General features: G+C 39.7%; 1 protein-coding gene and 1 long non-coding RNA gene across 2 annotated transcripts; both read right to left on the bottom strand.

The window, feature by feature from the left end:
* Positions 1–18,411: 18,411 nt before the first annotated feature.
* LOC145071380 (uncharacterized) lies at positions 18,412–18,987 on the bottom strand. The gene is made up of 2 exons (XR_013690423.1): positions 18,687–18,987; positions 18,412–18,561 (listed from the first exon to the last, which is right to left on the bottom strand). It is a non-coding gene; the product is annotated as an uncharacterized LOC145071380 (long non-coding RNA).
* Positions 18,988–21,504: 2,517 nt separating this feature from the next.
* On the bottom strand, positions 21,505–33,089 carry LOC145067472 (uncharacterized). The gene is made up of 8 exons (XM_079014606.1): positions 32,913–33,089; positions 31,983–32,775; positions 31,718–31,821; positions 31,585–31,660; positions 30,986–31,199; positions 30,354–30,719; positions 29,784–30,071; positions 21,505–21,529 (listed from the first exon to the last, which is right to left on the bottom strand). The coding sequence occupies exons 1-8, from the start codon at positions 33,087–33,089 to the stop codon at positions 21,505–21,507; spliced, it is 2,043 nt and encodes a 680-aa protein (XP_078870732.1).
* Between the last annotated feature and the right edge of the window lie 39,000 nt (positions 33,090–72,089).

The raw sequence follows: 72,089 nt of genomic DNA on the forward strand, positions 1-72,089 counted from the left end.
ACATGCAAGTCCTTAAGTCATAGCTAAGCACTAGAAGTGATTCGGGAGGGTTTTTGGGCTTCAAAACCCCTTTATGGGAGTTTACGGTTTTGGGAGATGTTCCCCAACCGTAAACACAAGGTTTTGAGAGTTTTGGATGATTTAAGCACAGATTTACATTCTTAACAAGTTAAACAACAAGCTATGATAGATCACTTACGGTTTTGGAGCTTGAAGGGGCCTTTTTGGATCAAAACTCGAGTTGTAGAGAGAGAAAGTTATAAGGAGGTGGGGAAAAAGCTCAAATGAGGCCACTCGTCCTTTGTATAATGCTTGAGTTTGTGGCCAAGTAGGAATCCACCCAATACCGTCGTTAAACGGAGTTTATGGTCGTACCCGATTAAATAGTCGTAACTCGACTTGGACGTAAACTAAAAACTTTTCAAAGGATTTTTGAGGGTGTTTCACGTGATTTTATTTCGTTCCGACACTTAAGAAAATAAAATAAAAACATTAATTTACTTGCTTGACCCAAAAGTTAACGTAAAATTTTTAATAAAAATAATTTTATTAACGGAAATGGGTTACAACGATGGAATAAATTTCAGGTTGTCACATCATCTCCCCGTTAGAGGAAATTTCGTCCCGAAATTTAGAATTAAGATACAAATCATGGATTTGGAAAGAGATGCAGATATTTCTGTTTCATCGAGTCTTCGCGCTCCCAAGTGAATTCGGGTCCCCGCTTGGCATTCCAACGAACCTTCACTATCGGGATGCGGCTTTGTTTCGTACATTTTATCTCTCGATCCATGATTTCGATTGGTTCTTCCACAAAGTTCAGACTTTCGTTGATCTCGATCTCATTAAGAGGGATCACGAGAGTTTCATCGGATAGACACTTTTTAAGGTTTGAAACGTGAAAGACGGGATGGATGTTGCTAAGTTCTTGAGGTAGTCGGAGTTTATAGGCTACGGGACCGATCCTAGTGAGGATCTCGAAAGGTTCTATGTACCTCGGGTTAAGTTTTCCGCGCTTTCCAAAGCGTATCATGCCTTTCTAGGGCGAAACCTTCAACAAGACACGATCTCCAACCTGGAATTCCAAGAGTTTCCGTCGTTTATCGGCGTAACTCTTTTGTCTATCTCGTGAAGCTTTCAATCGATCTCGGATTTGAATGATCTTTTCGGTGGTTTCGTGGATGATTTCAGGACCAGTGAGAGCATTGTCGGGGACTCGACCCTTAGCTAGCTGCGTGTCTCCTACCTCGGCCCAACACAGAGGGGATCTGTATTTGCGACCGTAGAGGGCTTCGAACAGGGCAGCCTTGATACTGTTGTGGTAGCTGTTATTATACGAGAATTCGATCAAGGATAAATGGGTGTCCCACGACTTTCCAAAATCAATGACACATGCTTTCAACATGTCTTCCAGGGTTTGGATTGTTCTCTCACTCTGTCCATCGGTCTGAGGATGATAAGTTGTACTCATATCCAGCTTAGTTCCAAGAGCTTTCTGAAGGGACTGCCAAAATCTTGAGGTAAACCTGCTATCTTGATCAGAGATAATGGACACAGGCACACCGTGCAGTCGGACTATCTCTTGAAGGTAGATTCGCGCGAGTCTTTCCATCTTGAATGTTTCTTTAATCAGAAGGAAGTGAGCGGATTTTGTCAAACGATCGACAATTACCCAAATGGTGTCGTACTCACTCGGAGATCTGGGTAACTTGGTGATGAAATCCATAGTAATCATCTCCCATTTCCACTCAGGTATCTCGGGTTGCTGGAGTAGACCCGAGGGCTTCTGATACTCAACCTTTACTTTGGCGCAAGTCAGACACTTGCCCACGAAGGTAGCAATTTCGGCCTTCATGTTTGGCCACCAGTATAGCTTCTTGAGATCCAGGTACATCTTGTCCGAACCCGGGTGCACAGAATATCTAGTTTTGTGAACTTCGTTCATGACAACCTCCCTGAAACCTCTGAACTTTGGGGTCTAGATTCGATTCATGAAACAATAGACTTTGTCACCTCTGATCTCAAGATTCTTATCCATTCCTCTTAGAGCTTCGTTCGACACGTTCTCTGGTTTTAGGGCTTCTAACTAAGCTTCTCGGATTTGTACGGATAAGTGGGAATGGATGGTCATTGTCGGTGTCTTCACTTTGTGGCTTGAACACTCCTTTCGGCTAAGGGCATCTGCCACCACATTGGCCTTGCCGGGATGGTAGCGAATTTCGCACTCATAATCAATGAGTAACTCTACCCATCGCCGTTGTCTCATGTTTAAGTCTTTCTGATCAAAGATATGTTGCGGGCTTTTATGGTCAGTGAAGATCGTGCACTTGGTTCCGTAGAGATAATGTCTCCAAATCTTCAGTGCGAAGACCACTGCTCCTAACTCCAGGTCGTGAGTTGTGTAGTTGACTTCGTGTGCTTTTAGTTGTCTCGAGGCATAAGCAATAACTTTTCCTCTCTGCATAAGCACATAGCCTAAGCCCTGATTGGACGCATCACAATAGACAACGAAATCCTCGTTTCCTTTGGGGCAGGGATAGGATAGGTGTGCTGCACAAGGCTCGCTTCAATGTTTTGAATACGGTGTCCTGCTTTTCACTCCAACAAAAGGGTACACCTTTCTATGTCAGAGTGGTTAGGGGTTTGGCGATTCTAGAAAAATTCTGAATGAATCTGCGATAATCGCCGGCGAGACCCAAGAATTGACGGATTTCTGTGGGTGTCTTCGGTGCCGACCAACTCTCTATTGCCTTGATTTTGGACGGGTCCACGTGTATACCCTCCTCGCTTACCACGTGACCAAGGAAAGCTACCTTCCGAATCCAGAATTCGCACGTGGAGAATTTTGCGTACATCTTTTCCGATCTAAGATTTTCCAACACTAATCTCAAGTGTTGTTTGTGATCTTCTTCGCTTCTGGAATAGACAAGTATGTCGTCAATGAATACGATAACGAACTTTTCCAGAAAAGGGCAACACACCCGATTCATCAGGTCCACGAACACTGCTGGTGCGTTGGTTAGACCGAAGGGCATCACTACGAACTCTTAGTGACCATATCGAGTTCTGAATGTTGTCTTAGAAACATCACTCTCATGAACTCGTAGCTGATGGTACCCTGATCTAAGATCTATCTTCTAGAAATAGTTGGCTCCCTGAAGTTGATCGAAGAGGTCATCTATTCGAGGAAGAGGGTAACAGTTTTTGACGGTCAACTTATTCAGCTCACGGTAGTCTATACACATCCGAAAGGATACATCTTTCTTCTTTACAAATAATACCGGGGCTCCCCAGGGTGAGGAACTCGGTCTGATGAACCCTTTGTCGAGTAGCTCATTGAGCTGACTGGATAACTCCTGCATTTCTGCTGGAGCTAAGCGATATGGAGACTTGGCTACAAGATTTGCTCCGGGAATTAGGTCGATGCAAAACTCGACTTTCCGTTCGGGAGGAATACTTGGAAGCTCTTCGGGAAAGACATCAGGAAAGTTGCAGACTTCGAGGATGCTCTCGAGGTCTTTAACTTCCTGTTTCTCGTTGATTACATGAGCTAGAAATGCATGGCACTCCTTTCGCGGAAGCTTTTGAGCTTTGATGCATGAAATGATACGAAGATTGGAACTAAGTTTATCACCATAAATGATGAGGATTTGACCAGAAGGAAGATTGAGATGGATAGCTTTTTCGTAACAAAGGATATCAGCATGATTAGGGCTCAACCAATCCATGCCAATGATAACATCAAAGCTCTTTATGGAAACTGGCATTAGGTCGATGGGGAAACAATGATCATTCAGGGTAAGGGTACAGCCTATGAATATATCGTTAGCATTCTCTCTCTCTGTTAGCCATCTCGTTGGTGAACGTTTCGGTTAATGGTTGTGGATTATGTTTAAGAAGACGTTTGAATGAATGGCTAACAAAACTTCGTTCAACACCAGAATCGAAAAGGATGGAAGTATAAGAGTTTTCGAGAAGGAACGTACCCGAGACAACAGTGGGATCGGCAACTGCCTCATCTCGTCCCATAGTTAGAACTCTTCCAGTGTTGCCAGCTGTTGCTGCCTTGGGGCAGTTTCTCTTGAAATGCCCGACTTCACCACAACCGTAGCAGGTCTGACTGACACCCGCTCCGGAAGCTTGATTGGTTGATTGGGCTGGGTTTTTGCAGTTTCGAGCAATGTGGCCCTTCTTGCCACAGTTGTTGTAGAGTTTTTCACGACAAGGCCCGGGAATACAATGGAGGTAACTGCACTTGTCGCACCAGGGGAGGGTACCAATGTATCCACGGGTAGGAGCTTGAGTTGTAGGAGCTGCGGCAGGAGTTGTAGCAGCGTGAACTGCCACAGTTTGTTGTTTCTTCGAGGATCCCTGAGAACCCTGACCCTTCCATTTGTTCCAGAATTTCTTTTTATTTTCACCGCTCCCTTTAGCCGGTTTAGGAGCGGTGGTCACTTCCTCGAGATCGTCAACATGATCAATCAGAGTTTGCGCCAAGCATTTAACGCTATCGAATGTGTTTGGTTTCGCATCCAAAACATTCCCTTTGGTTGGCTGGGTCAGCCCCCAGATAAATCTTTCAATATTTTTGCTTTCCGGGGTAACCATTCCCGGATAGAGAAGTGCTAAGTCATCAAATCTGGAAGTGTAAGCGGCGATATCAGAACCCTTCATCTTTAGATTCCAGAGTTCATGTTCTAGTTTCTGCATTTCCCCCCGCGGGCAGTATTCAGCAAGTAGAAGCTCTTTCATGCTCTCCCAACCCATAACATTGGCTACAGGCAGGGTTAAGGATTTGACTCGGCCATTCCACCAAGTCAGGGCTTTATCGGTGAAAGTGCAGGCGACGAACTTCACCTTGTCAGTTTCTGAATAGGCACAGATTTCGAAAATAGATTCGATCTTCTCAAACCATCGAGTCAGAGCAATAACACCTCCAGTGCCATTGAAAGGTGTAGGTTTCGTGTTCATAAAGTCTTTGTAGGAACACTCCTTCCGGTGTCCCTGACTACCTTCCTGATTTTGGGACTGAGTACCACCTCCTGGCCCTCCTGAACCACTGGGGTTCATTTGTGACATGGCAGCAGCTACAGCAGCAGTAACAGATGCTTGGAACATGGCGGGATCAAATGGAGAGGGAGGTGGTGGTGGATGGGGATTGTTGTTCTTTGAGCTGGGTCTTTTCTTTGGAGGCATCTTGATCTAAAATGATCAGAAAAGAGAGGATGGTGAGTCCTCTAAATAGAATCAAGAGATATCTCATTATGGCAGTTAGGGTGTTCTACTAAGCATTAATATAGGAAAGAGTTACTTAAGCAAGTAAACTATCACTAAGGAAAGAATGAGTAGCAACACTTGGAATGAATTCCTACAACGTATTCAACTTTGGTTAAAATACTCCTATAGTATTTGATGGTTTGTTGCGACGATGACTCATTGTTTGGATATATGGTAAGTTTTCGGCCTGCTGCACACCACAGTCACTCCCAAGCACATGTTGGCCGTGTCTCGAATGAATATAGTTGATCAGGATATATTGACCTTAGACACGACTACATAATTGCCCAGGTTTAACCGCAGTGTGCAACACCTAATTACTTATGTTTTGTTATACTCGGGGTTACGGTTTCTGACATTTACATATTCTTGTATACTTGGAGTAAAATACTTATATTTTTAAAGTATACTTTTAGTTCAGAGCGCTTCGGCCCCTTAGTGTTTATAGTTATATACCATGTAAGGTTCGGTATACTTAGTTCACTATAAACAAGGGCTCTGATACCAATCTGTCACAACCCGAAACCGATGGCGGAAACGTTTCGGGGCGGAGGACGTCATGTAAAGTATCACAACCAATGTACATAGTAAGCATAGTAAACACAACCAATACATTACATAGAAATATTTACATTTGTTTGAAAGCAAGGTAATACATGTTTTATATATAGATAAGTATAACAAAAGAAAAGACGAGACTTCTATACGCTCCATCTTCTCCAAAAGATTCGGGATACCTGTCTAACGAGAACCTGAGAATACAAGCAGTTTTAGAAATATCAACATAAAGCTGGTGAGTTCATAAGCATGTTTTGTAAGGAAAACCAGTTATTTAATCTTGTGATAAATATTTCATTTCCTTTGATAAAGAATACAGTAATACCGAAAACCATTGTTACTGAGTTATGAAATACATATGCATGTTTTCCCATAAAATCCCATATTTTCTAACATGTAAGTCGATTACCATAAGATAAGAAAAAACTTGACTAATCACCAGTAAGTTAAGAAAACCATGAGTTGTGATCCTTGAATTACCCTTTAGTACGAAAGTGGGTAGTTTTAATACATAAAGCTATAGATTAAGATCCCTGGAATACCCTCCAGTACGAAAGTAGGTAGTTTTAATACGTAAAACTATAGATTAAGATCCCTGGAATACCCTCCAGTACGAAAGTAGGTAGTTTTAATACATAAAACTATAGATTAAGATCCCTGAAATACCCTCCAGTACGAAAGTAGGTAGTTTTATTACATAAATAAAACTATGGAAGAAAGAAAGGAATCCGTGAATATAGTTAGTTTAATATGTATTGTGAGTCGTATAACCATACTGATTTGACCCGTGACCTCCTTGACGTTCTTCTGGCGTCGTCCGATTCCAAAATTTGTCACCCCAGGCGTGCCCGCCTAACTGTAACTAGCAATTTAGGTGTGGGATTGTCAGTCCCGAATAGATCTATCCACAAATTTCACGTTCTCCCTCCAGGAGACTCTGGTTATACTTCCAGAGAGGATTTACTGGTACCCCGAAGGATAATACGAAGACAGTCTCACAAGCTAGTATTAACTGATTCACAGGATAATAGATCATTCTCGAGTTTCGAAATCGTTTGGAACAAAGTAGAGTATAAATAATTAAATACAGAGTAATTATTTAGCAAAATACTCTAGGTTAAACATGGATAAACTAAACTGGTCATAGTTTATATATTGACTTTGCATGAAATTTGAATCCATAAAACAAGTAATAAAGATCCCAAATTATTCCCATAATAATTTGAATGACTTGATAAGTTCCCGGGCTGTTTTGAAAACTATGTAATTATATTCAGAAAACGTCCCTTATGCTCCGCATATTACAAAAGGGAGAAAGTATCTAAAGTTTGTCAGAAATTCGTATAATTACATCAGTTTTAAGTTTCAAAAACCTTTATGATTTGCTTGTATTCCCCCCCCCCCTGAAAACATGAAAAACTCGGAAAAGTGTAGGGGTATGAACTCACCAGTCGAGAAATGTGTCGGGTAGGACTCTAGTGTCAATTTAAGGCTTGAACAGACGCGAGGATCCTATGTAACATGAGGAGATACACAATTGTATCTAACTAGACATTGAACCACTAATTAAGTAAGATAATACACTCCGAGATGCGAAAACACTTTATTTCAAGTGTTAGGAATGATACGGGTTGCATCTAACGGGGTGTAGGGCCTAGATATGGAGTTTACTCTTCAAGAGTAAACTCTTAGAGGAGATTACGGCCCATAGACCATATTCCCATGAGTTTACGGCCGTAAACTCATAGGTGGTGTGTTTTTGGGTGCTCAATGGTCTTTCATTGCACAAGGGAAGGTTCTAGGGTTGATTCCATGGCTTATGAAGCGATTGGACTTTAAATGACCTTGGAAAAGGGGTTTACGGTTCTTGAAGGACACTTGGGGAGTTTACTGCCATAAACACATGAGTTTACGGTCGTAAACTCATGCTTGGTTCATTCTTCATGTGTTTTGGTGGTTGTAGGTTAAGCATGCAAAGTTCTAAACCCAAATATAAGCCATACAAGGTGTTAAGGGCACTTAAACACCCTTAAGAGGTGTTTACGGTTTTGGGAGACCTTCCCAAACTGTAAACTCATGAGTGGCTCATTTGTGCATGGTTTGGTGCATCACATGAAGGAATACAAGGTTCTAGGCACTCATGCAAGATTTTGGAGGTGTTTAAGGGGCAATTTAACACCTTAAAAGGTGTTTATGGTCTATGAAGGAGTGTTTACGGTCCAAGAATGTTCTTGGGCCGTAAACTCATGTTTACTCCCCAAATGACAAGGTTTTGGTGATCTAAGCTCGTACATGCAAGTCCTTAAGTCATAGCTAAGCACTAGAAGTGATTCGGGAGGGTTTTTGGGCTTTAAAACCCCTTTATGGGAGTTTACGGTTTTGGGAGATGTTCCCCAACCATAAACACAAGTTTTTGAGAGTTTTGGATGATTTAAGCACAGATTTACATTCTTAACAAGTTAAACAACAAGCTATGATAAATCACTTACGATTTTGGAGCTTGAAGGGGCCTTTTTGGATCAAAACTCGAGTTGTAGAGAGAGAGTAGAGAGAGAAAGTTATGAGGAGGTGGGGGAAAAACCTCAAATGAAGGCCACTCGTCCTTTATATAAGGCTTGAGTTTGTGGCCAAGTGGGAATCCACCCATACCATCGTTAAACGAAGTTTATGGTCGTACCCGATTAAATAGTCGTAACTCGACTTGGACGTAAACTAAAAACTTTTCAAAGGATTTTCGAGGGTGTTTCACGTGATTTTATTTCGTTCCGACACTTAAGAAAATAAAATAAAAACATTAATTTACTTGCTTAACCCAAAAGTTAACGGAAAAATTTTAATAAAAATAATTTTATTAACGGAAATGGGTTATAACGACGGAATAAATTTGAGGTTGTCACACACACAGACATATATATATATATATATATATATATATATATATATATATATATATATATATATATATATATATATATATATATATATATATATATGTGTGTGTGTACGTGTGTGTGAACATTTATGCATATTCGTGTATGTGTTCATATGTCATACGTGTATATGTACTATACACACATAACATTTATAGATGTTGATATTTGTAAAATATTCTTTTATTGATATAACTTTGTTTATATGTATAGCATATATAACATATATAACAACGATTTGTTCAATAAAACATTATGTAAAGTTATAATATTTTATAATAATTATATATTTTAAACATTTTATTTATTTTGTATGTTTTGTTTTTCTACTCGACATTTTCTTCTCGTTTAAGAATACCTTTTTGTGTGTTTTGTTTTTTTATTTATAAGAAATTAAATACCATTTATTTTTTGTTCATATCCATCTTTCTGCTCATATAAAATATATACGAACCCATTATTTTTCTCTTTTGATCATTATAATTGTTGGAAGGGAATATCTTATATTCTTTGATTTTTTTTCAAAAAAACATATAATTGTAATTGTTGGAAGGCAATATCTTATATTCTTAGATTTATCTCAAAAAAACATATAATTGTAATCGTTGGAAACCACATGGTAGTATATCGTTCAACCTTCTTATCTCTTCGATTGGCCAATCAATCGACTGAAGAAAAAATTGTAATTAGATTATGAATAGATGATCTGAATTCAAGTTAGGAGTGTGATTTTGTTATCAATCTATCATATGTACATTACACATGTCTCTTGATTCCTGAATGTTGAGGATTTTTTTACCAAATTGTTGATGGCGAGTTGGATTTAGATGAAGGAAGGGAATCGGAATGAGGAACTACATGCGTCGACGATATTGGTGTCGCAACTAGAGTGGGACATCGACGATATCGATTTTCCAATTGATCCAACCCTAGGTGACGCTATGGTGAGGAATATCATGCATGACTGAATTTCTCCACGACGAAAGTTCGCCGTTAACACGTAAGTAGTGTTTATATCTCGTTTTGAGATTCACTTGTTTCCTGTAACACTCGCAGATTCGGGCTAGTCAATTTAGAGATAATAAACGTTAAAAATGACGTTTTAATATAATATTATTTAGGACAAATAGTATTAGCAAAAATTATAGTATGTGTAACAAGAATTTCGGAGACATAAGGAACGCTGAAATCCAACTTATAACGAAGAAGTTATGACCCGTTGAAGTTCCGCCATTAAACCGACACGGTTCTGCGTACCGTAAAAAGTAAATTTTTGATAAATTACTTTTTAGCCTAAGTGGTCTAAATGAAAGTTGTAATAGTCTTCAAATCGAGAGCACGCATATAAAGAATGTCTAAATCTGACTTCGTTAGAGGAAGTTATGGTTTTTCTAAGATTTAGCATAGTTGTATATAGCTTAGAAATCGAATTTTTAGATCGGTCGATTTTTAGTTAAAACAATCTAAACGAGAATTGAAGATCCCGTTGATAGGAATTCAACGATAAAAAGACAGTTAGAAACAAACGTCGGATGACAAAATTATGAATTATTAACGGACTTTAACAGTCTAAGTTTGTTAAAATATAACTTTATTAATAAAATCAAAATTAGCCGACGGAGTCTAAACGAAAGTTGTAGATCTCATCTATAGATACGTGTGGATATAAAGAATGTCAAGAACGGAGTTCGTATGAACAAGTTATAATTTATAATAACATATTTACGTATTAAAATAAAGTATAAAACATATATATATCTACTATAATAAATGAGAGTTTTTTTTTGCCACATGTCCTCTTCTCCTTCATTTGGACACATGACATTTTCTAACATTTTTAAATTTTATATTTTCCACTTGTCATTTTATTGTATTTTTCATTTATTAAATTAGATTTCCACATTTAATATGTAAAGTAGTATATATGTAAGGTATTTATTAGAAAGGGTTTATATCTATCCTAATAAATGAAGATCATTTTGCCAAATGTCATCTTCTCATTAAACTTGCCACATGTAATTTTGTAATTTTTTTTAATTAAATTTAAATCCACATGTCATTTTGTGGTTTTTTTGAATTAAATCAATCAATATGCCACATAATACTAAATTTATATATGTAAAGTATTAAATATATTTTAATGTGATAATAAATACAAAGAATCTTAAAAAATATATAAGATATATTAAAATACATTGAATATAATAATAAATTTAATGAATATGACAAAAGAGTCATTGATATTATGGATGATCTTCTTAATCGTGATTCTATTTATTCATTAGTTGAATATGTTTATTTATTTTGAAATTTTATTTTAATTTTTTTTTTAATATTTAAACTTTGATATATTTTTTTTTAATCAACCCGTGTAATACATGGGTTTCACACCTAGTGTGTATATATATATATATATATATATATATGTGTGTGTGTGTGTGTGTTTGTGTGTGTGTGTGTATCATTAGAAGGGTATCGATGATCCGGTCGTTATAAGATTAATATTGGATACTTTCGACGTTAGTTTAGTACAAATATTGTTATATCTATTTAAAATAGTATTACAAATGGGCATTTGGTCATTTAAATAACTATAAGGTCGTTTAAGTAACTATAATTGGTGGTTTTTGAAAATTCAATTACTATAAATATGAGGTTCTAGGCTCTCATATTTCTTGCATCATTCTCTTGATTGAAGAGTCTTTTTCTTCTTATCCCCGAACATTTCAGTCCCTCATAATTCGACTTCTCTTTCTGTAGTTTTAGTATAGTAAGGTGAGCACTGAAACACTATAAGAAACTTTTTAGAAGAAAGATTCAGCGACGAAGTTCTAAACACGGAGTTATAAGTTTTCGCTAAAAACCCTGTAAGTTTAGCTACACCTATAACATTTTACGTGTAACTTTTGTTTAAGCTCATTATCGTTATTATGAGCCTATAAACAAGATTTATCAGTGATTTCAAATAGTTATACTGATTAATCTACTTACGGAGATGATGACAATGCTAGATTTAGTGAGGTGTTTATAGTGGGCTTTCCAAACAATATATTTTGTATGCTAAATAAACCATGCATCTGATATGATCTTACCTGGTTGTCCGTTATCAGCTATAGGTCAGTAGACTTTGAATTAATGATGAATCTAAACAAATAATTAGTCGTAAGAAATATTACACTAAGACTTAGTAATAGTGATACTAGGTTACGTCAAAGGAAAAGACAGTTTCTAGAAGCGAAGCACTGCCCGAGTTTTAAATCATCACTTTAACAAGTGAGTGCATAATTATTTTCATCTTATGCATAGATACAAAGTATTCAAGATAATTACATGTTATATGTGCATATTATTTTTGTTCCTGATATATATATATATATATATATATATATATATATATATACTAGATGAACATTTTATACATGTTTTACTTTATTTAAACTGTATATGTATTTTTTATACCTATAAATATATTGGGTAAAGATGGGTGGATGAAAAATGATATAGATGATGAGAGATGAAAGATGAAATATATGGTGAGAGGCCTTTACTTTAAAGATCATCCAATTGTCTAGCGGAGTATAGATAATGACCACAGACTATTCTAGACAGTCCAGTGGAACGTTGGCAGGCTCGCAACTTGTAGGTGTTTTTGAACTAAGTGTTCACCGGGTGTACTCCATCTCCCCATGGTTGCCTTACTGGCATATATTGCTAAGGAAAACCTTAAGCATTATTGTCTATCCCAAAGATAAACCTCAGGATAGGTCCCGTAAATTATAAGCTTTAGGGACAAAACGTGAGGATAACGTGAACGGGTAATTGGGTTGAATGATTTGGTGGAAATAAGGAATTTAATTATTGTGGGTTGAAAGCCCTATGTGCTCACCAGGCTCCCAAGCCTAAGCCACTCAGTTTCTTATATTATAGGTAGTGGCACAAGAGCACAAGTGTGATGATCATATGAGAGATTTATGGATTATAGGCCAGTAGAATAATAGATGTTTGTAAGGCCTATGTTATTTTCGTTTATGCTTATGTAGTGTATTGACGATGACATCATAACGTTTTTAATAAACATAAATAATTCGGTCTTTTCTGGCTGTGAAATTGGGGATGTCACATTTCCTGTTCCCCAACGTCTCCCACTCCACCAACGAGTCGAGGTGACTGGGAACAGTTTGTGGGACTTTTTTTCGGTCATTCCGAGCAGGAGACAGTGACGCTGTGTTTTTGGGAAACATATTCCTCATCGTCAGTGTGTAGTTATTCAGACGACTGAGGAAATATTTGTTTTTATGAATCTTTGAGTTTTTTGATTTAAATGATCTACAAACTTATTTTTTGGTTTTATGGGGGACATAAGGTGAGTTTCGTTTGGTTTAAATGGTCTCCTTCGCATTGTGTACAGGTTATTAAAGATTCAAAGGGACTAACAGAGCATGTCGAAACCTACCCTTTTGTCATCATAAAGCAACAAAAATACTTTGGGACTAAATTGTAAACAATACCACAAACAAGAGCATGTTTTGATGGTTAAATTGTAAATAAAATATCAAGGGTAACTTTTTTGTTAATATGTCAAAATATAAGTAATTTTTTTTTTCAATGTATAATAAGTTTTAACCTCAAGTCTTATATATTTTAAGATTAAATTATAATCTATTTTTGCTGAAACAACCATTACCATTTGTTTAATTTTTAATATATAATAATAAATATATACAATTTTTTAATTATACTTCTATTTAATAAAATGTAAAATGCGATTAATATGTAAAAATATATTGTTATGAAATGTATCGTCAGTTTTTGATGATGAAATTAAATCAAAATTTGATACGAAATACATCAACATACAAAATACTTGGTTGAAAAATCTTCATTGGGTTGGTGTGTATAAAAAACATGATTAAAATGAAGATGATTTGCAGATAGAATTTTTTTGTCAGCTTCATAAATATGTTATTATGTTTTTAGACAACTATGAAATCACTATAGACATTGGTAACCATTATGAAAATCCAAGAGAGAAAGAAGACCGTATGACTTTTATTGTTTGGACTTTAAAATCATAGACATGGTATCAGTGTGGTATATTGTAATCTATATTATATTTTCAACCAAGTACTTGGTATGTGGATGTATATTATGTATCAAATTTTGATTTAGTTTCATCATAAAAAAGTGACATATACATTTCATAACAATACATTTTTATATTTTAATCGGTTTTTATATTTTATTAAATAGAAGTATACTTTATTTATTATCATACTAGTTTATAACCCGTGAGAATCACTGTTATAAAATTAATTAAACTTTAATATTAAAAAAATCAAAATTATTAATCAATTATTTTAAATAAATTATTACTTAAGAGATATTTTTTTAGTTATATAAAATTAAAATCATTGATTTAAATAAATATGTGAAATATATCACCTTGTAATCGGTATTAATTTTATTTTACTTTTTAATCTAATGTTATTCATTTAATATAATTAGAATGATAAAATTTAAAATAGAGAATCAATTATTAATTTAATATAGTTAGAGTGATAAATTTAAAAATTGAAAATTGAAATGAATAATTAATATGTTGACAAGTGGTATGATAGGTAACATGTAATATTAGTAAGGAGTTATAATAGTATGTCACGTGTCAATATGAGAATAAACTTATTCTTTTATTAGAATAGAGAGAGATTAAAAATCAAACAAATTGTAATTGTTATTTCAACAAAAATAGATTATAATTTAGAGAGTGTTTCAAGAAAAAAAAGATTTCAATAAGTTAGGATTTTAACTTTTCAAAACTTCTTATAACTTTTAGGGTTGTAAAAGTCAAATACCCTTTAAAACATATATAAATTAAGACAAACATTTTTTGTAGAAATAACTTATTGACTTTCTCCACCACAAAAACCAATCCAAACAATTTTTAAAACTCATTTCTCACAATCATAAATCAGTAAGTCATTTTGCCTAAAAATCCTTTTTAGGTTCAGAATGAAATCCCAAACACCCTTTTATTCTTAAAATATATAAGACTCGAGGTTAGAAATTATTATGCATTGAAAAAAATCTATATTTTGGTCCATTGATGATCTGTTTACAATTTAACCATCGAAACCTACTATTGTTTATGGTAACCTACAAATTGAGCCAAGTTACAACTAACTAATAGCCGGTTTCAATAATTAAATTGCAAAAAAAACAAAAAAAAAATACGAGAAGTGACTTTTTTTGTCAATAGAACCAAAATATAAATTATTATTTATTTATTATTATTATTATTATTATTATTACTATTACTACTACAGATTTCCATAATAATAATGCCAAACAATATCGTATGGTGGGGAAATGACATTAGAAGACAATATTTGAATTTTTCTCGGACGAGGAAGAGATTAAGGAGAAAATAAGAAGGGGGAAAGAAATTTAAGGCTATGAGGAAGATAACAAGGGTCGAAGGATGAAGAAGTTTGGTGTAAAGAAAAGTCAAAATATCTATTGAAAGCAATCTTTTAAAAATCGGTTTGAACCGGTCGGTCGAACCGGTTGGACAACCAGGGGAAAGAGCGGTTCAACTATCACCGATTTTATATTGATTTCTGAACCGGATTGAACCGGCCGATTTTTAGAAAAACCCGGTTGAATCGGTCAAAATAAATCGGTTAAACCAAATAAAAACACATGAAAAAGAACCATTTATATAATAAACTTTGGTGATTTTTTTTTCAAATGTATTTAGTTTTGTCTAAATAAAAACATATGATAAATGTTATAGAGTTTTTTGATGTGGTTGTATTCATCTAAAATTGTATTTCGTTTCGGTATTATATTTTATTTTCTTTTTGGTGTATATGAATTGATGTAAAATACTAAAATTTATGGTTATGTGTTGTTTTAATGTATTTGGATTCATTTACAACTTATTTTTATGTTTATTTTTAATGTTTGAACTTTTAAACATCGGATTCATAATTTATATATGTATTTAGTGTAGGAAAATAGAAAAAAATAGAAAAAAAAAACATGAAAAATATAGAAACCGATTCACTCGGCGGTCGAACCGGTTGAACCGGAAACCGATCACCATACCGGTTCAAATAAAAAACCGGTTTTTAAAACATTGATTGAAAGTAGTAAAGTCAAAATTAAATCTAAGTATTACGAGTCACTCAATAAATGAATAAATATTTGCCACCCTAAAAAAATGAATGTCCAAATGATACCAATGTTTTAAAATCCGGTTTGAACCGGCCGGTTCAACCGGAAACCAGAGAAGAGAGCGGTTCAACTAGCACCGGTTTTATGTCTATTTCTAAACCATAATCAAGCGGTTGTTTTTTACAAAAATCCGATCAAACCGGTTATATAAAATAAAAACACATGGAAATGAATCATTTGCATAACAAACTATGATTTTTTTCACATCTATTTAGATTTTTTTGAATAAAAACACATGATAAATGTTATAAAGTTTTTTAATGCGTTTTATTCATCTAAAATTATATTTTGTTTCTTTAATACACTTTATTTTATTTTTGATGTATGTGGATTAATATAAAACTTACGGTTATGTGTTTTTAATATATTTGGATTGATCTTTAACTTGTATTTAAGTGTATTTTTAATGTTTAAACTTGTTGATGTCTATGTGTGTGTAGGAAAATAGAAAAAAAAATTATAGAACCCGTTTGAACCCACGGCCGAACCGGTTAAACCGGAAACCAGTCACCATACCGGTTCAACTAAAAAACCGGTTTTTTAAAACAATGAGTGATACAACTCCCCAACTTATAAGACTAAATAGTATACAAACCTTAGAAATTTTGTGCAAATGAAATTATAAGTTTTATTCCAATTTACATTTGATACCCTAGTGTTTTGATCATTTATCTTGTATTAAACTAGATTGCCATCGACATCAGAATGTTACTGTTTGTGGTTTTTAGATAAACTGATAAACCAAACTGTTATAAATAGAAAGTTTGCAAGTTGCAACGATGGTTAAAGCTCAATATAGTATGATCAAATTTTTTATTGAAGTTAATATCAAAGATCACTTGGAGCTTTAATGTAAAACATACTAACAATCGATCATACTTATATAAAGTAATAAATTTTCAAAATAAATTAACTACTAAAAGTGTATTTTAAGAGTACTGATTTGGATAATGCGATAAATAAGGTGCGAAAGACATTTCATAAATGACAAAAGTTGTGTTCTAGCCTTTCTAGGGAGGCTTTTCCATTTGATTTAAAAATTTATATTTATATAATACTGAAGTTTAACCTCTCATTAGAGTTTGAAACCCTTTGATGTGAAATTCTTTTATTAGTACCTGTTCATTATTGGAACGGACACTTTATTGTTTGAATATGCGTGAACCCTTATAAGACCAATTTGATGTGCTTTTATGGGGAGCCCATTTCTGTTAAAGTTAGCAAAAAAAGCACTTAAACAATTGACATAAGTCCTTGTAAGCATCCTATGCTCCACAAAAATGAAATCTAGGAAAATAGTCAAAGATATACTTATGCAACACAATAATTCACAATTTAACTTACCAATGATATAGTTACTGAATTTTGTGTAATAATTTTTTAGAACAACTAATTTACACACATCTAATCCTACTTTAAATTTATAAATTTTGCCCACCACAAACTCGGACCCTCAACAGGTTAACTAAAACTGAAAGATTTGGGTTTGGTGATAAAATATCCATATTTAGACCAAACCAAAATTAATATGGTTTTTGGTTTCAATTTCAAGTGATGCTTTTTTAGACAAATATTTATTATTAAAAGTTATTAAAATAGTGAAAACAATTCCTCAAAGATAATATCAAATTTTATTCAGGATTTTTATGTTCAAGATTTTTTATGTTAATAAAGTTGTGGGCTATATGATAAGGTTGTTGGCTCATTTGAGCCATTTTGGAAATAATTCAAAATGGGCTTCCTCAAATCAACAACAATAAAGCTACGGGCCTTACAAACCAAAGCTCCCTAAAAGAACTATATATAGGGGTGAGCAACTCAGTTTTATTTCAAACCGAATCGGTTTAGAAAACCGGTTCGGTTCTAATTCGTGAATAGTAAAACTGGTTCAATCTTAAACCGGTTCAGTTCAAATCGGTTCCATCATTATTAAACTCGAATCTATCTAAACTTGTTACACCAGTTCAAAACTGGTTCAATCAGTTCTAAACCGGTTTGATCGGTTTGACTACCGGTTTTAAACCGGTTTTAATGTCTAAAATCTCGAACGGGTTCAAACCGGCGGTTCGGTTCTTGAATCGGTTCGGTTCATAGTGGACCGGTTCATGGTGAACCGATTTACCGGTTCAGTGGCCGATTCGAATCCTGAATCGGTTTTTTTGTGCAAGCCTATATATATAACATTTATTTTTAAATTTGTTAATATATTAAAATTCATGTTCAAACATCCCATTTTTCTATCATAACAAAAACTCTACTACTTTGTAATAAATTATTGTTAATGCTCAATTAATATTTTTATATTTTTGTTCAATTGAGCTTGTGTAAATAGTTAAAGCTTCTTTAGTTTACAAATACACAAAGTTATCGATTCTCACATCCCACAATACCTTTAAAAATCAAAGCAACATTCATCAATCATAAATCATGGATTATAATAATAAAAGAATTTTAACTAATATTGAATAAAAATAAATGTATTACTATTAATGTACAAGATATGTGATTGCCAATGCTACGAGTAGAAGCAGATAAGCTATCCCTTGATCGATTGCTGCCCCTGCATTTAATTACCATATAGCATAAGTATTTTCTTTCACAAATTAAAACATTATATATAATAAAAAAATCAACATATAATAATTATCTAAGAAAAAAAAAATAAGGAAATTAAACTAAACCCACCATCATTTGAAGGATTTGGAGTTGGTGAAGGAGCAAAGTTTTGGGCTTGAGTAAGTTGAAGTTGAAGAATCGCCATAACCATGAAACCGATAACTGGTAGAACATCTAATCTCATCATCATTTTCGATTAAAATTCCCAGAAGAATGAGAATAATATAATAATAATATTTAATAAAGAAGATGTAAAAGTAAAACAGAAAGGAGTTAGAGAAATGAGAAGAATGAATGGATGAATGAGAGTTTTTGGAATGAGTTTGTGTATAAATAGATGCAGATATCGGGAATTAAAGAAGAAGAAAGGTTGAAGTTTCTTTCAGATGAGAAAAGGCAGCCGCATACGTGAGACTTTGACCGGAACTTTTTGAAGTCAAATGAGCACGTGGACTCTGAATCGTCGTTGCTGACCGGAAATTCTAGAAAACTTTTTAACGAGTAAATTGGTATTTATGACTTTAAAATGACATACTTTATTTATTTAGGTTTATCAGGTATTGATATTGTGTCAATTTATTGGTATCCGACGTGATATAATTATCCAATAAAAATGCATTGTCTTGATGTGATAAGATTAAGGGGTCGTTTGATAGTTACTAACTGGGTAAGAGATGACTGGATTAGAAGCTGACTGAGTTAGAAGTTCTAACTGAGTTAATTTCTAACTGAAACTTGTTTGATTTTGCATCTACTGACTGTACAAAATGACTATATTACACTCAAACAATATTTTCTATAATAAATATTTTATGACTTACCATTTAATTTATAACATTACATCTTTTTACCATGTTTTAATAAACATAGGTAAATTACACTGTTAAATAAATTAAAAAACATATTGTCATACAATGAAACTTAAACCAAATTCAATAATAAAAAAAAGTCAAACAACAATTTCAGAATCCACAATTACAATTCTCACTGGTTGGCATCTTCTTTTGAAAAAACTCTCGAACTCTAGAATCATAAATTACATTTGCATATCACTATATGAGAACCATAAATTAGACTTGGACATAAGACCAATCTATGGATCCAATTTCTACCCTTTATTTACTGGGCATAAGATCAACATAGAAAAAAAACCAAAACTAAAGATTACAAAAAGGAACCACATAATAGCATTATACAAAATCTATTAGCCACCATTTCCTATTTTCTTGTAGAAGCTTCATCATTATGTTTTGTGATTATGTGTGACACAATTAACAAAGCTGGATCTTCTTCGTTATGCAAGAGGGTTGCACGAACAAACATGTTTTTGTCATCATTCTTTAAGCCTCAATTATTTGATTGGTCTTGCTTTACTTCCTTTTTCACTGTAATAATCAACAACTTTCTTTTCCATCATTCTTTATGTTCACTATAAGAATCAAACAACCAAATATTAGGGATACCTGGACAAGATTCAAGTTTACTAACAAAACCAAAAATCAAAACCAAAAAGAACAAAAAGCGAAACAAAGAAGTTTCAAAGGATTATATGGAAATTCCAACAAGGTTCAAGACTATATGCAAAATTGACTAAAATATACAAAATTAAAATTGGTGAAAATGATTAAGAGAATAAACAATTAAGAACCCAATTCCCATTAGGTATGCAATTGTAATTTGACTAAAACAAAATCCAATTTTTTTTGACGTATGGATGGGTTCTACAACCAATCGTATAATGAAGCTAACCCCAAAGACCGATTGCAAAAGAAATCAAGACAGAGAGAAAAAAGAAATAATATACGCGGTGCAACAAAGAATCATGTTCTTCAAATCGAGGGCTTGATTAAGATGGAAGGATCGTATGAGGAGCCGAACAATAAGAAGAATCATGAAATCCATTAAAATCCACCTTATGAAATCAATTGTAAACCACCATAAGGAATCGATTGAAATCCACCCTTCTTATCGACCCTTCAATCATCGATTTGAGAAGAAGTTGATAGAGTGGCAGGTTTGAGGAGAACAATGAGAGGAGAGGTCGATGGACCAGAAAGGAAGAACGAAGGGCAAATAAGGTCTCTTTCTCGGTCAGCTAAGTTTTTTGCACTTACCGAATCAGCAGATTGGTCAGCTGCTGACCGAGTCGGTTAATTTGAGCCTCTACCAAACGGCCTGACCGGACCGAGTCAGCCAAAATTTGCTGACCGGACCTAGTCAGCTCATTATCAAATGACCCCTAAGTCTATGATATTTGTTGTTATTTTATGACTATGTTATATTAATATGCTAGACGTGGTTTCTAGTTGGAAACCTGACATGGTTGATAATGGGGAGAGTTTGGATCGGGACATTCCACATCTATTGGGCATTTGGGTGAATCGGATAATGAGACCATCCTTGAACATGAAAATATTGAGGATTAATTAATGTACTCCTAATTATAAGAATGATGACAGAGAAGAAGGTGAAATTGGTGATGTTGAAAGTGGAAAAGTCTACACTCTTAAAGGTGAACGTGGTGCGGGTTTTGTAGATTGGAAAGGAAGGTTTGCATTAAATCAAGATGGTTCGACCGTTCGAAGAAGAGACATAATCTAAAGAAACTGAATCAACACAAAATCTTCCCAATATCATCATTTCATTCACTATGAAACATATAGTTTACATAAACAAATACATCTCAAACCTCACTACAGAATCACTCACTCTCACTTTCCTAATCTATTACAGATTACTCAAGAACACGACGTATAAACTGAAACTCTAAACTAAAGTAGAGAGAGAATGAATAGTCACACACAAAAAATATCTACACTCTTATCTACAAATGAGGCTGAGACTAAGCTTCATATACACCGGGTCATAACCCCATCGGGTATGACCACTAACCCGCATGTAAACTCGTTAACCTGCACAAACATAACACAATACACCCCCACAAATATACAAATATACAATACTTACCCAATAATCTATAATTAATGTTTAGGTTTGTAACAAATATAAAAATAACATTTCTCAACATGCCCCCTCAAACCAAACATTAATTTGAGCACACATGTACTTAATCATCCTTTTTAAACACATCAATCATATTAAGCCTACTCACAATATACTCATGCTGAATACTACTAAGAGATTTTGTAAATATATCGACATTTTGATTTGAAGACACAATTTTATCCACTTTTAAAATTCAATTTTCAATTTTTCCCTAACACAATGAAGATCAACTTCAAAATGCTTTGTTTTTTCATGAAAAACAAGATTTAGAGCTAATTTGATTGCAGATTCATTGTAACATCCGGATTTTCAGGTACATTTTTTATTCATTCATTTTTTGAGATTTGGGAGGGACTCGGCGAGTTGATGCTTAGACTCGCCGAGTAGTGTCGTGATTTTCCATCCGGGTTAATGACCGGACTCGGCGAGTCGACTAGTGGACTCGGCGAGTCCACACTGTTTAATGAAACCCTAATTTCCGGGGTTTGAGACCTATTTAAAGGCCCTTATGGCCTTCATTTGCGGCTACCAATTGATAGAGAGAGTCCCCAAAGTGTGTGAGCGTTTTGAGAGAGAAAGGAAACCATTTTTGATCCTTGTGTGGGTGATTTTGCATGAAGAAGGTGACCAAGGCAAGAGGAAACTGAAGAGGGTGCTAATATGTGGATTTCAGAGCTGACTTTTGACTTTGTTGACTTTGAGGATTGGTCAACAACAGAGTCTTCGTGTCAAGAGAGGGTTGAGTCTAGCCTCTAGAGTTGTATTTATGAGAGTATTTTACTTTATGTGATTAGGCGGAGGCTAGACCGTATTTCTACAAAGTCAGAGATTTACCGAGACATCTGAGGTGAGTCTTTTCACTATACTTTACCTTAAGTGGTAAATAAGGTTATGTGACAGAGTATCTTGTATGCTATGTTTGTGATGTGTTGCACTGCATTATTTCTATGTGATTTATGCTGTGTGTATTCCAGAGTTCATAGAGTTAGGACCAGAGGGTCCACAGAGTTAGGGCCAGTGGGCCCACAGAGTTATAGCCTCGAGTGGCTAACATGTGTTATATGTGGTATTTTGGGGAACTCACTAAGCTTTATGCTTACAGTGTTATGTGTTATGTGTTTTAGGTACCACTGATGATCGCGGGAAGGCTCCGACATGATTCGTACACACGCATGAGATTTTATGTATTTTGATCTTGGGAAATGTTTTTGTGAAACAAAGATATGATACAATGAGATTTTGTTAATAAATGTGTTTGGAAAATGTGTTTTGAAAATTAAAAATTTGTTTTAATTTTTACGGTGTTACAAGTTGGTATCAGAGCCTTGGTTTGAGGGATTCAGATGCATCTTCGGGCGTGTCTGAACTCAAACCGAGGATTTGAGAAAAGTTTTATTAACAAAACAATTTTTAAAGAGTAAAAAAGGAGTTTTGAGACAAATAGAGAGGATCCGTGTGTACGATCAGCCAACGCCCGAACGATGATTTCCCAAAATACCCTTGTAATAAGTGTTACGAGATATATTATGTTATGTTATATGATGAGCTATATTATGCATGCTAGAGTAGACTATGTATCCTTATTAGGACTAGAGTGGCCTGATATATGATGCCTTAGTCTAGGAGTTTTGCTGCTAGGGATGCTTGAGAGTGTTTAGATAGCAGCAAGGAGCTTATAAGAGATCAGCTAGTGAGTAGCATATGATTTAAGAGAGTAGAGTGCTTGGAATTTAGGACTCTGGGAGGAGGACTTGGGATGAATGCTGAGGCTGTGTGGTCGGTAGTATTGGGCTCGTACTACCGAAGGCACCGGGTCAGTGCGCAATCCAAGTAAGAATCCTTAGGGTACCAGACACCAAGTAGGATTGGGATATCGAGTGTGTGTACACCCGAGCGAGTCTCTGATATCTTGTGTTGTATTTCAGAGATGCATCATGGTGGGGACGCGCCACAGACCAGGGACTAGTGGGGGGGGGGGTGTGAGCGACGAGGAGCTCCGCCAGATGATTCATGATGAGGTGGCTGCTGCCATCCGCGCTGAGATTCCAGAGATGTTCGGGTCTATCAAGACCACCCTGATAGAGACATTTGACGAGAGATACGCTGCTCTTTCTGATGCTGCGGTTAGACCCCAGGGTGGTGATGCGTTGCTGTTCCGGGAGTTCAGCAACACAAAACCACCAGAGTTTAATGGGACCCAGGACCCGATTGCAGCGATGAGGTGGATTTCAGACATCGAGGGGTGTTTCTTCACCTGCTCATCTCCAGAGCATTTGAGAGTCCGGTTCGCGTTGAACCAGCTTCGCTTGGGAACGAAGGACCGGTGGAAGTTTGTGACGGCGCATTATTCGCCTGTTGAGCTTACTGCAGTGACTTGGGAGAGGTTCACTGCTATGTTCCGAGATGAGTACGTTCCCCAGGTGAAGAGGGAGCGTTTGGCCCAGGAGTTTATGACCCTCAAGCAGGGTACTGAGTTTGTCACAGTGATTACGAGGATGTTCCATGCGCGGGCGATGTTCTGCCCATAGCACGTGTCCTCCGAGCAGGCACCTATGAGTCGATATCTGAGCATTTTGAGGGGGGATATACGGGAGTTCGTGGCGAACTCGACATACTGGACATTTGCTGAGCTTCAGGCAAATGCCCGAAAGAGGGAGATAGAGCTGGAGACCCAGGCTAGGGAGGAGGCTAAGTCTCAGGGGAGGGATCGACGACCGGCGCAGTTTCAGCCGGCAGCCAAGCAGGCCAAGCCCGCTGATTCGAGATCTGGGAGTCAGAAGGACCGCACTTGTGGTAAGTAAGGCAAGAGCCACGATGGGGTGTGCAGAGCGGGGTCTAGCTACAAATGTGGCAAGGAGGGGCATATGGCCAAGGATTGCCCCAAGGGGTTTGCAGTATGCTGTCACTGCAACCAGACCGGACATCGCAAGGCAGAGTCTCCACAGTTGTGAGGGACAGCCCAGGGAGCATCTTAGGGATTTTCCCCTGCTGCTATCAGAGCTACTGAGAGCCGGCCAGTGAAGGCCGAGGTACCGAAGGCACGAGGGAGAGCGTGCCTTTCAGTTGACTGCGGAGGAGGTCCGTGCGACGCTCGATTTCGTGGCTGGTATGTATCCTTTCTTGTATTTATTCTGATGCTTGGGATATTTTGTTTATTTTATGTTATGCGTAGGTACTTTTCTTGTGACTTCTGTACCTGCCTTGGTGTTATTTGACTCGGGTGTGAGTTGGTCTTTTGTATCTTTGGCTTTTAGTCAGCACATCAGTATTATCCAAGAGGCGTTGAGTCAACCTCTGAGCGTTCCCATAGCTGACGATAGGACAGTGTATGCCACCGAAGTGATCCGAGGGTGTGTACTCGAGATTTTCGGTGTTGAGTTTCCGATTGATTTAGTTCCTATTGCGATGAGAGATGTCTGTGTCATCGTGGGCATGGACTGGTTGAGCAAAGTTGGAGCGGTCATCGACTACGAGAGACAGCTGGTGACTATACGAGACCCCATTGGGAGAGTTCTTACGGTGTACGGTGAGGGTACACGATCCGGGTCAGCATTTTGTTTGGCCGCTAGAGCGAGACAGAGTCTATAGAAGGGCTGTAGTGGGTTTGTGGCGTATGTGATGGATACGAGGGTTGATTCAAGGAGGCCGAGGACAGTTGATGAGGTCCCAATAGTGCGGGAGCTCCCGGATGTTTTCCCGGAGGAGTTGTCGGGCGTGCCTCTTGAGAGGCAGGTAGAGTTTCGTATCGATTTGGTTTCGGGGGTAGCACCTATCGCCAAGGCACCCTATTTCCTTGCACCTCCAGAGATGCAGGAGTTATCCTCGCAGCTTCAGGAGCTGCTGGGGAAGGGTTTTATTTGGCCGAGCAGTTCTCCGTGGGGGGGGGGGGCTATCCTCTTTGTCAAGAAAAAGGATGGTTCACATCGGATGTGCATTGATTAATGGGAGTTGAACAAGTTGACGGTCAAGAACCGTTACCCGTCGACGATTTGTTCGATCAATTGTAGGGAGCATCTTGGTTCTCCAAGATTGACTTGAGGTCTGGATATCATCAGATGAGGGTGCGAGATGAGGATATCCATAAGTCAGCATTCAGGACTCGTTACGGGCATTACGAGTTCGTGGTGATGCCTTCCGGGCTCACCAATGCACCGGCGGCGTTCATGGATCTCATGAACAGAGTGTGCAGGCCGATGTTGTTCCGCTCGGTGATCGTGTTCATCAATGATATTTTGGTGTATTCGAAATCCAGAGAGCAGCATGAGGAGCACTTGAGGGAGATCCTTGGAGTTCTGAGATCGGAGAGGCTTTACGCCAAATTCTCCAAGTGTGATTTCTGGTTACGAGAGGTCCAGTTCCTTGGGCACCTCGTTAACCATAATGAGATATTGGTCGATCTGGCCAAGATCGAGGCAGTAATGAGTTGGGAGGTGCCAAGATCCCCCACCGAGATCAGGAGTTTCCTAAGGTTGGTTGGCTATTATAGGAGATTCATCAGGAATTTCTCCAAGATCGTCGTGCCACTCACCAAGTTGACCCGGAAGGGTGTTGCTTTTTCTTGAGGCCCAGAGCAGCAGGCCTCCTTCGAGACACTTCGCCAGAGAGTATGTGACGCCCCAGTGTTAGCCCTTCCAGAGGGGATGGAGGAATTCGTAGTGTATTGTGATGCGTCGATATCGGGGTTGGGAGTGGTGCTTATGTAGAGGGGTCATGTGATAGCATACGCATCGAGGTAGCTGAAGCCTCATGAGATGAGGTATCCTACCCACGATCTGGAGTTGGGGGCAGTGGTGTTCGCCCTCAAGATCTGGCATCACTATCTGTATGGGGTTCGGTGTACCATATACACGGACCATAGGCGCCTGAAGTATTTGATGGATCAGCCCAACCTGAATATGAGCCAGAGGAGATGGTTGGATGTGGTGAAGGATTACAATTATGAGATCATGTACCACCCGGACAAGGCTAACGTTATAGCCGATGCCCTGAGTCGTAGGGCGGAGGGCGCCCCGATACGGGATGTTTGTATGAGGCTGCAGTGATGACCCCGGTATTTAACGGCATTCGAGGGGCCTAGGATGAGGCCGTGAGACTAGAGAACCGTAAGAGGGAGCGGGTTATCGGGCATGTATCGGAGTTCGTCACCGATAGCCGAGGGCTTATGACCTTTCAGGGACGGATTTGGGTGTCGTTTGTGGGCGGAACGCGCACCATCCTGATGGAGGAGGTGCATAGATCGAAGTTTTCGATCCATCCAGGGGCCACTAAGATGTATTTGGACCTGAAGAAAGAGTATTAGTGGCCCTGTATGAAGAGAGATGTTGCATGGTTCGTTGAGAGGTGTTTGACCTGTCGCAGGGTTAAGGTCGAGCACCGGAGGCTGCATGGTAAGTTGCAGCCGTTGGAGGTTCCCGAGTGGATGTGGGAATAGCTTACCATGGATTTTATCACCAAATTGCCGAGGACTGCTAGGGGCGTCGATGCAATTTGGGTGATTGTGGACAGGTTGACGAAGAGCGCTTATTTCCTTGCTATCAGTGACAGCTCTTCCGCTGAGAGGTTGGCAGAGTTGTACGTGAAGGAGGTGGTATCACGGCATGGGGTGCCTGCCAATTTCGATTGTCTCAGATCGAGATGTGCGTTTCACTTCTAGGTTCTGGAAGAAGTTTCATGAGGAGTTGGGTATGAGGCTGCATTTTAGCACCGCATACCACCCACAGACCGACGGGCAGAGCGAGCGGACGATTTAGACACTCGAGGACATGCTTCGGGCATGTGTACTGGACTTCGGAGGGAGTTGGGACACATTTTTGCCTCTGGCTGAGTTTTCATATAACAACATCCATCATTCGAGCATTGGTATGCCACCCTTTGAGCTGTTGTATGAGAGTAGGTGTCAGACTCCCATTTGCTGGGGTGAGGTCGGTCAGCGTGTGATGGGTAGTACAGAGATAGTACTTCAGACGACTGAGCAGATTCAGCAGGTCCGACAGAGCTTACTGACGGCTCAAAGTCGTCAGAAGAGCTACGCAGACAGGCGTCGCTCGGAGCTCAAGTTCCAAGTTGGTGACTTCGTACTCCTGAAGGTATCTCCTTGGAAAGGAGTGATCCGATTCAGGAAGAGAGGCAAGTTGGGGCCTCGGTATATTGGTCCTTTCAGGGTGACCACCAGGGTGGGCAGGGTAGCGTACTGCTTGGAGCTACCTGCGGAGTTGAGTCAGATTCACGATACGTTCCACGTGTCTCAGTTGAGAAAGTGCATCGTTGATGAGTCAGCAGTGGTTCCATTAGAGGACATTCAGATGGATTTAAGCCTGAACTATGTTGAGAGGTCGATCGCGATTCGGGATAGAAGGATCAAGACTTTGAGAAACAAGGAGATGTCATTGGTTCAGGTCCAGTGGCAACATCGGAAGGGCTCCAAGATGACCTGGGAGCCGGAGTTAGAGATGCGCGAGCAGCATCCAAAGTTATTTGTGGAAAGAGACTTCGAGGGCGAAGTCTGATTCTAGTGGGGGAGAATTGTAACATCTGGATTTTTAGGTACATTATTTATTCATTCATTTTTGGAGATTTTGGGAGGGACTCGGTGAGTTGATGCTTAGACTCACCGAGTAGTGTCGCGATTTTCCATCTGGGTTAATGACCGGACTTGGCGAGTCGACTAGTGGACTCGGCGGGTCCACGTTGTTTAATGAAACCCTAATTTCCGGGGTTTGAGACCTATTTAAAGGCCCTTATGGCCTTCATTTACGGCTACCAGTTGATAGAGAGAGTCCCTAGAGTGTGTGAGCGTTTTGAGAGAGAAAGGAAGCCTTTTTTGATCCCTTTGTGGGTGATTTTGCAAGAAGAAGGTGACCAAGGCAAGAGGAAACTGAAGAGGGTGCTAATCTATGGATTTCAGAGCTTAGGGACTTCATTTTGAGGTATACATTCGATTCCCTTTCAGTTTTGGTGTAAGTTTTTAGAGTTAGGGTTTCTAGCCCCTTTTTGAGTAAGATTTGTGAAGCAATTGGTCCCTTCTTGTGTTGAGGCTTCGAATCTAGATCCAAAGAGGTCCAGAGACCGTAACTTCTTGATCTTTTTGGGTGTCATGGAGAGTTATGAGCTTAGGGTGGCATATTGAGGCCATTTCTTCAAATAGAGCCATTGGGTCGTTGCATGGGCATCAAGATCCAAACTTTACGTGCTTATATTGCTTAAGGAGGCCAGATCTATGAGTTAGAGGAACAGATCTGACCTCACGAGCTCATTTGAGCTCGAGCATGGCATGAACTCGCCGAGTACCAAGAGCAGACTCGGCGAGTAGGGTTAGGGTTTCCCCATAGTTCACTCAGTGAGTGCTTGCCGAGTTGGGAAAATGACTCAGTGAGTCAGAAGGAATTAGAGGACTGGAGTTCAAGGCAGAACTCGTCGAGTTCATAATGAGACTCGGCGAGTTCATAATGACAGAGTATCTTGTATGCTATGTTTGTGATGTGTTGCACTGCATTATTTCTATGTGATTTATGATGTGTGTATTCCAGAGTTCACAGAGTTAGGACCAGAGGGTCCACAGAGTTAGGGCCAGTGGGCCCATAGAGTTTTAGCCTCGAGTGGCTAACATGTGTTATATGTGGTATTTTGGGAACTCACTAAGCTTTATGCTTACAGTGTTATGTGTTATGTGTTTTAGGTACCACTGATGATCGCGGGAAGGCGCCGACATGATTCGTACACACGCATGGGATTTTAAGTAATTTGATATTGGGAAATGTTTTTGTGAAACAAAGATATGATACAATGATATTTTGTTAATAAATGTGTGTTGAAAATTAAAAATTTGTTTCTATTTTTACGGTGTTACATTCATTGTCACAAAAAACATTCATAGGTAAGTTTGATTTTATACCCAAATCATAAAGCAACTTTAAAATCCATATTATCTCACAAGTTATACTACTTAAAGCCCTATATTCAGATTTAGTAGAGGAGCGAGAAACAGTACTCTGTTTCTTGCTCTTCGATGAAATAAGAGATCCTCCTAAGTACACTAGATAACCTGATACAAACCTTCGACTAATCAGACATTTAGCCCAGTCTGCATCAACAAAACCAACCGAAGTAAAAGAACTAGACTTTGTCAAATGAATTCCCATACCTGGACTATTTTTCAAATACCTCAGTAGTCTGAATGCAATATTAACATGAGATTTGTATGACTTATGCATGTATTGACTCAACAGTTGAATAGCATAAGAAGTATCAGGTCTAGTCACAGTAAGATATATCAATTTCCTAATAAGTTTCTGATATTCAGTGATATTGACCAAATAACCAGACTTTTCCAATTCATACTCTCTTTTAATGACCAAATTAGGCTCCAGTGGTGTTTTAACAGGTTTACAAGCAAGCATTCCAAATTCATGAAGTAATTCAATACAATACTTTCTTTGACTAAGACAAATCCTATTCTCAGTTTTTAATACCTCAATACCTAAGAAATATTTCAGATCACCTAAGTCCTTGATTAAAAACTAAGACTTAAGCAAACTCTTAACATTATTTAATTCAATTTCATTAGTTATTTCCTAGGTATTATTTCTATAGAGAGCCTCCATTTCTTTATTCATGGTCTTGATCCAATTAGGATCCAAGGCAGCATCACTATAGGATTTTGGTTCAACAGTTTTATTTAGACTAGAAACAAAGCAAAAATTATCCTTATTAAGAGTTAAATAGTTAACAGACCTTTCAATTCCATGTTTATGCTTTCCCTCAAAAACATAGTCAATAAATCTAATTGGCATGTTAACATTCCGACCAGATCTAGTAACCCTAGTTGACAAACTATCAGAAGGACTAGAATTAAGTGAAACATTTTCCTCAGACAATGCAGAGGGACAAGTCTCATCCAGGTTATGGTCTACATTAGTACCATCCAACTGATGGTCACTTCTCAAGCTTTCTATGCTAGTGTTATCTAGAACAAAACTAGAGTCAATTGAGTCATCATAGGAAAGTGGATCATTTGAGTCTACTGTGACAACAGATTTATCTGTCAAAGATGAGGATTTAAGCTTGAAAGGAAACACTGACTCATAAAATTTTACATCCCTAGAAACAAAAACAAAATTGGAATCAATACTAAGCACTTTATAACCCTTTTTATCAGATGAATGACCAAGAAAAATACATTTATCAGCCCTTTCAGAAAACTTATCTAAATTATTTAACTTGGTGGCAAAACATAAAAAACTCTAAGTTTATCAAAAACCGGTGTACTATTATAAACAAGTTCATAGGGAGAAGCACTATATAAAACAGAAGTAGGAGTCCTATTAATCAGGAAAACAGAGGTTAAGACAACATCTCCCCAGTACTTGATTGGTATACCAGATTGAAACATTAATGACCTAGCAACATTTAAAATATGTCTGTGTTTCCTCTCCACAACACCATTCTGTTGTGGAGTATGAACACAAGATGTTTGATGTAAAATTCCTTTGGACTCAATCAATTGTCTCATCCTACTATTTAAAAAGTCAGTACCATTATCAGATCTCACAACCTTGATTTTAATAGAAAACTGATTAACTAATATATTAAAGAAAATAAGAACACAATTATAAACTTCATCTTTAGACTTCAACAGATAAACCCAAGTTGCCCTAGTATAGTCATCCATTATTGTCAAAAAAATATCTAAATCATTCTGCAGTTGTCACTCTATAGGGACCCCAGACATCTAAATGAACTAACTCACCAAGTTTAGAAGTAGTATGTTGACTAATGGGAAAGGGTTCTATGGTCTGTTTAGCTTTATGACAAACATCACATGGTGGAAGATTTTCATTTCCAATTTTTAGTTTGTTCCTTAAGGAACTTAAGGCTTGATCAGAAGGGTGACCAAGTCTATTGTGCCAAGTTAGTTTAGACACATAGCAAACAAAAGAGGAAATAGAAGAACTAGACAGATTACCTGAAGGTACACTATTTATGTAATAGAGATCTCCAGACTCTCTACCATTCCTCACCATCACCTTTGATTGTAAATCCTAAATTTTACAATTATGTTCATTAAAAACAACTTCACAGTTACTGTCTTTGCAAACCTTATGCACAGATAACAAATTAACATTGAAGTTAGGAACAGAAAAAACATCAAATAGAGTCAAAGAACTAGACAAATTCATATTACCAATTTTATCAATTTTAGCTGATGAACCATTAGGATGACTGACAAGTAAATCTAACTTAGACACATCCACAGTGTATGGAGTAGTGACTCAGAAGCAATCATGTGATGATTAGCTCCTGAGTCAACTATCTATTTTTGACCATTAACAGAAGAATTAAAAGCTTTAAACAAACTAGTACCTGCCATATTTACACTAGCAGAAGGTTCCTCATTGACTTGCTTATCACCAATAAGTTGTAAAAGTTTGACATATTGATCCTTAGTGAGTTGATGAAACTCAGAATCCCCAATGGAGGTAGAAAAATTATTTATACCAGTACTTCCAGAAGAAGAAGTAGTAGTTGAGTTTGCAGAATAATTTTTAACAAAATTATTTTGATTATTTGTTTCACTCCTTGACTTTAAATCCTTAGGATATCCAATTAACTTGAAACATTTTTCTATGGTATGACCTTTCACACCATAGTTCTTACATTGAACTATTTGACTCTTATTCTTATTATTATTGTTTCTATTATTAAACCTGGTGTTAAAAGCAGAAGACTGAGATTTAGTCACAGACTGAGATGACTGGAGAGAAGTCAAAGAACCATTTCTTTGAAGTGACTCTTCTCTTGACATAATAGAGAAAGCAGTTTTAACACTAGGTAAAGGGTCCATCAACAAAATATGACTTTTAACTTGACCATATGAATCATCAAGACCAGACAAAAACTGCATAAGTTTCATGAGATTAGAGTGATCCTTCAATTTGATAGAAGCATCACATCTACATTCAGTTAAACCAGTAAGACCATCAAACTCTTTCCATAAGGAATCAAGCTTATTGAAGTAATCAGACAGAGAAATACCATTTTGTTTAAGAGAATTAATTTGATGATGAATGTTAAAAACAATAGACCCATCAGATTTATTGTAAGTTTCAAAAAGATTTTCCCAAATATCCTCTGCAACTTCAGAATAAGCCTGACTCTGATAAATGGAGTCAAAAAGAGAAGATAACAACCAAGAACAAACAACAACATTTTCCCTATCCCATTTAGTTTTTTAGACTCATCTACACTACTTCTTTTAAAAGAACCATCAACAAATCCTAAGTTGTTTCTTGCCTTAAGAGCCCTAGAATTGGAACTTCTCCATAATCTAAAATTTTCATAACCAGTTAACTTGGTTGTAATAATAGAAGTAACAACATTATAAGAAGGATGAATGTAAAGAGGAACATCAAAGTTAATTTGATCATCCTTTCCACTTCCACTAGGTGGATCAGTTGAACCACCCACCATATATGCAAATAGAAACAATCAAGAGCAACAAAAAAACAGTAAGAAAACAAGTCCCTGTACAAATCTTATGTCCAGATGGTCACCACGTATGTCGAGGCCCAAGACAATTTGTACAGAGAGAATAATAGAACAATAAACAATATAACACTTAGCAAAGAACACAATAATTGGGATACACGAGACACCAAGATCTCCCAGAAAAGATATAGAAAAGGATAAAGAATGAGAAAACCTCACAGAGATTATAGAGGAGATAACAAGGAATCGACTCTCTTAGTCCGTTCTCTAATAGGGTTTATCGGTGATGAAATCCGACCCCTAGAGAGTTATTTCAGACAAGAGATTGATCGATCGAAGTTTAGGGTTTCCAACCGAAGAGCAGTATTGCAATCAATAATCACATAGCAGAACCTGCAAGATCACAAACACGCTCGTAGTACCAAGATCTAGAGACAAAAAACAAAATAGATATTCATTTCGAATTAGGGTTTTTCTTCAATAAACCGAACCAAATACCAAGAAGAACACAGTTTATTGTGACATCCCCAAAATCACGGCCAGAAAAGACCGGTTTGTTTATTCTTTGTTTAAAAATCAGAGTAACATTTTAAATAAAAGTGTTGCGGAATTTGTCCCAAAACAAAATATGATAAAGATTTATCAAAAGCATTTCCATAGAAATGTATTTCATTAAAATACTTGGGATGTCATGTTCGTACAGATCAAAAGCATAAACAGTACAATATAAGCCTTAATACATTATTTCATATCTACAGGCCTATATCCGTAATCCCTCGTCCAAACATCATAACTATGCTCAAGCGCCACTACTTGTAATGCATAAAACTGAGTGGGTTAGGCTTGGGAGCCTGGTGAGCACATAGGGTTTTCAACCCACAATAAATAAGTTTATTAACTTCATTAAATTAAACAAACCCGATTACCCGTTCCCGTTATCCTCACATTACGTCCCTAAGCATCTATCATAAGGGACCTATCCTAAGGATTATCATCGGGACGGACACTACTGCTAAGGGGATTCCTCAGCAATAAATGTCCTTAAGGCAACCATGTGGGGGATGGAGTACATCTGGTGAGCACACAGTTCAAATAAACACACAGTTCGAATAAACACCTACAGGTTGCGAGCCTGCTAGTGTTCCACTGGACTGTCTAGAATAGTCTGTGGTCGTCATCTATACTCTGCTAGATGACTGGATCATCAGTAACATCTATAACGAGGCCTCTCATCGTTTTATCTTGTCACACAACAACTATTACATCTACCCATGTTTTACCCAACACATTTTGTAGATATAAAATACATATACAGTTTAAATCATTGAAAACATGTATAAAACGTTCATCCAGCATAGATAGCAAGTATTCAGATAATATGCACACATAGCACATAATTTATATAAAATACTTCATATCTATGTCTAAGCTGAAAGTAACTATGCACTCACTTGTTAAAGTGATGATTCCAAAATTGGGCAGCGCTTGCTTCTAACGATTCTATTTTCCTTCGACGAAACCTAGCATTCTTATCGCTAAAATTTAGTCTAATATTTACCGTGACCAACTATTAGTCTTAGTATTATTATTATTATATAAGCGTTAAACAATATTTTCCAACCACTATGTATAGACAGGGGCCAGACATAAAACACCGGAGGGCAGGACCATTTTGGCATATAGCACTTCTGAAATCCAACAACCCTATGCGGCCCTTTAAACCAGATTCCCCGTACCGCGAGTAGTTAAAAAAATATTATAACGACACTTATATAAGTTATAATAATAGCTCAAATATTTATTATAAGTTCATAATAACAGTACTAATTTTAAATATAAGCTATATTAAAATAAGGTAAGCATAACTTACTTACAAGGGGGTTTTAGCTAGGAGTCGGGCTCTGCAGGGGCAGAACTTCGTCGCTGAATCTTTCTAAGAAAGATTCATGCAGCGCTTCAGCGCTCACCTTACTATACTAAACTACATAAAGAGACGTCGAATCATGAGGGACCGAAATGCTCGGGGGATAAGGAGAGAAAGACTCTTGAATCAAGAGAATGGTGCAAGAAATATGAGAGCCCAAGGCTCTTATTTATACTAATTGAGTTTTCAAAAACTACCCTCCATAATTACTTAATGACCTTTTAGTTATATAAACAACTAAATACCCCTCTATAATACTATTTTAAATGGATTTAATGATATTTGTACTAAACTAATGTCGAAAGAACTCAACATTAGTCTTATAATGACCGCATCGTCGATACCTTTCTAATGATATATACATATGTATATATATATATATATATATGTGTGTGTGTGTGTGTGTGTGTGTACGTATACATGATTTATACTTTATTTTAATACGTAAATATGGTATTATAATTTGTAACTCGTTCATACGAACTCCGTTTTTGACGTTCTTTATATCCACGCGTAGGTGGAGATGTACTCTACAACTTTCGTTTAGACTCCGTCGGCTAATTTTGACTTTATTTTTAAAGTTATATTTTTAACTGGCCGGGACAGGATTGGTCCATTAAAATCTCATAACTTCTTTATCTGATGTCCATTTTCGTCTGTCTTTTTATTGTTACGCTACTAATAACGAGATCTTCGATTCTCGTTTAGGTTGTGTCGGCTAAAAATCAATCGATCTAAAATTCGAATTTCGGGCTGTACACCGCTAATCCGAAACTTCGAAAAATCATAACTTCTTCATACGAAGTCAGATTTGGGCGTTCTTTTTATGATGTTCTTATTTTAACATATTCTAAGACTTTCGTTTATAGCGCTAAGGCTAAATCTCGCTCTATCATAAATTTACTATTTACGCTTCCCGGTGCCGTGCCGGTTCCGACGCGAAACTTCGACGGGTCATAACTTCTTCGTTATAACTCGGATTTCGGCGTTCTTTATATGTACGGAAACCTTGTGACATATTCTACAACTTGGTTAAGATTATTTACTCTAAATAATCTTTTTGTTGAAAAGTCATTTTCGACCCCTATTGCCTCTAAATTGACTAGCCCGGATCTGCGGACGTTACATTTATAGTGTAAATAGAGTTCAGAAGAACACTCCAAGTAACCTAAAACTGTGTAAATCAGATCAAAAAACAGGAAGAAAGAAAGATTCAGAAGTTACCTAGTCGATCGAGAAAGAGGCGGAACTTAACGATCATCACAGGAACAACAAGAACTCAACGATTGTTATAGGAACAAGAGGCCTAAGCTCCGATACCATCTAAAGAAACTGAATCAGCACATAATCTTCCCAACATCATCATTTCATTCACTATGAAACAGATGGTTTACATCAACAAATACATATCAAACCTCACTACAAAATCACTCACTCTCACTTTCCTAATCTATTACAGATTACTCAAGAACACGATGTATAAACTGAAACCCTAAACTAAAGTATAGAGAGAATGAACAGTCTCACACAAAAAATATCTACACTCTTATCTACAAATGAGGCTGAGACTAAGCTTTATATACACCGGGTCATAACTCCATCGGGTATGACCACTAACCCCCGTGTAAACCCGTTAACCTGCACAAACATAACACAATACACTCCCACAAATATACAAATATACAATACTTACCCAATAATCTATAATTAATGTTTAGGTTTGTAACAAATATAAAAATAACATTTCTCAACAAGGTCTTTTGAGTTTCACATGTTGTTGTTTCTCCAAGTCTTTTGTCCGCTCCATCTTTTGCTGTCCGACATCTCATGATTCGGTCGCTATTGTAGCAGTGCACCCGACTGTTTCTATTGCGGAAGCTACAATAGTGAAACTGGTGGCTACAGTTTCATAGGTTTTTATCCAAACTTTTAATGAATTGCCTTTCATTGAATATTTGTGATACTTGCTTCCTCAAAAAGAAGTTGGGTACATTCTTTATGTGTGCATAATGATATGTCTTTTTAGGTCTTCAAAAATGAGAATGACAGAGGTTGATATGTTTAAAATTTACAGTATGTGGGGAATCAAATGTTTGATTTGCTTGTTGTAATGCTTGTGGTCGTTCGGGTAGGATCTTGTCTATTTGGACCTAAATATTTTTTTTATTCAAAAACTTGGATGGTCTGTACGGATAATGCGGTTATGGTAGGGGAAAATGGGTGTCTTTTAAATAGAATTGTCTTATGGTGAATGTTTATGTGGCTCAAGGGGTTGCAAGAATAAAGAATTGTTTAAATATCTTTCTTCATTTGTTAGTTGTTGGGGATAATTATGTTTTTTTGGTGACTTTAACTTTTTAGGAGTGTTTCAGAGAGACTTGGATAAGTTTTTTTGTCATGTGTTTGTTGATGCTTTTAATAAGTTTATTCATGCTTTTAATAAGTTTATTCATGATGTCGGGTTTGTGGATGTGCCTATGGTTGGGAAGAGGTTCACTCGGATAGACTCGTTACTGGAGCAGGAGAAGTCACATCACTGAATCAATCATGCCTCAACTAGATCAATTCACTTATTTCACACAATTCTTCTGGTCATGCCTTTTCCTCTACCTCCATCCATCGAGTCAAGTAATTCGCTATCGGAAATTCTTCCGCCGCCTATCTTTCTTCCATGGTAGGGCTAGGGGCAGGGTGGTGGCTTATATGACAACCCTATATTTTTCCAAAAGCAATGTAACACTCAAAAGTCAAATACAACGAAAACTATTTGGAATCAACGAAATTAACCTAAAAAATAAAGTGTTCAAAATATCTAAATTGGGATGCATCAAATGTTAGATATCGTGCCAAGGTTTCCAAAAACATAAAGAACATTCGAAACCGGGTTATATTGAAGAAACTATAACCACTCAAATATTTACGACACCCTCGGTAAAACACTATTTAACATAAAAAGTGAAATTCAAATAAAATTTATTTTAGCCTTAAGTATCTAAACAAAAGTTGCAGAGTTCGTTAAACTGTAAACGTACATAAAAAGATCGCCCAAATTGGACCTCATATGAAGAAGTTACGAATTTTCTAAGTTTCGTAACAGTAGTAGAGAGCTAAAAACTTGAATTGAAGATCGATCGATATTTAGCTAACGCAACCTAAACGAGAGTAGAAGGTCTCCACAATAGGAGTAAGATGATAAAAAGACAAACAAAAATAGACGTCGAATAAAGAAGTTATGAAATTTTAATGGACTTTAGCAGTCCCGACCTATTAAAAACATAGTATTAAAAATAAAGTCAAAACTAGCCGACGGAGCCTAAATGAAAGTTGTAGAGCATAATCTCACCTACGCGTGGATATAAAGAACGCGAAAAACGGAGCCCGTACGCGAAAGTTACGAAATTTAGAAGACGGAAGCCAAAATTACGCCCAGTGTAATTCAGGAGTACGCCCAACGTACTCAGGTGCAGGGTCGAGTCCCATCGGCTGCAAGCTCTACGCCTAGCTAGACCCGAGTCGTAAACCATAACGCAAAGTTACGACCAGCGTAACCGAAGTACGCCCAACGTAACGCATACGCCCAGCGTACTCACATTTTCATCCCTATAAATAGAAGGCATAAGCTCCGGATTTTAGCACACCTCACTCAAAGTTTCACTCACCCTCACACACTCTTACATACCAGAGACCATCCCGACACCCTCGGTTCCACACTCGAGCCCCCGACGAAGGTTCTACGCTACCGAGATCCCTCGAAGACGCAGATTTCCGCAGTTGAAGTTATGCCCGACTCTAGTCTCGCTCTCTTCAAACCGAACAAATGAGTTCATACCCCTACTTTTCAAGTCTTTTCATGTTTTAGGGGGGAATACAAGTACAATACAAGAAAACGTATCATTTTATATAAATGCAACATCTATCTTATTATTATTCGATACCAACATCTTACTTTACGTATAAAGTTATTATATCACCAAGTTATTTTCACCAAATGGAATATACTTTCTGAAAAACTATAATGGGTATAGTTTTCGAGTTATTCATACATTCTTATGTATACATTTTGAAAAAACAAAATACTTTCTTGTAACATCCCAAAATTCAAGACTAAAAATTTCTTTTTAATAAACATTACTTTAACCAAAGACATCATTCCAAAACATAATCTGAGTATAAGTTTTCAAAACACATGTTTATTATCAGAGTAAACGTTCCCAGGCTGACTAATCTATGGTGTGTGCCATGTGATCACCCCGAGCTCCTCCCTCCGCTACCGGAAGTACCTGAAAACAAAACTGAAAATCGTAAGCACAAAGCTTAGTGAGTTCCCCACCTTACCACATACCATGCATAACCACATACTGCACATACTGGGCCACGCCCGCCATCCTGGGCCTCGCCCCTACTCCGAGCCTCGCCCGATACAACGGCCCCGCCGCTCCAGGCCCCGCCTGGCTTCGAGCCCCGCTCGGATACAGATCTGTTTCACTTAGGCCTCGCCTGTCACAGGGCCTCGCCCACTAACATATAATAGCACATAAACATATCCCATAACATTACATAAACTAAACACATACTAACAACTCTTGCTCTAAGGCCTCGCCTATCTCTGGGCCCCGCCCGTGTCCTGCTACTGATGAGTCATGGAACCTCGTCCATACTCCTACTGACAGTGAGATACGGGCCCAGTCCACCCTCACTCCTTTCCTAACTTGGGCCTCGCCCCTGCTCTTCTGCTACTGAGATGTGGAACACCATCCATACTCTGCTATTGGTGAGATACGGGACCTCGCCCACACTCACCTCCCTACCAGGCACATACAAGTATCACACAGACAACAAGTATAAACTATCACATAAACCGCTCCTTGGGCACCCGCCCTCTATCATTGGACCTCGTCTGAATATCATACTAGCATACTGTGCCTAGGGCTAACCCCCGGGTCTTCTACTCATAACTACATGGGCCGACATTGTGGCCGTAGACTCATTCATACAAAGGGAAACTCACCTGATACTGCTGAACTGCTGCTGCTAACCCCTTTGACCGCTACCTGACCACTGACTCCGAACTGCTGCTCCGCTAGCTCCCCGAGCTACCAATATCAACATAACACTTAGTCTAACTGACCTTCAAAGGTCAACCAAGTCATCTCTGGCCAAAGTCAACGTCCTGGTCAAAGTCAACCTTCCAGGTCAACCCTACTCGTCGAGTCACCCTACTGACTCGCCGAGTTCATAAGTCCAGAGTCCTTCCACTCGCGACTCTACACGCCGAGTCAGCCCCTAACTCGCCGAGTCTACTGATTCCTGATTCCTATCCTGTCCAACTCACTGAGTCCTGGCTCGACTCGCTGACTCGAGACTTAACTCGAAGGGTTTGGGACCACGCGATCTGACTCGCCGAGTCTAAGAACAGACTCGCCGAGCACACGGCAATCTTCATCCAACTCGACGAGTTATTCATCCAACTCGCCGAGTTCATGCCCATCTTCATCCGACTCGACGAGCTGTTCATCCCACTCGTCGAGTTCCTCCTCATCTTCAAGCTACTCGCCGAGTCCACTCGAAGGACTCGCCGAGTCCAATAAGATCCACTTACATGCAGATGACTTTCGAGTCATGCATGAACTCCAAACTGTAGATCTACCCTTCCCAAGCCTATTCCCCATGTAAAGTTGCAAACTTTACGTGTAGAGAGAGAGATCTAGGCAAAATACACCCATAGCTAGGGTTTAGGACCAAGAGGCTCCAAATTCCACCCAATGGATGATACTTTACGGGATTCTAAACCAAAACAAGCATGGATCTGAGGTAGCAACCTCAGATCTGGACCTCAAGCTCAAGATTGATCTTAAACATGGCTTAAAAGCCCCAAAACTCATAACCAAGGAAATTATGGAGAAGAGAAACGACTTAATACCTTCCAATGCTCTGAAATGCTCCCCAAACTTCGGATCCAAGACCACTCCTTGATGCTTCAAAGATTCCCACTCCTTCTTCTTCCTTAAAACTACTCAAAAATGGCTAAAAGCTTGAATGAACACAATGGGGCTTAAGGTGCGGCGTTCTGGGTGTGAGAGGCTGTAAAGGAGCCCTAGGAAAAAGATTGAGATGTTTAAATAGGCTCCAAGCCCCGGATTTAGGGTTTTCCTCGCACGGACCAGACTCGCCGAGTCCACTTGGCCGACACGCCGAGTTGGTCACTAACTCCTCGACCCGGATCCCGCTCCGACTCGCCGAGTCCTTCCTTGGACTCGCTGAGTCCCTCCTAAATTTAGGGTTTCTTTTACTTTCTTGACTTTCAAAATCTTGGGTGTTACAACTCTCCCCCACTTAAACTAAACTTCGTCCTCGAAGTTTACCATAGCCCACCGCCTGCGATCTGCCTCCAATACCCCCACTAATTAATCCAACACCAGCTACCTACTTTCGCTGGTCTTCCTCCTGGTTACTAGCATCAATCCTTGCGGATAATCATCTCGGGTCAACCCTAACCCTGAACATTCTGGAAACACATCTTACTCCACCGCCAATCATTCTGGTACTTTCCGAGTACTGCACTGAACCCGCAAAGGTTCTCCATTTCTTTCCTAGTGCAATCTCCTTGCCTTGCCAAGGCAAAGCCTCATAACCGACTTTTCCTCTGACACTGTGAAGGTCCTATCCTTCACTAACTCCATCACCCCCGCTATTCCCAGAGTGGGTCATCACCGTCTGTCACCACTGACACTGCTCTCTGACAGAACATGGTGCCTAGCACCCCCCGACCAACTATCTGAAATCAACCATAGACTGCATACTCGCACTACCACCGACTGGCAATTCTGCTATTCCTCGTCTGACTCCCTGATAAACTGGGACTGCCCTGGTCCCTACCAACCTATCAATGACTGGATTACCGGCTCCTACCGGTAGCTAGTCCCAACACCATCACTGGTCGCTCTCAGCGACTTCCAAAAAAAAACCTCGACCACTTATAACTGCTCAATCAATCCTGCCATCCAGGCACTATAAACCTGGGATCCCCGATCCCCTAACTTGACACTAAGGTCCCTACCAGGTCCCACCTGCACTGCTAAAACTCACGGGCCTCACCCACGGGTCCCACCCGCCTCTATCCTTCTAGTCTCACTAGTCTAGTCACTCTCGCTCGGGCCTCGCTCACGGGTCTCACCCAACCATACTACTGAGCAACCCTGCTCCCAGGTCTCATCTACACTGCTAATCTCATACGGGCCTCGCCCACGGGTCTCACCCAACTATATCCTGGAGCGGCCTCTCCCAAGGTCTCACCTCTCTAGAGCTATACAGGCAACTCCCTATCATTCTCATCCACTACTCAATCTTGATCCCTACCTGATCACTAGGAGATAAGGGCCTCGCCCTGACTCCGCTAACAAACTACTAAGGAATGCTACGGCTCACCCGTAGTCTTACATCACCAACCATTGCCGACTGCTAGTGAATGCTACAGCTGTCCTGTAGTCTTACAACACTTCCACTACTGACTGCTAATACGAAGGCACCCACGTGCCATAAGCTTCTCAAGATCCTTATTCCGACTCCCGCGAGTCCTTCGGGCGATCCACAACCTGAATTCTCAACCATAACTAACCATTACCATCACACACTAGCTGACGTGGAGTTTCTCAAACTCCCAACCCTGAAATCCTCACTCCATCAAGCGCTGAACTACTTCTCTTCCCTCTCGGAGGTCACATACTCATTTTGGGTCTGCGTGCTCCCCTCTGGGCACACCCGGAGGATTCTCCCCCACTTCGATCCTGTTTGCCCCTTGCTGCTCAATACTCAAAGAGATCGATCTTTGCTACCATTCCATAACCCATCTACTGAGGAACCCGAGCCCACCATAGCTATGGATTTAGCCAATCCATCACAATCACTGCACCACTCCGAACTGGCGAAACGTACCAAATCCCTCCCAAGCATGCTACAGTTACTGCATCCTTCGAAACCTTCTTCAATAGGGCACATCCCCTAACTACCATATGAATATCCAAGGTATGCAGATGGCATATAGCTCGATCACAATCAACCAATCAAAATAAAATACTCATACCGATAATGATGCAGAACCATAACAATGAAATCATGCACAATATAAAAGAACCGAGAATGGAAAGTGTATACCTGCAACGTCCGGCGTTGCTCGCGTCTCCATGGTCGTCATCTGAAAAGCCCTGCTCCCTGCCGCAGGTGCCTCTACCCGGCCCTGACGGCCATCTGTAATCCTCAAAGTTGTAGGGGCGGGTGCCATCACCCGTCCTGCCGAAAACAAACTGGGGCACTGGGCCTTCTTGTGGCCCCGCTGATTGCAATGAAAACATATCAAGTCTGATCCCTGCGCGGCGGTAACAGTACAATCCTTGCTAAAATGACCAGTCCGACCGCACTTGAAGCAGCCAGACTCACCACCACTACCACTCCTACACGCGCCCCCGTGCGCCCTGCCACACTTTCCGCACCGACTGCGGTCCTGATGATCCCTCGATCTCGAATCCGATCCCTTGGGCCTTTTGCCCGAACTCGTAGCTACCTGGACCTCATCCGGCTTCCTCTTCCGGATCTGCTCCAAATCAATTTCCCTCTCTCTGGCCCGAGAAATCATATCTTCCAGCGTCTTACAGCTGGATCTGCTCACGAACTCCCTGATGTCATCCCTCAACATCTCATGGTACCGAGCCTTCTTCATCTCCTCATCCGCGACATACTGTGGTACAAGAAGAGCCCTCTCCCTGAACTTGGCAGTGATCTCCGCCACAGTCTCAGTAGTCTGCGTCAAATCCTGAAACTCTCGTGCCAGCTGCTGCACCTCAATAATCGGCGAAAACTCTGCCCTGAACCTGGCCGAGAAATCGCTCCAAGTCATCGCGTCCAACGCGGCATCATCCCCCAAAGCATGACCAATCTCCTCCCACCAATCCCTCGCTTTGTCCTTCAGAAGACAAGAGGCGAGTCTAACCTTGTCCCCCTCAGGACACTTGCTCGTACGAAAAGCGTTGGCAACATCAGCCAACCATCTGCTGCTAGCAATGGGGTCCCTAGCCCCATGATAATCTGGTGCCCCGCAGGCTCTGAAATCTCGAAACGTCAAGGTACGCGCTCCCATCAATGCCATCATCTCAGTACGGAAGGCTCCCAGCCTCTCCTCCAAGATCTCCAGTATACCCTCTTTGACCGTGCCAAAGATCACAGGAGTCTGAGCTAGAATACTGTGCGTAACCTCAGCTGATATCAACTCTCTCATCCGCTCCTCGAGCTACTCGGTCCCTGAGCCCGAGCCTGATCCCTCTCCGGCGCCTGATCCGCCCACTGGTCTCTCTCGCAATGTCACCATGCTGAAAATATACCACAACCACTATCAGAATACTCATCACTGATGCGAGACCAAACATACCCTTGCCAGGTTCCCGGTCTTGTCTCGGCCTTTCCCGAATCGAGTACGGATCCTCTGCTTTCAGTAGTACGGGCCCATACTACCTTCCACATCTATCCGTACTTTCCTCAGGAATTGCTTTGACTCTACCAGGTCCCTTATCCACTAATACTGCTCCCAACACTATCTCATCCTAGGCTTACCCTAGGGAAACCTCTGACTCAACTCAAACCAGTCCTCAGCTGCTGAAGGTCTCCTTGTGATGCCAATTAGCCATCACCTGGATACCATCACATGCGACGAGGCTCAAATAATCCTTCAAGTAAAAGACTCGTTCCTACAACGGTTGGACTCAGACAAGAGCTGCGCAATAGGACCAATTCCAGCACTCTGAGATTATTCAACCCTGATCACATGTGACATGTCGTGTCCACCTAATGGCTAACTCCCATCACTCAAAATCCCACAATGCACAAAGCAAGCAGCATTCGAACAAAGGAAAATCTAACCATAACATACTCAAGCAATCATCTCCACATAGCAAGAATCTGAACTAGCATGCAACACAAACTCATAACTCAGGCATAACCTAAACAGGCTATCCTACTACTGTCTAATCAGCGCTATCATGCAACTCAAACGCACAAATAACAAGCACATAAGGCATCATCCCTAGATCCTTAGTCCTATTTTAGCATGCTGTTCTATCAACCACTCGGCTGATTGCATGCACCACACCCCTTTTTCTCTTTTCAAAATTCTTCTCTTTCTGGATTCTTCTTGCTTTTCTAAAACTGTTTTTCGTTTCTCAAAATTCTTTTTACAAAACTGTCTTTTCACTTTTGAAAACTTTTATCCGACCCCTCAGTTTGAGTTTAGGCACACCCGAGAGTATGCCCGAATCCCTCAAACCAAGGCTCTGATAACAACTTGTAACATCCCAAAATTCAAGACTAAAAATTTCTTTTTAATAAACATTACTTTAACCAAAGACATCATTCCAAAACATAATCTGAGTATAAGTTTTCAAAACACATGTTTATTATCAGAGTAAACGTTCCCAGGCTGACTAATCTATGGTGTGTGCCATGCGATCACCCCGAGCTCCTCCCTCCGCTACCGGAAGTACCTGAAAACAAAACTGAAAACCGTAAGCACGAAGCTTAGTGAGTTCCCCACCTTACCACATACCATGCATAACCACATACTGCACATACTGGGCCACGCCCGCTATCCTGGGCCTCGCCCCTACTCCGGGCCTCGCCCGATACAACGGCCCCGCCGCTCCAGGCCCCGCCTGGCTTCGAGCCCCGCTCGGATACAGATTTGTTTCACTTAGGCCTCGCCTGTCACAGGGCCTCGCCACTAACATATAATAGCACAAAAACATATCCCATAACATTACATAAACTAAACATATACTAACAACTCTTGCTCTAAGGCCTCGCCTATCTCTGGGCCCCGCCCGTGTCCTGCTACTGATGAGTCATGGAACCTCGTCCATACTCCTACTGACAGTGAGATACGGGCCTAGTCCACCCTCACTCCTTTCCTAACTTGGGCCTCGCCCCTGCTCTTCTGCTACTGAGATGTGGAACACCATCCACACTCTGCTATTGGTGAGATACGGGACCTCGCCCACACTCACCTCCCTACCAGACACATACAAGTATCACACAGACAACAAGTATAAACTATCACATAAACCGCTCCTTGGGCACCCGCCCTCTATCATTGGACCTCGTCCGAATATCATACTAGCATATTGTGCCTAGGGCTAACCCCCGGGTCTTCTACTCATAACTACATGGGTCGGCATTGTGGCCGTAGACCCATTCATACAAAGGGAAACTCACCTGATACTGCTGAACTGCTGCTGCTAACCCCTTTGACCGCTACCTGACCACTGACTCCGAACTGCTGCTCCGCTAGCTCCCCGAGCTACCAATATCAACATAACACTTAGTCTAACTAACCTTCAAAGGTCAACCAAGTCATCTCTGGCCAAAGTCAACGTCCTGGTCAAAGTCAACCTTCCAGGTTAACCCTACTCGTCGAGTCACCCTACTGACTCACCGAGTTCATAAGTCCAGAGTCCTTCCACTCGCGACTCTACTCGCCGAGTCAGCCCCTGACTCGCCGAGTCTACTGATTCCCGATTCCTATCCTGTCCAACTCACTGAGTCCTGGCTCGACTCGCTGACTTGAGACTTAACTCGAAGGGTTTGGGACCACGCGATCTGACTCGCCGAGTCTAAGAACAGACTCGCCGAGCACACGACAATCTTCATCCATCTCGCCGAGTTGTTCATCCAACTCGCCGAGTTCATGCCCATCTTCATCCGACTCGACGAGCTGTTCATCCCACTCGTCAAGTTCCTCCTCATCTTCAAGCTACTCGCCGAGTCCACTCGAAGGACTCGCCGAGTCCAATAAGATCCACTTACATGCAGATGACTTCCGAGTCATGCATGAACTCCAAACTGTAGATCTACCCTTCCCAAGCCTATTCCCCATGTAAAGTTGCAAACTTTACGTGTAGAGAGAGAGATCTAGGCAAAATACACCCATAGCTAGGGTTTAGGACCAAGAGGCTCCAAATTCCACCCAATGGATGATACTTTACGGGATTCTAAACCAAAACAAGCATGGATCTGAGGTAGCAACCTCAGATCTGGACCTCAAGCTCAAGATTGATCTTAAACATGGCTTAAAAGCCCCAAAACTCATAACCAAGGAAATTCTGGAGAAGAGAAACGACTTAATACCTTCCAATGCTCTGAAATGCTCCCCAAACTTCGGATCCAAGACCACTCCTTGATGCTTCAAAGATTCCCACTCCTTCTTCTTCCTTAAAACTACTCAAAAATGGCTAAAAGCTTGAATGAACACAATGGGGCTTAAGGTGCGGCGTTCTGGGTGTGAGAGGCTGTAAAGGAGCCCTAGGAAAAAGATTGAGACGTTTAAATAGGCTCCAAGCCCTGGATTTAGGGTTTTCCCCGCACAGACCAGACACGCCGAGTCCACTTGGCCGACTCGTCGAGTTGGTCACTAACTCCTCGACCCGGATCCCGCTCCGACTCGCCAAGTCCTTCCTTGGACTCGCCGAGTCCCTCCTAAATTTAGGGTTTCCTTTACTTTCTTGGCTTTCAAAATCTTGGGTGTTACATTTCTTCTAAAGTGAAATAAATACTTTCTTATCGTAAATCTATTTATACTAAGTGATGTGAGATATTCAAACTTCAACGTACTTTTATGTATGCATTTCAAGTCCTGTATTATAAGCCATAATCTCTTGGAGGGAGAGCGTGATACTTGTATATAGATCTATACGGGATTGACAACCCCCCACCTAAACTGTTAGCTACAGTTAGACCGGCAGGTCTGGGGTGACAAATGTCATAACACTACAACACCTGAAGAATGTTGTTACAGGCAATCTGTGTCAATAGTATGGTTATAAGACTCACACGAAAGTATAAAAACAAGCTTGATTTACGAGATTCATATATGCATTCAGTATTTACATTATTTTGAGTACAAAACTTATCTTTATCATTTAAATACGAAAGATACTAACGCCCTCCAACCTTGGAAACTTTTCAAACTATATGTGGAAAATATTGGATTTTCTGAAAGCCACGTTCATCGATTTTCTTCCAAAAAGACATACTTTTTCAGTACAAAACATTTATGAACTCTCCAACTTTATTGTTGACACTTTTTCGAAACCACTTGTATTTCTCAGGGAATCAGTAATATAGGTAACTACCAGCTTTTGAAGAAGGAACGCTAAAGGCGTTTATTATTAAACATTTTAAATCATCATATTGTAATATTCTTTTGGAAACATGTATAATGCAACAATGTACGTTTGTATTATATATATGATGGTTGTATTACTTTCTTTACAAAATTCAATTGTTATGGTACTACGTGAAGTCATCCACCCCCGAATGTTTCCGCCATTCTGGTTTGGGGGTGTGACAGATTGGTATCAGAGCAATGTTTATAGTGAACTAAGTATATCGAACCACATAAGATATACAAACTATAAATGCAAAGGGGACCAAAAACCCTCTGACAAAACGTTTTCATAAACAAAATATTTTCTTTTATATATATATATATATATATATATATATATATATATATATATATATATATATATATATATATATATATATACATTTTTACTCGCATGCATCGGTCTCATATCATAACAAAGTTTTCTAAAAAGTATTAAGGCAAGTTGCGACACTACAATTGGGCCTCGAGGTATGTAATCAAATCGAGAATAAATATAGCCTGATCAACTATATTTATCCTGGATTTGACCAACGTACGTCGAGGAATGATCGTAGTGGACAACAAGTCAAAAACTTACCAAATAAAATTTTTAGACTCGCAAATTTGAAATACTATAAGAGTATTGTCATAGGATAATAGGACAATGAAAAAACTACACACATTAAGATATAGTTGAACTTAGGATGTCGTTAAATAGAAATTTCTTTTCTTATAAAATTCTCATACCTCTATCCTAGTACAGACAAATGGCCGGATTCCATATACCGGGAGATCCCTACTACCCAAACCAAGGTAACGGCGGATGGATAGAAAAAGACCCGGAGGAAATCGAAGAGGAAGTCGAAGAAGAATTCGAAGTCGAAGAGGAAGCCGGAGAGGAATTCGAAGTCGACGAGGAGGTCGAGGAGGAAGAAGAAGATACTGATGGAACAGACTCTGAGCCGGAAGTAATCAACCCTCCTGTTCCTCTTCCTCCCGAAGTCAGACCATATTACCCAGGTCCCATTCCCATTTGGGGAAGCCACCTCTACCATTGGAGCCGTCAACTAGGTGTACGCCCTCCCTTCGGCATGTGTCGGGATTTTTACAATGTCAGTGGAGGAGGCTCATCCGATCGAGCACTTCTCATCCTTGTGGGCACAATAGCCACCCAGAACTACCAGTCAGACATGCAAGCGGCCAGAATCCGTGAGGTCAATGCTGCTACACAGGGTAATGCCGCAGACATCCGTCGTCTGGACAGACTACACGAAAGTACCCAACTCCACACAGGGACGCTTCAAAGCCAAATGGTGACAGCACTGGCAGAAATAAGAGAGATGAAGGAACAATAAGCAGTTCTTGAAAGGCGCCTAATGGGAGTCAAGCAGTCGGATGCCGAGTCTAGCTCCAAACGCACAACACGCCGCAAGTAGAACTTGCCCAACTCCAACAATTTTGATATAGGATAGGACCTCGGATAAAGTTTTTCTTATTTCCTTTGAACTTGTAATCGGAGACCTCTGGATAGGTCAAATTTTCCTAAACATGAAGCATAATGTAACGCACCGTATGTGTGACATATATATAAATATGAAGTACTTCTTTACATACCTCTCGAAACTTATAAATTGCTATATCTACTTTGAAACCATAAACTAAAGTCAAAACAAATTACAAGATACAACTAACCCTCTAGTGCACGATTGTCAAATCATTAGAAACTTATAGTCTTCATTATTATTTCTCTATCAGAACATGCCTCCTCGTAGATCATCACGCAGAAACTCAGCTCCAACACCACCTCCACCACCTCCTCCAATTATGGATGCAGCTATGTTCCAAACTGCTGTAACAGCCGTTGTAACCGCAACGATGGCTCAAATGAGCAACAACGGGTCAGGAGGAGGAACAAACAGCTTTACAAATGGCCAAATCCAAGGTCATTCTGGAGTATGTACTTACAAAGACTTCACTAACGGAAAACCTATTCCCTTTTATGGGACTGAGGGAGTGATGGCTCTATCCCAATGGATAGAGAAAACGGAAGCTGTATTCGAAATTTGCGCATGCCCTGAAGAAAGCAAAGTAAAATTTGCCGCCTTTACTTTCTCCGAACCAGCCCTGACGTGGTGGAACGGCCACGTCAAGACACTAACCCTAGTGGTGGCGAACTCCATGGGTTGGGAAAACTTGAAACGAATGCTCCTACGAGAGTATTGCCCAAGAGACGAGATTCAGAAGCTTGAACAGGAACTGTGGGGCCTTACGATGGTAGGCTCGGACATTGTGGGCTATACCAACAGATTCAGTGACTTGATAATACTTTGCCCAGGAATGTTGATCCTGGAAAGCCAAAAGGTGGAAAGGTATATCTGGGTACTATCACCCTAACTTCGAGGGAGTGTGTTAGCCTCCAAACCCATGACATTCGACAGCGCCAAGGAACTGGCGCAATCTCTCATTGATCATGGTGTCTGTCAAGGCGTCACGGCTATCGTCGCTGAACCAACCAAAGGGAACAACAACAACGATAACAATGCCAACAACAACAGCAAGAAGAAGTTCTGGAACAAGAAAAAGGGGCAAACTTTGCAAGAATCTTCAAAGAAACAAATGGTGGCGGTTCATGCAGCCACTGATCCCACTACAACTCCTGCTACCCCTACCCCAACGAAACAATATGCTGGGAACCTGCCAAAGTGCAGCAAATGCAACTACCATCACCACGGTAATTTCCGCGAGATGCACTGTAAAAACTGCGACAGGAAAGGGCACATTGCCCGTTTCTGTAAAGCACCGGCGCGACCAATCACTCAAGTTCCTGGTACTGGAATAAGCCAGACATGTTATGGGTGTGGAGAAACTGGGCACTTCAAGAGGGATTTCCCCAAGGCAAAGAATGCTGGCGGTGTTGGGAGAGTGCTGGCGATAGGACAAAATGAAGCAATAGCTGACCCCACGGTGGTTATGGGTACGTTTCTCCTCGACAACATTTATGCATACATACTCTTTGAATGCGGTGCAGAGAGAAGTTTTGTGAGTCATAAATTCAAACACCTACTTAATCAAAAACCCCAACCACTCAATTAAATATTCACTATAGAAATGGCAAATGGTAAAATGGAAAGCGCAAGCGATATGTACGTAGGGTGCACACTAAATTTAAACGAGCACTAATTTCAAATCGATCTTATGCCCATTTCGATAAGAAGTTTTGATGTCATCATCAGTATGGACTGGTTAAGTCTTCACCATGCCGATATACTTTGTCCCGAAAGGGCCGTTCGCCTCAATCTGTCAAACGGAGAAACTCTTGTCATTTATGGTGACAAACCTAGTACAAATTTACAAATCATCTCCTGTGTTAAAGCACGAAAATATCTTCGCAAGGAATATCATGCCTTTCTAGCCCACGTAGTAGACCAGAAACAAGAACCGAAGAACATTAAAGACATTCCAGAAGTCTGCAACTTCCCAGACATCTTCCTAGAAGATCTTCCAGGGATCCCACCAGCGCGCCAAGTCGAGTTCAGAATCGACTTAATTCCCGGAGCTACTCCAGTAGCAAAGTCGCCTTACCGTCTAGCCCCAGCCGAGATGCAGGAACTGTCCAGTCAATTGAACGAGCTGTTGAGCAAAGGCTTCATCAGACCGAGCTTCTCACCATGGGGAGCACCAGTCCTATTCGTGAAGAAGAAGGATGGATCTTTTCGCATGTGCATCGATTACCAGAACTGAACAAACTCACGATCAAGAACCGATATCCCCTACCGCGCATAGACGATTTGTTCGACCAACTACAGGGAGCAAGCTACTTCTCAAAAATCGATCTAAGATCCGGTTATCACCAACTGCAAGTGCTGGAAGGAGACATCCCCAAAACAACATTTCGAACACGCTATGGTCACTATGAGTTTGTAGTGATGCCCTTTGGATTGACGAATGCACCAGCAGTGTTCATGGACTTCATGAACCGGGTATGTCGTCCCTTCCTGGATAAATTCGTGATCGTGTTCATAGATGATATACTCATCTATTCATGAAACAAGGAAGAACACAACCAACACCTCTGCCAAGTCTTGGAAACATTGAGGGCAGAAAAACTATACGCAAAATTTTCAAAGTGTGAGTTTTGGATTCGGGAAGTAGATTTCCTAGGTCATGTAGTAAGAAAAGAGGGGATACACGTGGATCCTTCTAAGATCAAGGCAATAGAGAATTGGACGATCCCAAGAACCCCAACAGAAATCCGGCAATTTTGGGGACTCGCCGGATATTACCGAAGGTTCATACAAAACTTTTCGAAGATTGCTAAGCCACTTACCACCTTAACTCAGAAGAGTGTGACCTTTGACTGGGGAGAAAAACAAGATATCGCGTTTCAAACACTAAAGCAAGCCTTATGTAGTGCGCCCATCCTAACCTTATCAGAAGGAACAGAGGACTTCGTGGTCTATTGTGATGCGTTAAACCAAGGACTTGGGTGTGTTTTGATGCAACGAGGAAAGGTCATCGCCTACGCCTCAAGACAACGAAAGACACACGAAGTAAACTACACAACACACGATCTCGAGCTAGGAGTAGTCATTTTCGCTCTAAAGATATAAAGGCACTATCTCTACGGCACGAAATGTACAGTCTTCACCGATCATAAAAGCCTCCAGCATATCCTCAACCAGAAAGAACTCAACATGAGACAAAGACGGTGGGTAGAACTACTAAATGATTACGAATGCGAAATTCGATATCATCTTGGAAAGGCTAACGTGGTGGCCGATGCACTCAGTTGGAAGGAATACTCGGGCCGCAGAGTGAAGTCTCTAACTATGACAATCCATTCACACCTGTCCACGCAAATCAAGGAAGCCCAAATGGAAGCCTTAAAATCTGAAAATGTGACAGGGGAAGCCTTAAGGGGAATGGATAAGAAGTTTGAAGTCAAGAATGATGGAGTTCATTACTTCATGGATCGGATCTGGACACCGAAGTTTGGTGCATTCAGAGAAGTCGTCATGAACGAAGCCCATAAGACACGATAATCCATACATCCTGGCTCGGATAAGATGTATCTCGACCTCAAGAAACTGTACTAGTGGTCGAACATGAAAGCTGAAATTGCTACCTACGTGAGCAAATATCTGACGTGCGCCAAAGTCAAGGTGGAATACCAAAAGCCCTTGGGATTGTTGCAACAACCAGAAATACCCGAATGGAAGTGGGAGCAGATAACCATGGATTTCATAACCAAATTACCCAAGACAACAAGCGGACTCGACACCATCTGGGTGATCGTCGACAGGTTAACTAAATCAGCGCACTTTCTACCAATCAAAGAAACGGATAAATTGGAGAAACTAACTAGAACATACCTCAGAGAGATTGTACGGCTACATGGTGTGCCCATATCCATTATCTCAGACCGAGATAGTAGATTCACCTCAAGGTTCTGGCAGTCGCTGCAAAAATCTCTAGGAACAAGATTAGACATGAGTACTGCTTACACCCGCAAACTGACGGCCAGAGTGAGAGAACCATACAAACCCTAGAGGATATGTTGAGATCCTGCGTAATCCATTTTGGCAAAGCATGGGACACCCATATACCCTTGGTCGAGTTTTCGTACAACAATAGCTACCACACTAGCATCAAGGCAGCCCCGTTCGAAGCCCTCTATGGCCGTAAATGCAGATCACCTCTATGTTGGGCTGAAGTAGGTGACACACAACTAGCAAGAGGACAAGCAACAGACAACACACTCACTGGGCCAGAAATCATAAGGGAAACTACGGAGAAGATTGTTCAGATCCGGGAACGACTAAAAGCATCAAGGGACAGACAAAAGAGTTATGCGGATAAAAGACGGAAACCCTTGGAATTTCAGGTTGGAGACCGTGTCCTACTAAAAGTCTCGCCCTGGAAAGGGTTAATACGTTTCGGAAAGCGTGGGAAACTGAACCCAAGGTACATTGGACCATTCGAGATCCATGCCAGGATCGGTCCGGTGGCTTACAGACTTCGATTACCTCAGGAACTCCACAACGTACACCCTACCTTTCATGTATCAAACCTAAAGAAGTGCTTTTCCGATGAGACCCTTGTCATCCCTCTGGACGAAATTGCAATAAATGAGAATCTCCAATTCGTAGAAGAACCAGTAGAGATCATGGATCGGGAAATTAAAAGGACTAAACAAAGCCGCATACCTATTGTAAAGGTCCGCTGGAACGCCAAGCGAGGACCTGAATACACCTGGGAACGCGAGGATCAGATGAAACAAAAGTACCCGTATCTCTTCCCTAACCCGTAAACTCAGTCTTAGATTAAATTTCGGGACGAAATTCCTCTAACGGGGGGATGATGTGACAACCCTATATTTTTCCAAAAGCAATGTAACACTCAAAAGTCAAATACAACGAAAACTATTTGGAATCGACGAAATTAACATCAAAAATAAAGTGTTCAAAATATCTAAATTGGGATGCATCAAATGTTAGATATCGTGCCAAGGTTTCCAAAAACATAAAGAACATTCAAAACTGGGTTATATTGAAGAAACTATAACCACTCAAATATTTACGACACCCTTGGTAAAACACTATTTAACGTAAAACGTGAAATTCCAATAAAATGTATTTTAGCCTTAAGTATCTAAACAAAAGTTGTAGAGTTTGTTAAATTGTAAACGTACATAAAAAGATCGCCCAAATTGGACCTCATATGAAGAAGTTACAAATTTTCTAAGTTACGTAACAATAGTAGAGAGCTAAAAACTTGAATTGAAGATCGATCGATATTTAGCTAATGCAACCTAAACGAGAGTAGAAGGTCTCCACAATAGGAGTAAGATGATAAAAAGACAAACGAAAACAGACGTCGGATAAAGAAGTTATGAAATTTTAACGGACTTTAGCAGTCCCGAACTATTAAAAACATAGCATTAAAAATAAAGTCAAAACTAGCCGACGGAGCCTAAATGCAAGTTGTAGAGCATAATCTCACCTACGCATGGATATAAAGAACGCGAAAAACAGAGCCCGTACGCGAAAGTTATGGAATTTAGAAGACGGAATCCAGAATTACGCCCAACGTACTCAGGTGTAGGGTCGAGTCCCATCGGCTGCAAGCTCTACGCCTAGCTAGACCCGAGTCGTAAGCCATGACGCAAAGTTACACCCAACGTAACCGAAGTACGCCCAACGTAACGCGTATGCCCAGCGTACTCTGGTGGTACGCCCAGCGTACTCACATTTCAGCCCTATAAATAGAAGGCATAAACTCCGAATTTTAGCACACCTCACTCAAAGTTTCACTCACCCTCACACACTCTTACATACCAGAGACCATACCGACTCCCTCGGTTCCACACTCGAGCCCCCAACAAAGGTTCTACACTACCGAGATCCCCGCAGAGCTCGAAGACGCAGCTTTCCACAGTTGAAGTTCTGCCCGACTCTAGTCTCGCTCTCTTCAAACCGAACAAGTGAGTTCATACCCCTACTTTTCAAGTCTTTTCATGTTTTAGGGGGGAATACAAGTACAATACAAGAAAACGTATTGTTTTATATAAATGCAACATCTATCTTATTATTATTCGATACCAACATCTTACTTTACGTATAAAGTTAGTATATCACCAAGTTATTTTCACCAAATGGAACATACTTTCTGAAAAACTATAATGGGTATAGTTTGCGAGTTATTCATACATTCTTACGTATACATCTTGAAAAAACGAAATACTTTCTTCTAAAGTGAAATAAATACTTTCTTATCGTAAATCTATTTATACTAAGTGATGTGAGATATTCAAACTTCAACGTACTTTTATGTATGCATTTCAAGTCCTGTATTATAAGCCATAATCTCTTGGAGGGAGAGCGTGATACTTGTGTATAGATCTATACGGGATTGACAACCCCGCACCTAAACTGTTAGCTACAGTTAGACCGGCAGGTGTGGGGTGACAAATGTCATAACACTACAACACCTGAAGAATGTTGTTACAGGCAGTTTGTGTCAATAATATGGTTATAAGACTCACACGAAAGTATAAAAACAAGCTTGATTTACGAGATTCATACATGCATTCAGTATTTACATTATTTTGAGTACAAAACTTATCTTTATCATTTAAATACGAAAGATACTAACGCCCTCCAACCTTGGGAACTTTTCAAACTATATGTGGAAAATATTGGATTTTCTGAAAGCCACGTTCATCGATTTTCTTCCAAAAAGACATACTTTTTCAGCATAAAACATTTATGAACTCACCAACTTTATTGTTGACACTTTTTCGAAACCACTTGTATTTCTCAGGGAATCAGTAATACAGGTAACTACCAGCTTTCGAAGAAGGAACGCTAAAGGCGTTTATTATCAAACATTTTAAATCATCATATTGTAATATTCTTTTGGAAACATTTATAACGCAACAATGTACGTTTTTATTATATATATGATGGTTGTATTACTTTCTTTACAATATTCAATTGTTTATGGTACTACGTGAAGTCATCCACCCCCCCCCCCCGAATGTTTCCGCCATTCTGGTTTGGGGGTGTGACAACTTCTAAACTAAGTAAGTTAGATCAGTTCTTAGTTTTGGAGGATGTTATTGATTTGTTTCATAATCTTTAGGTGGTGGTTTTAGACAGATCATTGCCTTATTTTTTCTTCATGACAATTATGTTGATTATGGTCCGACTTTTCTCAAGTTGTTCAATTCGTGGTTGTAAATGGATGGTTTTTATCAGGTGGTTAATGGCAGTGTGGCTAATTTTGTGGTAGATCAAAGGTGGGGCAAGTTTGTGTTGTTTAAAAACAAGCTAAAGTTCCTTAAAAATAGGCTTCGAGATTGGCGTTTGGAGTCTAAGGCAAAATCTGATGCTTTGAAGACCAATCTTGAAGCTCGATTGAAGGATATTGATAGCATCATTGATGATGGTAATGTTTTTGATAGTCTACTTATTGATAGGAAATTATGTTACTCAGTGTGGAGAAGTTATAATAAATTAATGCCTTAGATGGTGCTCAGAAAGCTAAGGTTACTTGGTCCGTAGAGGGTGATGTAAATTATGTTTTTTTCCATGATATGTTGTAAAAACATAGAAGACAGATGATGGTTCGAGTATCACTGTGCAAGGGGAGTGGATCACGAATCCTTTAATTGTTAAAAAGGAGTTCTTAAATTTTTTTTTTTAGATAAGTTCCAACCGTTTCAGGGTATTTAATTAGTGTCCCGTAGTAGCAGGTTCGCTTCTATCAACCCTGATGTTGTTGCCTCTCTTGAATATGTGTTCTCTGTTGATGAGATCAAGGATGTTGTCTGGGATTGTGGTTGTGATAGAGCTCCCGGGCCAGATAGGTTTTCTTTCAGATTTCTCAAGCTATATTGAGAAATCTTGGGTTCATATGCGATTGCTTTTGTGTAGGAATTCTTTCATAAATCGTCCATTCATGTTGGTTGTAACTCCTCTTTTATTACTTTAATTTTGAAGGTCGGTAATCCTATTTTGGTCAGGGATTATAGATCGATAAGTCTCAATGGGATGTAGTTTAAAATCATTGTTAAATTGTTAGCAAAAAGACTTTCTTTGTTTTTATATGAAGTCATTGGTATTCAGCACTCAACCTTTCTCAAGGGCGTCAAATATTGAATGGGTCATCAATGGTTAATGAACTAGTCTATTGATTTAAAAAGAAAAAAAAGCTTATGATAGTTTATTTTATTTCCTTATTTTTTTTATAGTTTATTTAAATTTTTTAGCCCTTTTTATTATTATTTCATTGTGCATTCTATTCCTTTTATTCTTGGATCATATCAGGTACTTTCTATCTTATGCGAGGTGTTTTGCAGGCTTATGGAGTCTCGATGTGGTTGCGGTTTGGCTTGAAAATGGGCTTGGTGGGCTTTTGAGGCATTATTAAGCTTTATGGATCCATCAAAGAAGAATTGAGCTTAAAATGTTGAAGACTTGGATGTAGTGGGCTTATGAAGATGGGTCTTGGACTCTTGTTATTGGACTTGGACTATCCGTTGGAAGATTGAAGATGATTGACTAAATTTGAATCATGTGAGGTGTGGAGGGGACCAATGGAATCTTGAGTATTGGGGTTGAGTAGTGGAGAAAACGAGTCAATAGTGTTTTAGCATCATTTGCGAGGGTGGGGGTTTCAGTCGTGCAAACTTGCAAGGGTATCCGCGTAATTGCACACTTTTGGACATGTTGGTTATTTTGCTCATCATTTACCTTGGGGTTAGGTTTGACAACCACACTTCAATTTTTTTCCACCATTAGAGCACCTTGGAAGCAATTTTTGAGAACTAGATCTACATTCTTCTCATCCTTCTAGTAATTGTTAGTTTCTTGATGCAAGAACACTTTTGTGATTGTTATCTTGTTGCCATGAGTGGCTAATCTCTTTATTTTGGTTGACTTAGGCTAAAGCCCTTGGATATTTGTGGGTTTTGAAGGATTCATATTTTATTGTCATTTATCTTATGTTATTGATCCTTAGTTTATAATTTTTATGTTTGTTTAATATTTTGATCATGAGCTTGGTATTTCAATGAGTAGTTGTTGGTTTATTTCTTTAATTTAGCATTGAATCATTGAATTTTCTTAGAACAAGGGCTTTATTATGGTAGAAATCATCTCTAGCTTATAGATCATGACTCCTTTATGGATGTGTAAGCATTGACATGCTTTAGGAATTGGGGATCCCTTCATTCTTAAGGCTAATCAACTTTCTTGGGTTCCATTGCTTGAATTGAACCCTTGATTTTGATTAAGAAGGTGTGTTATGAGCTTCCTCAACCTCTATACTACCTTTGAGTAATCTTGGCATATCATGTTTCATGATCCCTATAAACAATTTGGGATGAATGATAAGCTTATATATTGAATCCTAATGATAAACACACAAATGTTCATTATGTTGAATTGCCTTGGTTGATCAATTCTCTCCATGTAATATCCCAATCTTCATGTTCGAATTTAAGCTTTAGGGTGCCAACTCGTCGAGTTAAAGTTATTTTAGTCGTGTATCTCTCAAGACCTACTCAACGAGTTGGAGGACCCAACTTGACGAGTTGAAGCTGAATGAGAAAACCCTATTTTTTAGGGTTTGCACCCTATTTAAAGGACCTTAAGTCCTCTCTCCAGCCTCCCTTACCACCTTATCATCCAGAAACAAACCCTAATCTAGCTAACCTTCCATTTTGAGTGTGTGTAAGGCTAAAAAGTGTGTGTTTGGTGCATTTCTTGAAGAAACTCAAAGATTTAAGAGCTTGGAACAAGGAGTTTATAGATCCGACATCTACTCAGTTGTAGCAACCATTTGATGGTAAAAAGCCATTACCTTGATCACTTGTTTGTTAGATCTCTCCATTAGAGAGTTTATGGTCATTTCTAGCCTCTTCTTGAGTCATTCTTGGTTTTGAGCATGCTTTGAAGCTAAGACTTTGGATCTAGACACTACTAGGCCCCTTAGGCCTAAAGACTCAAGCTTTATCAAGCTTTGGCCAACTTCCATGCCTTAAACCCCTTGTTAAGACTTGTTTTAGCAAGTTAGCCCCTTAATGCCATGCATGGACGTAAAGCTTGCAGCTTTACGTAATATCTCAGCCTTAGAAGACTAGATCTACAGTTTGGAGCCTTGGTTTTGTTTAAAAGCGTATTAATGAGAAAAGGGATGAAGGAACTCGATGAGTTGCTTAGCCAACTCGACGAGTAGAGTCGGGTTTTCCCATTTTATGGATTCTGCATGGACTCGACGAGTTAGTTTGACAACTCGATGAGTTTACTCGGGTTTTCACAGTTTTTGAGTTCTAAAGGAACTCGACGCGTCAGTATCTGCACTCGACGAGTTGCGTAAACATGGACTGTTGACCTTGGCTGTTGACCGTTGACTTTGAATTTGACCAGGTTTGACTAAGTTTGACTTCTGAGGGTATTTTGGTAATATGGGTTTTGATGGAGTCTGTCCTGTGATGGTTGTATGTGTTTGAGTTTGGATTTGTGTTTTGGGAGATTGACATTATCATCTAGTGCTACTTATAAAGTGAGTTCTCCTTACTATACTGATAGGGTCTACGGCACCAACTCGGACCCTTATTGGATTGTATCATGGTTTATCGTTTGATGATATGATTAGTGATCTGTTAGATCTGCATCTTGGTATATAGGATGGTGATATGCTTATGTTGGGGTGCAAAGTTATTCATTCATGACTTTGTAATGTTTGACTTTTGTAAAACCCACTTGCATGTGGAGTATTAGCCTTGTGACACATGAGAGATAGAGAGTGAGAGAGAGACATGTAAACACCTCTATAAATAGTGGGTTCATACCACTTGTAGAGGTGTTCTTGAGAGATCTAAAAGTGAGTGTGTAAGTGTGTGTTATTTATGTAGTATAGATCTAGATCCTTTTGTAACACCATATACAATCAATACATCTCTTGATCACCCAAATCACCATGTTCAATTGTGCAAGCTTTAATTCCGCATGCCAAACCATGTTCTTTGTCACTACAATTGGTATCAGAGCTTGGTTTTCACGATCAACGTGACTTTTGAAGAACGATTCTCAGTTTGGCAATTTTTGTCGCAACTTGAACAATTTTGGTGAGTCTCTCTCTATGATCTCTCGTAATATTTGATTCGTGTGTTGTATTTTTGATTTGTGATCATTTAACTCGTTGGATCTAAATTTTATTGAAAAACCCATTTGTTGTGATCCAATAATTTTTTCGTTGATCAAGCCCGATCCAATCTTATTTGTTTGTTTGATTTGATTTTCAAATTGCAAATGTTCTTTTGAATTGAGATTTAAGATCTTAATTCATTTTATGATCTAATATCTTGAATCGTTACTGTTCATATAATCAAAATTCAAGCCCAAAATCTTAATGTTCGTCTACTGTTCATGATCTCGGTTTGAGCCCAAATTTGATTTTCCATTTGTTCATCAAACATGTTTTAGCCCAAAGTCTCGAGTAATATCCATTTGGTATGAGTCTACGCATATTTGTTCATACTTTTGACTTGTACTTACGCTTAATGTCTTGTACTGTTGACTCGCTGGTTCATGATCGATAGCTCTTGTGTTCTAGTTTTCGTTTCTCGTATGTATAATCAATCAATATTCTTTGATAATCTGAGGTTATAAATCGATTTCATATGATTTGTAATATGATGATGTCGATTGTATTGAGCTATATTTAAGAAATCATAGATTGAGTTTTTAATCTTGATAATCTGAGTCAAGAACACTTGAAATCGATGAAGAACATTGTTAGAACAGTTAATTGAACACTTTTTGATCTGAAATTTGGTGTTGAATTCTTCGATTTCGTGTTTATGGTTTGTTGACTCTAAAAAGTCAAACTGTGAAAAAGTTGGAATTAAGAGATGAATCGGTGAAATTGTACACTGAAATCAATAGTTACAAGTATTTTCAGAGTTGAAAGAATCAAAATCTAGCCTGATTTGAGTGTAATTTAGCATTTGGTGTTGTCGATGTTCTTGATGACTAACTCAATTGGAGTCGGTGGGTGTGTTTTTGAGTTGATTGACGATTCGTGAATGGAAGAACTCAATTAACGAAGGAATGTATGTTGATGATCAACGATCGAATGGTTTGCTATTGGTGAATTAGTTGATTTTGGAATTGGCGAATGATCGGATGTATCTAGAAGTCGATTTGGAAAGAGGGCTGATTGAAATCGCTTGGATTCAAAGTTAGAATCCATGTTAATTTCGACATCTAGGTTCAAAACGAGAGCCGTTGATTTTGATCTGCTGGGGATTGAATGTGTTTTTGGGATTTTGGATCGACTGGAAGGCTTTGATATTGACGATTTGATCAATTAGTTGTGATGTCGAACAAAGTTCATATTTGCATCTTGAATACTTTTGGATAAACTGAGTTCGCAAGTTCGATTGTTGAAATGCGAATAATAAATGTTTTTTGATTGATTTCTGTTGAGTTCGCATTTGAGGTCAAGAACGGTTCACATATGTGATCAAAATCGAGTTCACATCTGGGTTTCAAACATGAGTTCGCATTTGGTTAATTGGGTTAAAGATGTGAAGGTGATTAAGGTTGAAATTCAGTTCGCATTTGGTTAGATGGGTTAAAGATGCGAAGTATTCATGGTTTATAGATGTGCGAAGAATTTGACTGAATATGAATATGCAAAGCGTTCCTTTATAACTCGTTCAATGAAGAAGAAAACAAATATTTTCGAATTGGGTCCATGATCTTTTCACGAAATGACACAATTGGTCCAACTTCGCAAATGGGGTTATAAAATGACAAAAATGTAGAATTTCCATTTTGCATCCCTATAGTTTTCGTAAGATGATAAATTTTACCCAGTTTCGCATTTGGGGTAAAAAATTTGAGAAATGGGAATATTTTCAAATCTGGTCCCTGCAGTTTGTGCGAATTTACACATTCTACTCAGTTTCGCAAATGGGGGTGTGTTTCGCATATTTGGCTGTTTTGAGCGCAACGGGTCACTGCAGAATTTTGAAATTGACAGTTTCTACCCATTTTTGAGAAATTTTGTCAAAGGCAATCCGGTAACGGCAATAAAAATTGAATATTTTTTAGGTTTTCCGGATTGAAGCACAAAGTTTATGCCACATGTTAAGGGGGAGTTTTGACATGAAAAATTCCGAATAGAGCACGTTCTTTTTCCTTGCAGTTTTATAATCAAATTTCGATTATAAAAAGGGGGAGAAGTTTTATATGGAAATTCGAACATGTTGAATTTTTCATATTACGTGGATTTGAAGACTGAAGTGATCTTGAAGTTTTAAAGCCACGGGATGATGCAATTGGAAGTTCGGAAGTGATGTATTCAAAAGGGGTTTGGAATTATTGAAGATTTTTGGGGTGTGTTTTTATGCGCAACTTTAGGGTGATTATTTGGAGTTTGGAATACTCTTGATCATTCGTTGCTGCTCGGATTGTATGGTCTCACATCCTAGAGCCCAAATTGAAGAATCATGGAAGAATTGAAGATTGAAGTTCGTTTCGACATGTGTCACCTTTGAGGCTTGAACCGCGTAGTGCTTGACTTTGGAAGATTTGAAGTGGGTCATTCATTCCTAAATTTGAGGGGGAGAATGTTGGGGTACAAAGTTTTCCATGAATGACTTTGTAATGTTTGACTTTTGTAAAACCCACTTGCATGTGGAGTATTAGCCTTGTGACACATGAGAGATAGAGAGTGAGAGAGACATGTAAACACCTCTATAAATAGTGGGTTCATACCACTTGTAGAGGTGTGCTTGAGAGATGTAAAAGTGAGTGTGTAAGTGTGTGTTATTTATGTAGTCTAGATCTAGATCCTTTTTGTAACACCATATACAATAAATACATCTCTTGATCACCCAAATCACCATGTTAAATTGTGCAAGCTTTAATTCCGCATGCCAAACCATGTTCTTTGTCACTACAGCTTAGTGATCTGTTAGAGATCTATATTATGGTACATAGGATGATGATATGATTAGTGATCTGTTAGATTTGTATAACTGTGCATGCTAGCTAGCATTTGATATTTATGTGTTGATTGTGATTGCGGGGGGTTGAGGCGGTCCTGCTTTGTGCTGAAGGCTAACAGACCCAGGGCGGCCCGGATAGACTGAAGGCCTAATGGGTCGTAACAGTCAGGCCGAAGGCCCGGTAGGGCGGTCCAGATATGCTAAAGGTTCTGAGAGTGGGCTAGATAGATTGTAGGCCAGTGAGGAGGACCAGTCATACTGTAGACTCTATACGCATATTGTTCGTTATGATATTGTTCTGGTTTGTATGGCGTTGGTATTTTGGGGTAACTCACTAAGACTTCGAGATTACATTTATGGATTTTGTTTTAGGTACTTCGGATGATCGCGGGAAGGCTAAGGCATGACTGTACACCTCCTCACATTTTATGATTTGGATTTCTGGGATTCTCTGATATGAAGTATTTTAAAAACATTTTGTAATTAAATAATGGTTTTTAATATTTAAAAAGTTTTAAATTTTTGTGGATTTTTATGGATGTTACACTCCAATATTTGAGCATCTCACCATCTTTCTTAATTGCAAGTATTTTAATTCTTCAAGTCTTTTAGTTTTCAAACAATCACACCCCTCCCCCCCCCCCCTTTAGTTTAATTGTAGTCAGTTAGTTTTATTACATTAGTTCTATTAGATTGCACTGGTGATTGAATACAACAATTTTCCCGAGGATTGATACCCCCTTTTACCATTATATTACGTTTTATTTGCAAGCAAAGGGTGTAATTTTCTTGGTGAACTTGACATCCCACCGACTTATGATTTTCAAGGTGGGTTTTGAGAAGGCTTGTGATTTTGTTACTTGGGATTATCTGGATCAGATTATGGGATTTTTGGACTTTGGTGATAGGTAGAGATCTTGGATTAGATGTGACATCCACATTTTCACGGCCAAAAAAAGACCGATTTTGTTTATGCTTTATAAAAATCAGAGTACTTCTTTTAATAAAAAATGTTGCGGAATTTGTACCCAGTAAAACATGATAAATTTGTTATCAAAGAATTTCCGAAGAAATGTATTTTTATTCATTTAAAACATTGGGATGTCATCGTCAATACAGAGACATAAGCATAAACAGAACTTACATTCATTGTCACTAGTGATCTATATCTCCTTAATCTCTCAGTGTAACGTGACTTCATATCGACACATGTGATATAAATAAACTGAGTGGGTCAGGTTGGGAAACCTGGTGAGTACATAGGGTTTTCAACCCACAATAATATAATTATTATATATGTTTAATCATCAAACAGTTAAACTAATTACCCATCCCCATTATCTTCTTTACTCTTAAGGATCTACCCTAAGAATCAGCTATTTCTCGTTCATTCATTCCTAAGGATTTTCCTAAAGAATAGGTAAGAAGTCCATCATTGTCAATAACACAGCTGTCAAGCACAGCTGCTAGTTCTATCACTTAAGCGCATCTGCCATAATTGTGACATTCTATACGAGGCGCATCTGCCGGTATAGTCCTTTAGGTGCATCTGTCGGGGTTATGAGGTTCTCTATTAGGAGCTTCTTCCGGTAGAGTCCTTTAGGCGCATCTGCCAGGGTTTTATTGACAGTATCGTTTTCGAGAGTCCACTTGCAATACATGTCAATGGGTTTTTAGAGTACACCGGTGAACACATCGTTCACAACACCTACAGGTTGCGAGCCTGCTAGTGTTCCACTGGACTGTCTAGAATAGTCTGTGGTTGCCATCCATACTCTGCTAGATGACGGGGCCAACATTTGGGAACAAGGCTTCTCACATCGTCCACCTCTCACCCTTACCTCATGGTCTATATCACCTCTCAACTCGTCATCCAACTCATATTTCATCTACCCATATTTTACCCAACATATTATGTAGATATAAATACATATACAGTTTAAATCATATATAACTTGTATAAAATCGTTCATTCAGCATAGATAGCAAGTATACAGATAATATGCACATATAGCACGTAGTTTATATAAAATACTTCATATATATGTGTAAGATGAAAGGGACCATGTACTCACTTAAAAAGGTGGTGATTCCGAAGTCAGACATTGCTTCACTTCTTAAAGATAATTTCCTTCGACGAAACCTAATATTATTACCACTAGAGTTTAGTCTATTATTCGTCGAGACTAATTAATAGTCTAGCTATTATTACTATTATATAAGCGTTAAACAATACTTATATAACTCATAATAATAGCCCAAGTACTTATTATAAGTTCCTAATAATGTTTCTATAATTAAATAAAAGCTATATTAAAAATAGCGTAGGTGTAGCTCACTTACAGCGGGTTTTATAGAAAACTAGGCTTTGCTTGGAGCAGAGTTCCCAAGCCAAAAAGCTCTTCTTCTCGGAGCCGTCGAGCACTCCGGGGCTTCCGCCTCGTGCTAGGGAGGTTCCCTTCGGGGGGTTTCGGGGCTAGAGAGAGGTTCTAGAGAAAGAGTAAACAGAAGAAAGAATGGGAAAGGTGTGAAGAAAATGAGGGTGGGAGAAGTTCTATTTATAGGGTGAAAATGGATGAACTTGGTGCTACATGTCACCATCTAGTGGCAAGACTTGGGGAGAAAGCAATGGCCAAAATTTTTCCACATCATCCATTTTCGCACAACACACTTCCGACTTATAAAATCCGTAACTTTCACATACGACCTCCGTTTTGACGTTCTTTATATCCACGCGTAGGTAAAAATAAGATCTACAACTTTCATTTTGACTCCATCGGCTAATTCTCGGACGATCTTAAATTTAACAGTACGAGGAGATTATACTGTTAAATGTCCGTGTAAAATTCATAACTTCTACATACGGACTCTATTTTCGTCCGTCTTTTTGGGTTGTGTACTGTTAAGCCAAATCTTAGAAAATTCATAACTTCCTCATACGAAGTCAGATTTGGGCGTTCTTTTTTTGTATGTTCTCGGTTTAACGTATACTACAACTTTTGTTTAGATTTCTAAGGCTAAAAAGTCCTCCATCGTAAATTCACTATTTACGTCTCCCGGTGTCGTGCCGGTTTTGCCGTAAAACTTCGACAGACCATAACTTCTTCGTTATAACTCGGATTTCAACGTTATTTATATGTACGGAACCCTTGAGACGTATTCTACAACTTGGTTACGTTTATTTGTTCTAAATAATCTATTGTCAAAAAGTCATTTTTGACCCCTATTATCTCTAAATTGACTAGCCTGGATCTACCGGCGTTACATTAGAGGTTTGTTCAAGAATGCTAGATCTTCTTTTCTTCTGAATGGTCATCCTTCTGAAGAGTTTCAGTTATTTAGAGGGATGAGGCAGGGTGATCCTGTTTATCCTTTTACTTTCCTTATTTTCATGGAAGGGCTTCATGTTGATATGGAGGATGCTATGTATGGGGGTATTTTTCGAGGTTTCTGCATAGGTTCAAGTAATCTAGTGATCACTCATATGTTTTACACAGATAATGCTTTGTCTATGGGGTGATTGGGATAAGAGAAATATATGTAATCTCATTCGTATACTTTGGTGTTTTTATATGGTCTCAGTTTTAAGGATTAATCTCTTTAAGTCCAATTTGTTTGGTACAGGAGTGCAACAGTCTGAAGTATTTTTGATGGCTTCTATTACTAGTTGTTCTTCAGCTTATCTTCCTATTATGTATCTTGGTATGCTGGTGGGAGAGTCGATGGTGCGTATCAAAGGTTTGGAGACTATTATTGATCGGTTTCGTAAGAGGTTATCTTCACGGAAATTAAAGCTTTTGTCTATTGGTTGTCGGTGAACGCTTTCCAAATCTATTTTAGGAAGCCTTTGTTATTTTTTCTCGCTTTTTAGACTTCCTTCTTTTGTTTTTCAGTTGTTGTAGTTTTTTAGATCTCAATATTTTTGGGGTATGGAAGAGAACCAACGACACATTCATTGGGTGAAATGAGATGTTGCTTTAAATTCTAGAGAAAAAGGTGGATTAGATATTGGTACCCTTGATGCTTTTAACATTGCTTTGTTGTATAAACAGAGGTGGAGATTTTTTAATGAACCTTATTCTTTATGGGTTAAAATTATTAAAGGGCTTGAAAAAAATTGTTTGTTTGACAAGTATTATTTTTAGGAGCTATATGTTTATAGTTCTTGGGAATGGTAACATGGCTAAATTTTGGAAAGATGTGTGGTGTGGTGGTTTGATTTTCAAGGTTCAGTTCCATATGCTTTTTGCTATGTCTTTATTGAATAATGGTATAATGTATGGTTTTTGGTCTATTTGTACCTGGAGGTTTAATTGGAATCGTCATATGAAGGGTGCAGTAGAGTCTTTACAATTTGATAATCTTATGGAGCTTTGGGGTTCAGTAAACTTCAGGTCTTAAACGATTAAGACTTGCATCCAAACTTCAGATCTGACTCCTCTAATATGTCTTAAACCATAAAGTTGGAACCTTTAAGCCTTTGCATGGCTGTAAAGGTCACTTTGTGCTTAAAACACCTTTCCTCTTTCCATAATGAGACTATAACTCATGCATGCCACAAGATCCACGTCCAAGATTCGATTTTTATGACTCCTCAACACATATTACACTAGAAAAGGTCAAATCTAAGCTTATGGAGACTCTTTGCACATAAAGTCTCCAACTTTGAACCAAAAACCCTAAAAATGGTACAACAAGCAAAACTTATGAAGAACAAGGAAAGCTTTGAGCTTTTTACCTCAGGAAGGATCTCCAACCACTGTAGAACTCGGATCTACACTTGTTCTTCAACTTCTAGCTCCAAAAATGGCTCCTTCTTCTCCTTCTTCACCTTGAAAAGACAACTTGAAGCTCAAAAACTCACTCACAATCTAAAGCACGAATCTCAGCTCTTCAAGGGCCCTCTCAAGGGTGTATGGTGGCTAGGGCAAAGGACTACATGTTCCTTTTATAGTGCAAGGCCACAAATTAGGGTTTTGCATCTGGGCCGGTTATGCCCGGCATAACCTTGGGTACGACCAGCGTACCCAAACGAACCGCGTACAAATTAAGAAAGCGAGTACGCGCGGCGTACACCCCAGTACGCCCAGCGTACTCACCCATTACATCTTTCACTTTAAGGGACTAACTAGCCAATTCTCCAAAATAGAAGGGTTATAAAGCTAACCTAGATTTCGGGCTGTTACAATTCTCCTCCACTAGAACTAGACTTCGCCCTCGAAGTCTCATGCTGTGAACAACTCCGGATGCTGCTCCCGCATCTCCGACTCTGGCTCCCAGGTCAGCTTGGACCCTTTCCGATGTTGCCACTGGACCTGAACCAGGGGCACTTCCTTGTTCCTCAGAACCTGGATCCTCCGATCCAAGATTGCGATCGGCTTCTCAGCATAATTCAGACTCGCGTCCACCTGGATATCCTCTAATGGCACTATTGCTGACTCGTCGGCAATACACTTCCTCAGGTGCGACACGTGGAAAGTATCATGAATCTGGTCCAACTCCGCAGGTAGCTCCAAGCGATATGCTACCTTGCCCACCCTCGCGATCACTCTAAACGACCCAATATACCGGGGTCCCAGCCTGCCCCTCCTCCTGAATCGGATCACTCCTTTCCAAAGAGATACCTTCAGGATCACGAAATCGCCGATTTGAAATTCGAGTTCGGATCGTCGCCTATCCGCGTAACCCTTCTGGCGACTCTGAGCGGTCAATAACCTCTGTCGGACCTGTTGTATCTGCTCTGTCGTCTGAAGCACTATCTTTGTACTACCCATCATACGCTGCCCTACCTCGCCCCAGCAAATGGGGGTACGACACCTCCTTCCATACAACAGCTCAAAAGGTGGCATACCAATGCTCGAGTGATGGCTGTTGTTATAGGAAAACTCAGCCAAGGGAAATTACGTGTCCCAACTTCTGCCGAAATCCAATACACATGCCCGAAGCATGTCCTCGAGCGTCTGGATCGTTCGCTCGTTCTGCCCGTCGGTCTGTGGGTGGTATGTGGTACTGAAATGCAGCCTCGTACCCAACTCCTCATGAAACTTCTTCCAAAATCTGGAAGTAAAACGCACATCTCGGTCTGAAACAATCGAGATCAGAACTCCATGCCGCGATACCACCTCCCTCACATATAACTCTGCTAACTTTTCAACAGAAGAGCTCTCACTAATAGCAAGAAAGTGAGCGCTTTTCGTCAACCGGTCCACAATCACCCAAATCGCATCGACACCCCTTGCAGTCCTCGGCAATTTGGTGATAAAATCCATGGTGATCTGTTCCCACTTCCACTCGGGAATCTCTAACGGCTGTAACTTACCATGCGGGCGTTGGTGCTCGGCCTTAACCTTGCAACAGGTTAAGCACCTCTCCACGAACCATGCAACATCCCTCTTCATACAGGGCCACCAATACTCCTTCTTCAGGTCCAAATACATCTTAGTGGCCCCGGGGTGGATCGAGAACTTCGATTTATGCACCTCCTCCATCAAGACGGTACGCGTTCCGCCCACAAACGGTACCCAAACCCGACCCTGGAAGGTCATAAGTCCTCGACTATCGGTAACAAACTCCGATACCTGCCTGATCACCTGCTCCCTTTTGTGGTTCTCCGGTCTCACGGCCTCTGCCTGGGCCCCTCGAATGGTGTCCCATACCGGAGTCATCACTGTCAATCTCATGCAGATATCTCGAATCGGGGCGCCCTCCGCCCTACGGCTCAGGGCATCGGCTACCACATTAGCCTTGCCCGGGTGGTACAGGATCTCACAATCATAATCCTTTACTACATCCAACCATCTCCTCTGGCGCATATTCAGGTTGGGCTGATCCATCAAATACTTCAAGCTCTTGTGGTCCGTGTATATCGTACACCGAACCCCATACAAATAGTGACGCCAGATCTTGAGGGCGAACACTACCGCTCCCAATTCCAGATCATGAGTGGGATACCTCGACTCATGAGGCTTTAGCTGCCTCGATGCATATGCTATCACATGCCCCCTCTGCATAAGCACCGCTCCTAATCCGGATATCGATGCATCACAATATACCACGAAATCCTCCATCCTTTCCGGAAGGGCTAACACTGGGGCTTTGCATAATTTCTGGCTAAGTGTCTCGAACGAGGTCTGCTACTCCAGACCCCAAGAAAATACAACACCCTTCCAGGTCAACTTGGTGAGTGGCACGACGATCTTGGAGAAATCCTTGATAAATCTCCGATAGTAGCCTGCCAACCCTAAGAAACTCCTGATCTCAGAAGGTGACCTCGGCATCTCCCACCTCATGACTGCCTCAATCTTTTTCGGGTCGACCAATATCCCATTCTGGTTGACGAGATGTCCCAAGAACTGAACCTCTCGTAACCAGAAATCACACTTGGAGAATTTGGCATAAAGCCTCTCCGACCTCAATACCCCAAGAATCTCTCTCAGATGCTCCTCGTGCTGCTCTCTAGATTTCGAATACACCAAAATATCATCAATGAATACGATCCCCGACCGATCCAGCATCGTCCTGCACACCCTGTTCATGAGATCCATGAACGCAGTTGGTGCATTGGTGAGCCCAAAAGGCATCACCACGAACTCGTAATGCCCATAACGAGTTCTGAACGTTGTCTTTTGGATATCTTCATCCTGAACCCTCATCTGATGATAACCCGATCTCAAATCTATCTTGGAGAACCAAGACGCTCCCTGCAACTGATCGAACAAATCGTCGATCCTTGGTAACGGATAACGGTTCTTGACCGTCAACTTGTTCAACTCCCAGTAATCAATACACATCCAGTGTGAACCATCCTTCTTCTTGACAAAAAGGATCGGCACTCCCCAAGGTGAGCTACTCGGTCTAATAAACCCCTTCCCCAACAGCTCCTAAAGCTGCGAGGATAACTCTTGCATCTCTGGCGGCGCGAGGCGATAAGGCGCCTTGGCGATAAGTGCTGCTCCCGGAACCAAATCGATATGGAACTCCACTTGCCTCTCGGGAGGCACACCCGGTAGTTCCTCGGGAAAAACATCTGAAAAATCGCACACTATCAGAACATCATCAATCGAACTTGGCCTCCCAGCGGCCACTCGTGTGTCCATCACATAAGCTACGAATCCACTGCAGCCTTGCTGCAAACTCTGTCTCGCCCTGGCAGCCGAACAAAACGCTAACCCACATCGGGTTCCCTCACCGAACACTGTAAGTACTCCCCCTCTAGGGTCTTGTATCGTCACCAACTGACACTCGCAGTCTATAACAGCTCCATATCGGCTCAACCAATCCATGCCCACTATGACACACACGTCCCCCATCGCGATCGGGACCAGATCTATCGGGAACTCCACACTA

This window comes from Lactuca serriola, chromosome 8 (assembly GCF_051521515.1).
Source record: "Lactuca serriola cultivar US96UC23 chromosome 8, Lser_US96UC23_V15, whole genome shotgun sequence".
Classification (NCBI taxonomy): Eukaryota; Viridiplantae; Streptophyta; class Magnoliopsida; order Asterales; family Asteraceae; genus Lactuca; species Lactuca serriola.

Excerpts from the sequence above, each read along its gene's own strand:
- LOC145067472 (XM_079014606.1), bottom strand. The coding sequence starts at position 33,089 with ATGGTGGGTGGTTCAACTGATCCACCTAGTGGAAGTGGAAAGGATGAT. Across the intron at positions 32,776-32,912 it reads CCAATTCTAGGGCTCTTAAG|AGTCAGGCTTATTCTGAAGT; the intron begins GCAAGAAACAAC and ends TCCATTTATCAG. Across the intron at positions 31,822-31,982 it reads TGCTAGTGTAAATATGGCAG|CTAAAATTGATAAAATTGGT; the intron begins GTACTAGTTTGT and ends ATGGTTCATCAG.